The following is a 72,089-nucleotide window of genomic DNA, read 5'->3' on the forward strand; positions in this document are numbered from 1 at the left end:
TCGTGGACAGGTGGAGGCCCCCTGACGTGGATTCTTCTTCCAGTATTTTTTATATATTCCAAAATAATTCTCCATTGATTTTCAGGTCATTCCGAGAACTTTTATTTCTGCTGCACAAAAATAACACCATGGCAATTCTACTGAAAATAGCGTCAGTCCGGGTTAGTTCCATTCAAATCATGCAAGTTAGAGTCCAAAGCAAGGGCAAAAGTGTTTGGAAAAGTAGATACGATGGAGACGTATCAGGGATCGGGACCCTACCCCCTCAATCACCTGTAGCCGAGCGCCCCGGCCCGACCTCTTTCGCGCCCACAGTCACATCCTCCAATGGACGAGTGATGACCCACAAGCCTAGGGGATCTATCATAGTCGTTTCGATAAGTAAGAGTGTCGAACCAATGAGGAACACAAGGAAATGACAAGCGGTTTTCAGCAAGGTATTCTCTGCAAGCACTGAAATTATGAGTAACAGATAGTTTTGTGAAAAGATAAATCGTAACAGGTAACAAGTAATGAAAGTAAACAAGGTGCAGCAAGGTGGCCCAATCCTTTTCGTAGCAAAGGACAAGCCTGTATGAACTCTGATATAAAACAAAGCGCTCCCGAGGACACATGGGAATTGTTGTCAAGTTAGTTTTCATCATGCTCATATGGTTCGCGTTCGTTACTTTGATAATTTGATATGTGGGTGGACCGGTGCTTGGGTGCTGCCCTTCCTTGGACAAGCCTCCCACTTATGATTAACCCCTCTCGCAAGCATCCGCAACTATAAAAGAAGAAGAATTAAGGTAAACCTAACCATAGCATGAAGCATATGGATCCAAATCAGCCCCTTACGAAGCAACGCATAATCTTGGGTTTAAGCTTCTGTCACTCTAGCAACCCATCATCTACTTATTACTTCCCAATGCCTTCCCCTAGGCCCAAATCATGGTGAAGTGTCATGTAGTCGACGTTCACATAACACCACTAGAGGAGAGACAACATACATTTCATCAAAATATCGAACGAATACCAAATTCACATGATTACTTATAACAAGACTTCTCCCATGTCCTCAGGAACAAATGTAACTACTGACAAAGTATATTCATGTTCATAATAAGAGGAGTATTAATTATCATTAAGGATCTGAACATATGATCTTCCACCAAATAAACCAACTAGCATCAACAACAAGGAGTAATCAACACTACTAGCAACCCACAGGTACCAATCTGAGGTTTTGAGACAAAGATCGGATACAAGAGATGAACTAGGGTTTGAGAGGAGATGGTGCTGGTGAAGATGTTGATGGAGATTGACCCCCTCTAGATGAGAGGATCGTTCGTGATGACGATGGCTTCGGTTTCCCCCTCCCGGAAGGAAGTTTCCCCGGCAGAACAGCTCCGTCGGAGCCCTAGATTAATTCTGCCCAGGTTCCGCTTCGGGACGCCGGCGCTTCGTCTCGAAGCTTCCTTCTTATTTTTTTTAGGTCAAAACACACCATGTAGCAGAAGATGGGCATTGGAGGCCTGCCAGGGGGCCCACAAGGACGGGGGGGCCTCCACCCTTGTGGCTGGCTGGTGGCCCCCCTCTGGTGCTTTCTTCGTCTAATATTTTTTATATATTCCAAAAATATTCTGCGTGAAGTTTCAGGACTTTTGGAGTTGTGCAGAATAGATCTTTAATATTTGCTCCTTTTCCCGTCCAGAATTCCAGCTGCGGGCATTCTCTCTCTTCATGTAAACCTTATAAAATAAGAGAGAAAAGACATAAATATTGTGATATAATGTGTAATACCAGAAACCACCTCCTAATCAGAACCAGCCTCCTCCCTAGCATGGTTCGCATCAGAAGCCATGGCCATCACGCGTGCATGCCCCTCAGCCACTCGAGTATGAATTAGGCCCCTCTTCGTCACACTTTCCGCGACAACAGCCTAGGCCAACTCCTGTGCCCCAAAGCTTTCCAACCTCTCCAAAGGGAGCCTTGCTCGGGACTCCAAATAACATGACTACTTGAGGCCACTTTCAACAAGTTTGCATTAGACGTAAGAGCCAAAACTTTAAATGTTGGCATAGATCACGTAATGGGCTTAGGAAATATACCTTCGAGGCCTTGTGTCGCCTTAAGGTTCATTGCCCTCTCCATCATACCCGAACCCGACGTGATGACCGACATCACACTCTCCCTAGAAGGTAGAAGCCGTGATTGGCGAGGTGGGGTCCTGCACACCCTCCGCCGCCTTCTCATTCTTCTCCCCCCACTTGAGTCCCAGCATCCCCTTGAACGTCCCCCAAACATTTTTCCATGGGGAGCATATTTTCGATGAAGGTCTCCCCATCGAACTAGTCCAGGAGTGCCATAGAGTTCCACGGTCTTGTCAGTAACATGGACATTTCCAAACCCTTTAGGTGTCGTGGAGAGCATAAGGGTGAGACTGCGCGACGAGTATACCTGAGCGAGTTGGAACTTGGAAGGATGGGAAATTTTAAGGGTTTTGGAGTTTGATCTTTGAGCATGTAGTAACAAATATTTCCTCTCATATCGTCGAAGATCTCTTTTTGATAGTATCAACTAATGGCCTCGAAGTGACACTTATTGCCAAAATGGAATTAACAAACAGTGCCCTCGCCAAAAAATATACAAATAATAGTTAATGAACAGACTGTCTGTCTGCTAGCAAAATTCATGGAAAGGTTTATTAGGAGGGTGTTTGTTTCCAGGGACTTATTGGTCTAGGGACTTAAATAAGTCCCTATAAGTCCCATCTAAACCAAACGGGAGGGACTTATAGGGACTTAAAGTGGGCATTTGGGACTTATGAAATAAGACTCTCAATGAGGGACTTATAGGGACTTATAGTTGTAATATGGTCTTATAGAGACTTATAAGTCCCAGAAACCAAACAGATAGGGACTTTTTAGGGACTTAGGACTTATAAATTAAGACTAAAAAAAATCCTAAGACTTATGAACTAAACAGAGCCTAGGCACGCACCAGGGCGCCGTGGCAAGCCACCCCACATTATTAGGCTTGCACCATGACGACGATGTGCCGCGGTGGTATATATAAGACGGCGACAACTACATCTAGCTGCATGGTTGAGGAGAAATGGCGGGAGCCCACAAGTTCATCTTCCCCAACTTCCTCTCGCTCTTCTTCCATGGTGGCTGTGGGGCCGCATTGCCACCACCGCACCCCTCTGACGTCCTTGTCCACAAGCGGGCGCCACCCTCGGCTCGGCTCACCGACGCAACCGCGCTGGTCGTCGACGTCGACGGCGGCTTGCTCCTCTCCTCGGGCTCCCTCTTCCCCTACTTCATGCTGGTCGCCATCGAGGCCGGCGGCTTGCTCAGGGGCCTCCTCCTGCTCCTCCTCTACCCTTTCATCGCCTGCATCGGCGGCGACGTGGCCATCAGGGCTATGGCCTTCGTCGCCTTCTGCGGGCTCCGCGCCACGAGGTTCCGCGCTGGCCGCGCCGTGTTGCCGCGGTGGCTCCTGGAGGACGTCGGTCTCGAGGCGTTCGACGCCGTGCGGCGGCGGTGGTCCTCTGGCGCTGCCGGTAGGAGGGCGGCGGTGGTGTGGGCCAGCAGGATGCCGAGGGTGATGGTGGAGCCGTTCTTGAAAGATTACCTGGAGGCCGACGTGGCCGATGTCGTCGCGGCGAGGGAGATGAAGGTGCTGTGGGGGCTCTATACCGGCCTCATGGAGGAAGGGGGCGGCGAGGCGGCGTCCGAGGCAAGGAAGAAGATCATGGAGGGCGCCTTCGGCGATGATGTCGTGGGCTTCTCCGGAGGATCCATGGAATTTCTTTGCAACAACACTCTGTCTTCCTCGTGCAAGGAGGTGTACGTGGTGAGCGCCGAGGAGAAGAGCAAGTGGCGGCCATTGCCGCGGGACGAGTACCCGAGGCCGCTCGTCTTCCACGACGGCCGCCTCGCCTTCCTTCCGACGCCGCTCGCTACCGTCGCCATGCTCGTGTGGCTCCCATTGGGCGCCGCTCTCGCCGTGGCCCGCATCGCCGTCGCGATGACGCTCCCATACAAGTACGCCACGCCGATCCTCGCCGCCACAGGCCAGTCGTGGCGCCTCCGCGGCTCGCTGCCGCCGCCGCCGTCGTCGCGCGGGCAGCTCTACGTGTGCAACCACCGGACGCTCATCGACCCCGTGTACGTGTCCATCGCGCTGGACCGCCCCGTGCGCGCCGTGTCCTACAGCCTGAGCCGGCTCTCGGAGCTCATCTCCCCCATCGGCCGCACCGTGCACCTCGCCAGGGACCGCGCCCACGACGGCGCCGCCATGGCGCGCCTCCTGGCCGGGGGAGCGCACGTCGTGGTCTGCCCCGAGGGCACCACCTGCCGCGAGCCGTACCTGCTCCGCTTCAGCCCGCTGTTCGCCGAGCTCAGCGGCGACGGCGTCGTGCCCGTGGCGCTCGCCGTCGAGACGGCCATGTTCCATGGCACCACGGCAGGCGGCTGGAAGTCCATGGACGCGCTCTACTACCTGGCCAACCCAAGGATGTGCTACACCGTGGAGTTCCTCGGCAGGGTCGACACGTCGCCCGTCAGGGACGGCGGCGCCGCGAGCACGGACGTGGCCAACCGCGTGCAGCGGCTGATGGCGGCGTCGCTCGGGTACGAGTGCACCATGCTCACCAGGAAGGACAAGTATCTCATGCTCGCCGGCAACGACGGCGTGGTGCGCGCAAAGGGGGCAGCGTGCCAGTGGCCGTGACGGAAAAGAATTACTCTAGATGCAAGCGTCGGAAAAAAAAGAAAAAGAAAATAGAGGGAGTCAGGACAAATTTGATTTGAGATCGAGAGTTTGCTACAGCATATGTACTCTGTAGCCTCTGTTAAAGATATATACTAGTATATACTCTTTAAAGTTTTTGCACATCCTTCAACGCCGCATTACCTTTTCCATATGAGAATAGGGTTCTTTGGCCCTGGCAAAAATATATACTCCTTATATTTTGAAACTCATACATAAATTCATATATACGCAGATACACTTACTCCTATAAAAGCTCCCATCCACACCCTAATTCTATAAGTGTTTGCGAGAAACTGACGCACATTACCAGATGACTTGAAATAAATTTAGGAAAAATGCGAACATTGGTGTCAAGTCTAAGACTTCACCACTGTCCTCCTAACCACTCAATCACATATTGGTTCACTCTATATTTTAGAATTGAGAGAGTATATATATCATGAAAGAAATGACACAAATAATCTCCCTACATTATGTTCACTAGGTAGTATTAGAGCATCTCCAAAAGTCCCTACATGTACATTATGTTCATCCATTACATCACCACCAAAAGTTAGCACTAAACCCTAGCCTAGCTACAAAACTCATCTGTACTAAACCCTAGCTAAAAGAAAGGGCTCGGCGATGAACGCTACAATAGCCGCGGCCATCACCACATCGGTGGGGGCCATGTGGCGGTTCTGTGGCAGCCTCGAGATCGGAGTGGGAGATGACCACAACCAACATCACCTACTCCTCGGCATCTGCCCGAGACGGGGAAGCCTATCAGCGAGGGGAGTGTGAAGGGAGCGGCGTTCACGATCTCAGAGCAGGGTAACGACCGCGACCATCATTGCCTCCTCCTCGGTTTCGTTGGTCGGCACCAGGGACATGGGCCAAGGGAGGGTAGCGGGTCGTCGTTCGGGAAGAGGGCCTGGATGACTAGCGACCAGAGTCGCCCTCCATTAGCGGCGGTTGAAAGCTGCCTTCTTCCTCGTCTGAGTCATCATGTGTCGTCATGACAACATGAGGTGGGGACGCGCAGGGGCCCCTATGGTGGGACGGCTCGCCATCGTCTAGTGGAGATCGAATACGACGAGGCTAGCCAATGTCATTGGACCGAGGTGCGTGATCACATGAAGGGACCAAAGGGTTGTTTGGTTGCTGCCCCCATTCCTCGCCAATCGTGGGCTGACCAAAAAACTAGCAAAGGATCCGCGTGCACTGGTTTCACCAATTTGTTGGCGTGAAATCAATTGGAGGGTGGGTGGACGGGCTGAGCATGCCAAAAAATAGGAGCTAATCCAAACATATGCCCACGTCTCAGTCAACGCCAATGTTTTGGCTTGGCAGGTGAGGGCAGCGATCCAAATGTCCCCCAAGTACGAGTGCTGTTACCGTTGGCGCGAGTGATTGTCGATCATCCAAAGAAGCTAGATGTCACGGTGGGGTCCGAGCAGGTCCTCGCAACTGTGGCAAGGCATCATGAGAAACGACCGGTGGGGTTTGTAGATTGGACTTCTGGGATCGTAGTGCAGAGTGAACCGGGGCACGAAGAAGAGAGCGAGGCAAGAGAAAGTATGAAAAGGCCCTTTTATGGAGGTGAGGTCGGTGCGGGGTTACACCACTAAATCAAAAAAAAATGTGACTACAATACCAAACAAACTTGCATACATGGCTGCTTGCATTTTCGCTACAAGACAAGTTGTGGCTGCTTGCATTTTTGCTATAAGACAAGTTTAGGTCATCAAAAGAACCCTACAAAAGTTTAGGTCATCAAAACGAGCATGTAGCTGATTGATATTTTTCCAGAAAAAGGGAAACAAATTGGGAGAAAATGAAAATGCGTCTGCCGGGAGTCGAACCCGGGTCTATTGCTTGGAAGGCAATTATCCTAACCGTTGGACTACAGACGCTTTGATGTCAGCAACATTTCATTACCTTATACCAACGGAACAGAAAGGCGTCATCACGCACTATTCTTGAGACGTACAAGAAATGAGAGAGAAAATGCCACCGTCACCTGCGCAAGCAGGCCCAGAAAGTCATTACTTCACACTACAGCCAGTCTGGGGGGACGAAACAGTGGAACAAACCACTCCACCGATCGCTTGATCGATGGCCTGGATAGTTCTGCAATGGGAAGGGCTTGCTGGAATCTAGCCTGGATAGTTCGAGCCATGAAAAGATTGCTGAAATGTGACCTTGATGGTTCTTCTGCCATCAACAGCCAGTTTCTACCAAAATGCCAGCATCATCTGCAGAAGCAGACTCCAGACCAGACCTAAATTTGGGGGCTAAACAGTTCCGACATCCTAGATAGTTCATCTGCCATAACCTGGATAGTTTCTTCTGATACAGAGAAGATTGTGCTAAAGTGTTGTCTTGAATGAACAGGAGAAAGTAGTTAGGTCGTGGCTGACAGCCTTCGGCGATAAATAGCACCTAACAAGAGCAGGAACCAGAGATTGGACAGAAAGCCATGGGGCTTTCCACATTATGGCCATAATGTTAAAAGGGAATCTGTACTAATTGCCGCACCTTATGATGAACTGGAAAAAAATCTAGTAAGTTGTCTGTACAAAGTTGGTGGACATAATTAGTTGGTACTCCCTCCGTCCGGAAATACTTGTCCTCAAAATACATTTTGAGGACAAGTATTTCCAGACGGAGGGAGTACATGCCAAACGCGTTGCGTCTGAAGGAATTTGCTTGAAGGTTCTTCAGATTATGACCAAAACAGGCCAACATATCAACAAGATGACAAGATGGCATTGCTTACCAGCAGGTATTGAAAGTTTCCAGATCGTGATCAGATTGATCGAGGGGGGCCACGAGACGTGATTAAAGTTTCCAGATCATAGATACGCTGTTGAAAGCAAAGTGCAGGATCATGCGCAGCAACAGTACCAGTATAAGGACAGTCGTACACCAATTTCGGCTCATCAATGCACCATACGGCAAATAGCAAATAAGTGAAGAAACTCACTAAATTATCTAACCAATGCAGAATGATTTTATTATTTCCAATTGACAATTCTCCTGTCGGCAGAAAATCTGGAACCAGCTGCTTGGTATTGTGGCATGGAGAAAATTATGGCGAGATAAGACGGTGAATCAACAAGGTCCCGACAATCAATAGAAAGTCTTAATAATCTCAAGTAAGGTACATTTAAGAAAATCTACCCATAACCAGTTCCAAGTGTTGAATTCTTGATCATCTGAAACTCACGCCACAGGCCCTAAATGCAACATACTCCCTCCGTCCGGAAATACTTGTCCTAGAAATGGATAAAATGGATGTATCTATAACTAAAATAAGTCTAGATACAACCATTTCTACGACAAGTATTTCCGGATGGAGGGAGTACAAAGTAGTGACAGAACAAAATGATATGCCAAATTCAGAGAGATGCATTAGAACTACATACATTTCAAAGAAAGATGGTCAGAAGCATGCACAGATAAGTTCAGTGATGATAAACTGCAAATTTTTAATAGTCTCTATTTGATAGAAAAACTTGCAGGAGACCAGCGAAAAACAAGTTGGGGGCATGAACAAGAATTCTCTACGACCAAAGTTATTGCTACTTATTGATTGGCGAATCCACTCAATCATCTCCAGCCTTTATTGAGCATGGAGGACACCTACCAACAACTGTTGAACAGTATTAAGGTATGATCATTCGTGAAGTTTGCATACCTAGCCAATCATCTTCCACACTGCTAGATTGCCACCATATTGGTTAGATCATGTCATGAGTTTAACAAGTCAATACCCAGCACTGTACTCCGTTAAATGCAGTTGGAAATGTTAGTACCTTGTACAGACGAAAGCAAAAAGATTCTAAGAGTGTCTGGATAAATGATGAAGATATGCTGATTTTTTGGAGTAACAATATGAACCAAACGGTGCATATATAGGCTACCAAGGTTTAATTAACTGATACAGTCCAGCAAACATGAGGACCTGCAGAGGAATTCAACAACTACCATGCAGAATATGAAGGAATTTGCCAGTCTCTAAGCATTTTGTCACGCACAGATCAACAGCAACTGAATGCATCGAAAAAACTAGTCTACTCAAACAAGGAGAACATCAGAAGTAACATAAGCACGTCTTGATCAAATTATAGACCAGCTCTTCTTATTTACTGCTAAAATAAAAGCATCTATTCCAACTACCAAGCATCTAGATATGTAATGACTTCGGCAATTAGTTTTACTAATTAAGCCAATAAAAGGATGCATGAGTTTTACAATAGAGAGTTGTGCTAATTACTTAAATTTGCCTTTTTAACCCACACTGGTATTTTGGCTTTTGATGCTTTTCAAAAAATAAAAGGTGTACTAAACAATGCATCTACAAGGGAATGATCATACCACATAATTTGGAAAAACAACAACAGCTCAAGATTTAGGGAGAAGACCTGATGAGCTTATCTCACTAATTACTACCATCGTAATAGTGGTCACCGATACAGGGAAAACACCTAATGTAATTACTTCATCGTACAAGTGTTCCTTTGTATAAGAACTAAACCATACAGTAGATACGCATGCTACCTCAAGACCTTCTCCACGGTATACTTCTCCAGTTTCACCTTCCTATTTCTTCTTCTGAGGTCTTCGGCATTGTCATCGTCAACTTCATCAACAAGAATGATTTCAGGTTCATCGCCATCTTCAACGTCATCGTCAACATTGCCAGAAGACTCTAGTTCAGCCTCATCATCCCCATCGTCCACCCTCCCATATTCCTCATCAATATACTCGTCATCCAACTGTTGAGATCGCATAGCATGGAACTCTGGTGGAGGAGGGCAATCTTCAGTAATCGCCTCATCTCGTTTCATCACAAGGTGTCTAATGATTCTTTCATCCTTATCTAGCAGAGTCTTGAACTCGTTTATGGATTGTGCCTGTATCTCAAAGTTCATTAGGATGTAGTTGGCATGTGTTGCTTTCTTTATCTTGTAAGCAAGTCTGCGCAGTCCCCAGTTGTTCACCCTCCAAATCCTTCCTTTCTTCTCTCTGATAAAGTCTACAATAGAACGAAGAACATAGTTTATAGCATACCTTACAGCAGCAAAATCCTCGATAGAACTGAAATACCCCAAATAGTATGTTTTAGGCGATTAAAGTTAGCAAATCAGCCAGACAGGAGTATTCTTTAGCAGGCCATGGCTCCAGAAGAGTGTCAAACCCTTTGCCGCCATAACATGGAAGTTTGTCATACTCATCATGACTGAGATTAACTCGCTGAGGATTTAAGTACATACAAACAACATGTGGACAAAATCACATCTTTGTACAACTGAGTAAGTGATGCGTGAGTATCGAGAAATGCACCTTGTACTTTTGATACAACGTCTTCAACTTCTTCCACGCGGTCCTCGTGAATGAGGTAAACAACTTCATAGTGTCGCACTGCAGAATGATGGAGAATGTTCATTATCCTGATCTTAGATCACCACATCTGAACAGGCGTGCAATGATGCCGCCATATATAACCAATTAAAATGTTTTGATAAGGGGGGAAAGGGAAGAGGTCTTACTTCTTTGCAGATTTAAACCACTCTCTAGCTGAATGTTAAGAAGCTCGTATAGCTTTTCTGTAAATTTAGTTGGGTTAGACAGATCGCGTATTGGCATCAAGCACAAGAAGGACCAACTGAGTGCAAAATGACTATCACCTTCTTCGGTGTCCGCGAATTCTGGCAAAGCTTCACCGTCCTCTTTCACCTTTTTCTGCAAAACAATCAGCATAAAAAAGTATAATCAACTATAAATCTCATTTTTCGCTTTCTTCTCAAGGAACAAATAAATATTGAAAACTTCTAATCTAAGGAAACAAACATTAAACTGATTATAACCGAACAAATAAATATTGAAAACTTCTAATCTAAGGAAACAAACATTAAAATGATTATAACCATTACAATTTGTCTGTCATTTAAGTCTTAGCAGTGATAGTTTGGTCCATTGGCTAATAGCAACGATTTATGGTGTTCAGAGATTAACGCAATCATGCAAGGAACCAAATTAGAAGGAGCAATTCCTGCTGAAGACCATGCTGCGACGTACTTACAGGACCATCTTCTACCACCGGCAATTCAAAATACAGATTTTTTTGCAGGCAATGCTATCTTCTGTGATGCTGCATGGCGAATACAACCAGATGATGGTACTAAACATGCAGGAATTGGAGTCTTCATCCAGGTTCAGAACAATCAGCATATCCAGCAATTTCACATCTCAGCAATGTCCCCCCGGCTTCTTCTACCTAGGAAGCCGCCGCCGCCGGGCTCGGTGACCTGCACGCCCCAGTTGCCGCGGAGGTGTTTGGTGACGGCTGATCACCTCGAGGAGTTCCGCAAAGCGCTTTCCCGCCTTCCAGCTCGAGGACGAGCTGTTTGTGTAGGCGGGGAGAAATGTTATGAGCGGCATATATTACAGCCAGGCAGTTAGGGGCCTGGCCCAGTTATCTTATCGTGTTAGGGGCTTAGCCCAATTATATCATTAGGAGGATTATATAAACTCATGTAAGGACCTGTTTTGAGATTAAGCAAGAAGCAATCATTATTTGCTCGGCTTCCCGAAGGGAGCCGGGAGACCTAACCCTAGCCGCCTCCTGCCAACGCCGCCGCCTCTTCCCTCGCGCACGACGGCGACCGCGAGATCGCCCGCGTCCAGCCCCCTCCTTCCCCTACAATCTCCGCCCTAGACCCAGTAGAACCCTAGTTTCTACCATATTTCTTCCAAACGAAAGATGAGGGGCCAAATGCCAAGCATAAGGGACTGTTACCAGCATTTTAGCAAAATAGAAACATTGCAGATTGTATCAGTAGAATTCGCCCATCCAGCCCAAGAAACATCATCATGAAACTACACTTGTGGATCTACCCATGCTCACTATTAATAAATACTGCAATCTGGAAACTATGAGCAGAGAATGATACCAAACTATGCTCAGAGAATGACACCATATTCAGAATTCAGATACGGAAAGCTGCAACAAATACCATCTATTGCCTCCAATAATCTGCCTAGCTTTTCGGTCCAAGGTCTATCGAATAATATGCCTACTTCACCAAACTAGCAACCATGCTACATTTGATATTCGTCAAAGGGAGTTCATTATCCATAAGCTAACATCAAAATTCTCCGCAACCCAAATGCCAAGGCTCTACAGAATTAGTGCAACTGCCCGCAGCACAAATCACGGGCACACGCACCTTTCTGAGAAGCACGGCCTCGGGGAACGGCCCGGTGACCTCGCCGGCCTTGGGGTTGAAGCTGTGCGCGTCCACCCTCTCCTCCCCCGCCTCCCCGTCCTGCCGCCCCCTCTTCTTCCTGGCCCCCGCGGCCACGAACCGGCGCCTCCCCACGCCAAGGGCGAGCCGCACCGTGCTGACCAGCGGCGGCGAAGGCGCCAGGAGGAAGAGAGGCCGCGTCGACGCGGCGGTGGCCTCCATGAGCGACGGTCGTCGGTGAGAAGAGGAGAGGAGGAAGGTTCTCGCGGGGGTTTTGGTTTGGGGACGCGGAGCGAAACGAAACGTGGGCAGATAAGGTAGTTAACGGGCCGGGCTCTTGGGTGGGCCATTTTGTTTTTTGTAGAGGCCGCGCGCTCAATCAATATGGGCCGGGTTCTGGGAAAGCCGGCCTCTCCGTCTTCTTCCTCCTCCGGCCGCAGTCGCCTAGGGTTTTGCGGCTCGTGGTCGTACTCGTAGCCATGGACGCGAAGGCGGCGCTGCCGCCGACGTCGACTCAGGAGCAGCAGAAGCAGGAGGAAGGAGGCGGTGGAGACGGAAGCTACGGCGTGCTCCTGTACTACAAGTACGCCGATGTCCCCGACGCCCCCGCGCTCGCGGCCTTATACGAGTCCCGCTGCCGCGCTCTCGCGCTCGTCGGCCGCGTCCGCGTCGGCCCCGACGGCGTCAATGCCACGGTGAGCATCCGCCTCTTTCTAGTTCTCCCCCCGCTAACGGCGCCGTGTTTTGCGGATTCCCGTATGTATCGTGGTGGGTACTTGAATTCGTGGCGACGTTTTGCGCTGGTAGCTCGGGGGAAGAATGGCGGCGCTGGAGAAGCACATCGAGGAGATGAGCTCGAACAGCCTGTTCGACGGGACCGACTTCAAGCTGGCCTCCTGCGAGGACCCTATCGACGAGAGGGTCGCCAGGGAGTGCGGCTTCACGTCACTCTCGGTTCGGCTCGTCAAGGTTCTCTTCTTCCTCACAAGGCAAATGTTTTCACCATTTATGAGCTCGTGTAGCACCGTGAAGTCTTGTCAATTACATTGTGTCTAATGCTGTTCTTGGGATTGGCAGGAGCTGGTTACGCTTTGTTCCAACCCATCACTGACAACGCCCGATATCTCATTCGCCGGGAGGCATTTGTCAGCGGCTGAGTTCCACTCGGTGCTTCAGACTGTGGGTGGGTTGATTCTCAAACCGAAGCTTGTATACATCTGGCTGTCAATGTGATCTACACTCTGCTTAGTAGCGAGATCATTCTCTTGCCATTAAGAACAGATGTTTAAACAAGAGCTTGATGCTAAGTTGGATTGCTCTTGTCGCAGGAACTGGTTCGGATACTGAGGCGCCTGCGGGGCAGAATGATGTGGTTGTTTTGGATGCAAGGAATCTGTATGAGACGCGGATCGGCAAGTTTCATGTACCAAATGTGGAGACGCTGCATCCTGAGATCAGACAATACAGTGACTTGCCATTGTGGATAGATGAGCATACTGAGAAGCTACGTGGTAAATCAATTATGATGTATGTATGGCCAGGTCTTCGAATTATACATTGCTTTAGAGTTTAGGCAACACATTTAGCAAGCAATTTAAGAACTACCTTATTGGTATTTTCAGGTACTGCACAGGAGGTATACGGTGTGAGATGGCCTCAGCTTATATCCGCTCCAAAGGTGAAGGCTTTGAGAATGTTTTTCAAGTAAGCTGCACCTTTCGGTTGCTAATTTTGAGATTTCAGACATCCGTACATATACACCATGATATCGTACTTTGCATTATTTATGATCATTTATTATTGTGCTTGCGTTAGTTATACGGTGGCATTCAAAGATATTTGGAGCAATATCCCGATGGTGGCTATTTTGATGGAAAGAATTTTGTATTCGACCATAGGTTAGTGCTGAACTTTGTGCTCGAACCCTTGAACTATTTCATAGTAACTCAGTTACTTAACTTGTTTCAATATGGTTTAACAGAATCTCTGTGGGAAGCAATAAAGATAACATACTTGGAACTTGTTTGATATGTGGATCTACCTATGATGACTATTCCTCTCGGTGTCGTTGCAGCAATTGCAGAATGTTGGTCTTAGTGTGCTCCACATGTCAGGTACCTAAGATGACATGCTTTATATTGTTTTCTAAATTGTTGCTAATTACCTTAATTTCATTCTTGATGACTCATGACAGAATGTGTCTGCTAAATCTTGTAAACATTTTCTTCTCCAGGATTCTAATAAGGAGTATGTATGTGAACTATGTCTAAAGAATGGAAAACAGTGCTGTGAAATATCTGTAAAGCAAGACTGCCAAGCAGAGTCAGAGCTATCTGAACCTTCTGACATTGGAAAGCTATCCATAAGCAACAAAATTTCAACCTCTAAAGCTCCTGGGAGTAATGGTAAGGTCTGTATCAATTCACATTTGTGACATTCGGATGTTTGGCTATTTAAGATATTATCAAGTATGCCCAGCCTAGAAGTCCATATGCTACGTAGGCAGAACTAAGGAAGTGTTGCTCACCAAGAAAGAGTAATGCACAGTAGATTCGCTAATTTTGTAGAGTAACTATGTAGGCAGAACTAAAGAAGTGGTGCTCAGCAAGAAAGAGTAACACACAGTAGATTCGCTAATTTTGTAGGGAGTATTTGAAACCTATGGGGTCAAAATGAACTCCATAGACCATATGGTAGCAAGCTTCTGTACTAACTTAACTAGTCGTTACCCTTGTATTGCTCTGGAGCAAAGAGATAAAAGCATTGGTCAAATGGAAGGTCTGTCCGGCGCACGCCTCAAGCACGGCACACATGCAGCTTTTGACAGTGTTGCAACAAATGTTGATGTCTTTCTCCTGTTTTCTCCTCACGAACTTCCACTTGTAGTTTGAAGTGCCTATTTCTTTTTCAATCAATTCGTTTGTGGTCTTCAATTCATTTTTGTCTGAGATAGTATTACCTTTTGTCGGTACCCGTGTATTGCTTCCGAGTCAGTATTTTTGTCTGAGTGTTAGTATTGCAACTTGTGGAAATGATGTACCAGGTAGTGAGCAGCTGAAGAAGTTGAGGATTCTCTGCTTGCACGGCTTCCGTCAGAACTCTTCAAACTTTAAGGGAAGAACATCATCACTTGCGAAGAAGCTGAAACACATCGCGGAGCTTGTCTTTATAGACGCTCCACACGAGCTTTCATTTGTATACCGACCACATCCAGATGTCTGCTCCGACAAACCCTCACCTCCATCTGGCACAGCAAAAACAAAATCCGCATGGCTAGTTTCTCCGAACATGAGCTGCCACACCATGCAAGATTGGAAGGTTGCAGATGCACCGTTTGACCCCCTTCAGTACCAGGAACAAACAGACGGGTTCAAGGAATCATATGCATACCTTGAAAGTATAATTGCTCAGGACGGCAACTTTGATGGCGTTCTCGGTTTCTCCCAGGGTGCAGCAATGGCTGCCTTACTGTGCAGGCAGCAGCAGAAGACTTGCGGATCTCCAAAGTTCAGGTTTGGGATATTCTGCTCTGGATATCCAGCACCTGTTGGCGATTTTGACAGAGAGCCAATCAGGCTCCCCTCGCTCCATTGCTTCGGTGGCGGTGAAGGTCATGACAGGCAGATTGCAAGCAGGGCAAGCACTGAACTTGCTGGCATGTTTGAGGAGGGCCGGTGCACCATCGTTGAGCATGACATGGGGCATATCATTCCTACCCGGCCACCCTACATCGATCGGATGAAAGAGTTCCTATGCAATTTCATATGACCTTTTTGGAAAATAGGGGATGTGCTTTGTTGTATCTCTGGACCTGCTATGATGTATTTCTTCTTTTTGTATACTACTTTTGCCTCTAAAACCGAAGGAAAGGAAAGACAACAAACAAATCAGTGAGCTGAAACCAGATGCTTTGTGGATGATGCAAAATAGTTATTGTCCCGCGTACAGCACTGTATAAAATCATGTCTTAGGATGTGCCCATTATTCTGCTTTAGTATTTGTGCAAAATTTTTATATATCTATAAGTGTGAAAGATTTTGATTGTTTGAGCTAAAATTTTGTTTGACCTTCAGGGAAAAATGACATGGATACTTTGAACAAAATGTAACATGTATTTGGTTTAGGACAAACTTTGACCAACAATTTCTCTGCTACCCTCTGTCCCATAATGTAAGACGTTTTTTGACACTACACTAGTGTTAAAAAACGTCATATATTATGGGAGGATGGAGTATTTTACATGGTATAAAATTGGTATTAGATTTTTATTCAAAAGTATTAGCTGGTGATCCTGATATTGTATCACATGAGTTTCGGTGTAAAATTGATCAAATATTTGTCAATAATTTTTTAGGTGATTAATGGCCGGCAAGATTGATAGTTCAGAATGCTCTTTCTCCATCGCCATCTCACTTTGTGCAGGTTTGTAGTGTGTGATCCAACTTACATCAGATATATGATCATTGCAACAAATTCAGACAATAAAGATTTTTATAAAACTGAAACATTGAGATTTTGAAGTTCCGTAATGACTTTGCTGATGAACTATGGACGATTAAAGTTGCACAAACTAGACTAGTGATGGCCAAAATCCACACCATGATGGAGGTAGAATGGTGAGACTTTTATATCATGCATCACTGCCTCAGACACACAACACATAACAAAAATAAACATAAAAACACCCCCCAAAGGGGTACATGTCTTCTCTCACTTCCCTGTGCTAAATAGGGCGTCCTGCGAGGGTCCATGGAAATTTGGACCCTGGCTACATTGTAGCTAGGTTTTCTGATTTCGTCTCATAGTCTACACACATATGTTATTGTTGGAAATATGCCCTAGAGGCAATAATAAAATGGTTATTATTATATTTTCTTATTCATGATAATTGTCTATTGTTCATGCTATAATTGTGTTATCCGGAAATCATAATACATGTGTGAATACATAGACCACAACATGTCCCTAGTGAGCCTCTAGTTGACTAGCTCGTTGATCAATAGATGGTTACGGTTTCCTGACCATGGACATTGGATGTCATTGATAACGGGATCACATCATTAGAAGAATGATGTGATGGACAAGACCCAATACTAAGCATAGCGCAAGATCGTGTAGTTCGTCTGCTAAAGCTTTTCTAATGTCAAGTATCTTTTCCTTAGACCATGAGATTGTGCAACTCCCGGATACTGTAGAAATACTTTGGGTGTGCCAAATGTCACAATGTAACTGGGTGACTATAAAGGTGCACTACGGGTATCTCTGAAAGTGTCTGTTGGGTTGGCACGAATCGAGACTGGGATTTGTCACTCCGTATGACGGAGAGGTATCTCTGGGCCCACTCGGTAAGACATCATCGTAATGAGCTCAATGTGACTAAGGGTTGGTCACGGGATGATGTGTTGCGGAACGAGTAAAGTGACTTGCCGGTAACGAGATTGAACGAGGTATTGGGATACCGACGATCGAATCTCGGGCAAGTAACGTACCGATTGACAAAGGGAATTGTATACAGTATTGCTTGAATCCTTGACATCGTGGTTCATCCGATGAGATCATCGTCGAACATGTGGGAGCCAACATGGGTATCCAGATCCCGCTGTTGGTTATTGGCCGGAGAGTTGTCTCGGTCATGTCTGCATGGTTCCCGAACCCGTAGGGTCTACACACTTAAGGTTCGATAACGCTAGGGTTATTAGGAAGACTTGTATGTGATTACCGAATGTTTTTCGGAGTCTCAGATGAGATCCCGGACGTCACGAGGAGTTCCGGAATAGTCCGGAGGTGAAGATCTATATATGGGAAGTTGTCATACGGTCACCGAAAAAGTTCGGGGGCATATCGGTATTATACCGCGGCCACCGGAGGGGTTCCGGGAGTCCACCGGGAGGGGCCACCTCTCTCGGAGGGCCTCATGGGCCGTAGAGGAAAGGGAACCAGCCCTTGGAGGGCTGGGCGCATCCCCCCTTTGGGCCCATGCGCCGAGGGTTGGGGGGAAACCCTAGAGGGGGCGCCCCCCTTGCTTGGGGGGCAAGCCCCCTCCCCTTGGCCGCCCCCCGCCCTCTAGATCTCATCTAGAGGGGGCCGGCCCCCTTCCTCCTTCCCCTATAAATAGAGGGGCAAGGGGAGGGCTTTAACAAATTCGCATCTGCCCATAACCGCGGGCATGGCTTTCGAAAGTTCAAATCCCTGCAGGGGAGTCCCAACTTAGCCCATCACAAGCTCTCACGGTCAACGAAGGATATTCCTTCTCCCGAGACATTCCGATCAGACTCGGCATCCCGGTTACAAGACATCCTCGACAATGGTAAAACAAGTCCAGCAACACCGCCCGAATGTGCCGACAAATCCCGATAGGAGCTGCACATATCTCGTTCTCAGGGCACACTCAGATGAGCCAGACGTCGGGTAGGCCAGCCCAGAGTTGCCCCTGGTAGCCCCGGACATCGCTCAGTTGGATCAACACTTAGAGAAGCACTGGTCCGGGGGGTTAAAATAAAGATGACCCTTGAGTCCGTGAAACCCAAGGGAAAAAAGCTAGGTGACGAATGGTAAAACCAAGGTTGGGCATTGCTGGAGGAGTTTTATCCAAGGCGAACTGTCAAGGGGTTCCCATTATAACCCAACCGCGTAAGGAACGCAAAATCCGGGAACATAACACCGATATGACGGAAACTAGGGCGGCAAGAGTGGAACAAAACACTAGGCATAAGGCCGAGCCTTCCACCCTTTACCAAGTATATAGGTGCATTAAGATAACAAGATAATAAAGTGATATCCCAACAATAAACAATGTTCCAACAAGGAACGATCTCCAATCTTCACCTGCAACTAGCAACGCTATAAGAGGGGCTGAGCAGAGCGGTAACATAGCCAATCAACGGTTTGCTAGGACATGGTGGGTTAGAGGTTTGACATGGAAATTTGGGAGGCATGATAAGCAAGTGGTAGGCATCGTAGCATAGGCATAGCAAAAGAGCGAGCATCTAGCAAGCAAAGATAGAAGTGATTTTGAGGGTATGATCATCTTGCCTGCAAAGTTGTCAGAGTTGACTTGAGCCTCGTAAGCGAACTCAACAGGCTCCTCGTTCATGAACTCGTCTCCCGGCTCTACCCAAACAAGGACAACAAGCAAACGGAACACAATCAACCACGTGCAATGCTCAAACAACATGATGCAAACATGGTATGATATGCGGGATGCGGTATGCGATGCATATGCAAGATTTGACAAGAAATGATTGAACCTGGCCTCAACTTGGAAATCCAAGAGTGCCACTGGAAAGGTGAGGTGATTTCGGTTGAAATCGATATAAAGATCACCGGAATCCGATGCACGGTTTGGAAATGGCAAGCAAAACAAATGACACCGGTCTGCGATAATCAGCAAATGATCAACTAAATGCATCAAGAAAAATATGCTACAACACTCAAACATGACAACAAAATACATGGCAGGGATCCACTCATGAAGCTTGACAAAAGATGAACACTGAGCTACGGCTAATTCATCCATTAACAGGTTCAAACAAGCATGGCAAAAGTGCAAATGACAACAGGTTTCAGACTTAGTGAAATTAACACAAGTCTGGAATTTATCATCAGGAAGCACACTTTAGAGCATGAAAACTACATGCTACAGGAACTTAACATGGCAAATCAAGGCATGGCATGAAGCTACTCAAAGCACTTAACAAAAGTCCCTTAGTGACCTTGAGCCAAAAGGGATCAGAAAAAACAATTCAAGCATGTGAACATGGCAAAAATATAAACAGATTCAGACTTAGTGGAAAAATTGGAGCATGCAAATCAGTTAACGAGTAGGCATGTTTACGAGCTCGATGCACTCACTACAGAGCATGGCATGACAAACTAAGCATACACCCATGAAGAATACATAGCATAGAAGCTAGACATGGTAAGAACAACAACATAACATGCACGGATCAATAGCAACATCCTCAGAAAAATCGCTAAACATGTCAACAATCTGCCAGGATTAACTTTATAGCAAAAGTAGAGCTCGATTGACTCAAGCTAGGGTGCTTCATAAATGCAAAATAAGACATGGATAGATAGAGCACCACAATGTTAACAAATCATCCTTACTGATCATCCTCAAAAGAGGCACGGATCACTAGGAAACAATATGAACATATGGCATAACGACAAAATCAGGACAAGGACTTAGTGAAATTCTAAGTCCCTGAAATCAGCATTACCGATTACGCTACTTTGCAAGCTTGTGCTAGTCACCACAAATATCACAAAAATACATGGCAATCACCTCTGTAAAGATGGCATGGCATATGACGAAACACATGTAGAGCTCAGGATTATAGCATGCACACATTAATCATGGTAAAAATGACAAATAGCTATTTGATGCAATAGATCTGACAAATTCACCACATAGCCCTCTTCCAACAGCATTTCGGGCATCAAGATGAGCTCAAATGAAAATGATGCAATGAGATGAAATGATGTACTCGACGAGACGAACATTACGATATGCTACACGCACGAATCGGAGCTACGGATGCAGAGTTATAGCATGCCAAAGTTTGCAAATATTTAGGGTTTGGGGATGAAAGTCAACCCTCTCAGATCCAGATCTGGATCCAACCGGTACTGTAGCAGGGCGCGGAAAATGAGGATCGACGGCGACGTCCGGGAAGAAGAAGCAGCGGCCGGCGGGGACGGCGAGGTCGCCGGAGCGGGATCCGGCCGGAGCTGCGGCGGCCGGGGTCGGAGACGGCGCGGCGAGGCCGGGCGGTAAGGACGGGGCGGCGGCCACTGGGCGGCAGGCGGCGGAGGCAGCCGGCGTTGGCGCGGCGGCGGTGGTCGTGGTCGGCGATGGCGGTGGAGGGTGGCGGAGCTCCCAGGCGCGGGCGGCGGAGCACCTCGGCGGCGGCGACAGGCGCGCGGGGTCGGGCGCTCGGGCCCCTGCGCGGCTCGGGCGGGCCGCGGCGGCGGTGAACTGGGGACCGGGGGAGCGGCGAATGGGAGGAGGCCACGTGGCGGCGGACGGGCAGGTCGGACGTGTCCGTCTGGACTGAATTCTGTCCGGCGGCGCGGTGGGGAAAAAGGACTAGGGTTTTGCCCGAAAATTTCGGGAAGTGGCCTTTAAATAGAGGTAGAGGAGGCTAGGAAGCTCCAGATGGAGTGCGGTTTTCGGCCACGCGATCGTGATCGAACGCTCTAGATGATGGAAAGGTTTTTGGGCCAAATTGGAAGGGTGTTGGGATGCAACACAAACGAGGCCTTTTCGGTCCCTCGGTTAACCGTTGGAGTATCAAACGAAGTCCAAATGGCACGAAACTTGACAGGCGGTCTGTTGGGGAACGTAGCAGAAATTCAAAATTTTCCTACGTGTCACCAAGATCTATCTATGGAGAGACCAGCAACAAGGGGAAAGGAGAGTGCATCTACATACCCTTGTAGATCGCTACGCGGAAGCGTTCAAGTGAACGGGGTTGATGGAGTCGTACTCGTCGTGATCCAAATCACCGATGATCCTAGTGCCGAACGGACGGCACCTCCGTGTTCAACGCACGTACATCCCGGTGACGTCTCCTACGCCTTGATCCAGCAAGGGGAGAAGGAGAGGTTGGGGAAGACTCCATCCAGCAGCAGCACGACGGTGTGGTGGTGGTGGAGGAGCGTGGTACTCCAGCAGGGCTTCGCCAAGCACCGCAAGAGACGAGGAGGGAGAGGGGTAGGGCTGCGCCAAGAAGGAGATTGAATCGTGTCTCTAGCAGCCCAAAACCTCAAGTATATATAGGGGGAGGGGAGGGGCTGCGCCCTCACCTAGGTTTCCACCCCTAGGGGTGGCGGCCAGCCCTAGATCCCATCTAGGGGGGGGGCGGCCAAGGGGGGAGAGAGGGGGGCGCACCACTAGGTGGGCCTTAGGCCCATCTGAGCCTAGGGTTTGCCCCCTTCCACTCTCCCTTGCGCCTTGGGCCTTGGTGGGGGGCGCACCAGCCCACCTGGGGCTGGTCCCCTCCCACACTTGGCCCATGCAGCCCTCCGGGGCTGGTGGCCCCACTCGGTGGACCCTCGGACCCTCCGGTGGTCCCGGTACACTACCGGTGATGCCCGGAACACTTCCGGTGGCCAAAACCATACTTCCTATATATCAATCTTTACCTCCGGACCATTCCGGAACTCCTCGCAACGTCCGGGATCTCATCCGGGACTCTGAACAACATTCGGTAACCGCATACATACTTTCCCTATAACCCTAGCGTCATCGAACCTTAAGTGTGTAGACCCTACGGGTTCGGGAAACATGCAGACATGACCGAGATAACTCTCCGGTCAATAACCAACAGTGGGATCTGGATACCCATGTTGGCTCCCACATGTTCCACGATGATCTCATCGGATGAACTACGATGTCAAGGACTTAATCAATCCCGTATACAATTCCCTTTGTCTAGCGGTACGATACTTGCCTGAGATCCGATTGTCGGTATCCCGATACCTTGTTCAATCTCGTTACTGGTAAGTCTCTTTTACTCGTTCCATAACACATCATCCCGTGATCAACTCCTTGATCACATTGTGCACATTATGATGATGTCCTACCGAGTGGGCCCAGAGATACCTCTCCGTTTACACGGAGTGACAAATCTCAGTCTCGATTCGTGCCAACCCAACAGACACTTTCAGAGATACCTGTAATGTACCTTTATATCCACCCAGTTACGTTGTGACGTTTGGCACACCCAAAGCACTCCTACAGTATCCGGGAGTTGCACAATCTCATGGTCTAAGGAAATGATACTTGACATTAGAAAAGCTTTAACATACGAACTACATGATCTTTGTGCTAGGCTTAGGATTGGGTCTTGTCCATCACATCATTCTCCTAATGATGTGATCCCGTTATCAATGACATCCAATGTCCATGGTCAGGAAACCGTAACCATCTATTGATCAACGAGCTAGTCAACTAGAGGCTTACTAGGGACATGGTGTTGTCTATGTATCCACACATGTATCTGAGTTTCCTATCAATACAATTCTAGCATGGATAATAAACGATTATCATGAACAAGGAAATATAATAATAACCAATTTACCTCTAGGGCATATTTCCAACAGTCTCCCACTTGCACTAGAGTCAGTAATCCAGTTCACATAGCTATGTGATTAACACTCAAGGTCACATCCCCATGTGACTAACACCCAAAGAGTTTACTAGAGTCAATAATCTAGTTCACATTACCATGTGATTAACACTCGATGAGTTCTGGGTTTGATCATGTTATGCTTGTGAGAGATGTTATAGTCAACGGGTCTGAATCTTTCAGATCCGTATGTACTTCGCAAATCTCTATGTCATCTCCCAGATGCAGCTACCACGTTCTATTTGGAGCTATTCCAAATAACTGTTCCACTATACGAATCCAGTTTACTACTCAGAATAATCTGGATTAGTGTCAAAGTTTGCATCGGTGTAACCCTTTACGACGAACTCTTTTACCACCTCCATAATCAAGAAAATTCCTTAGTCCACTAGTTACTAAGGATAACTTTGACCGATGTCCTGTGATCCATTCTTGGATCACTCTTGTACCCCTTGACTGACTCATGGCAAGGCACACTTCAGGTGCGGTACACAGCATAGCATACTGTAGAGCCTACGTCTAAAGCATAGGGGACGACCTTCGTCCTTTCTCTTTCTTCTGCCGCGGTCAGGTTTCGAGTCTTACTCAATGTTCACACCTTATAACACAGCCAAGAACTCCTTCTTTGCCGATCCATTTTGAACTCCTTCAAAATCTTGTCACGGTATGTATTCATTTGAAAGTACTATTAAGCGTTTTGATCTATCCTTATAGATCTTAATGCTCAATACTCAAGTAGCCTAATCCAGGTTTTCCATTGAAAAACACTTTTCAAATAACTCTGCATGCTTTCCAGAAATTCTACATCATTTCTGATCAACAATATGTCAACAACATATACTCATCAGAAATTCTATAGTGCTCCCACTCACTTCTTTGGAAATACAAGTTTCTCATAAACTTTGTATACACCCAAAATCTTTGATCATCTCATCAAAGCATACATTCGAACTCCGAGATTCTTACTCCAGTCCTTAGAAGGATTGCTGGAGCTTTGCATACTTATTAGCATCTTTCAGGATTGACAAAACCTTCCGGTTGTATCTTATACAACCTTTCCTCAAGAAAATCGTCGAGGAAACAATGTTTTGACATCCTATCTGCATGATTTCATAAATAATGCAGTAACTGCTAACATAATTCCAACAGACTTTTAGCATCGCTACGTGTGAGAAAGTCTCATCGTAGTCAACTCCTTGAACTTGTCGGGAAATATCTTAACGACAAGTCGAGCTTTCTCAATGGTGACACTTACCATCATTGTCTGTCTTCCTTTTAAAATCCATATGTACCTAACAGCCTTACGACCATCAAGTAGTTCTTCCAAAGTCTACACTTTGTTTTCATACATGGATCCTCTCTCGGATTTTATGGCCTCGAGCCATTTATCGGAATCCAGGCCCACCATCGCTTCTCCATAGCTCGTAGGTTCATTGTTGTCTAGCAACATGACTTCCAAGAAAGGATTACGTACCACTCTGAAGTAGTACACATCCTTGTCATCCCATGAAGTTTGGTAGTGACTTGATCTGAAGTTTCATGATCACTATCATAAGCTTCCACTGTTGGGGAACGTAGTAATTTCAAGATTTTCCTACGCACACGCAAGATCATGGTGATGCATAGCAACAAGAGGGGAGAGTGTGATCTACGTACCCTTGTAGATCGACAACGGAAGTGTTAGCACAACGTGGTTGATGTAGTCGTACGTCTTCACGGCCCGACCGATCAAGCACCGAAACTACGGCACCTCCGAGTTCTAGCACATGTTCAGCTCGATGATGATCCCCGGACTCCGATCCAGCAAAGTGTCAGGGAAGAGTTCCGTCAGCACGACGGCGTGGTGACGATCTTGATGTTCTACCATCGCAGGGCTTCGCCTAAGCACCGCTACAATATTATCGAGGACTATGGTGGAAGGTGGCACCGCACACGGCTAAGAATATGATCACGTGGATCAACTTGTGTGTCTAGGGGTGCTCCCTGCCTCCGTATATAAAGGATCAAAGGGGGGGTGCGGCCGGCCAGGAGAGGGCGCGCCAGGAGGAGTCCTACTCCCTCCGGGAGTAGGATTCCCCCCCTTTCCTAGTTGGAATAGGATTCGGGAGGGGGGAAAGAGGAGAGAGAGAAGGAAGGGGGGCGCCGGCCCCCTCTCCTTGTCCTCTTCGGACTAGGGGGAAGGGGCGCGTGGCCCAGCCCTGGCCACCTCTCCTCTCTTCCACTAAGGCCCATATACCTCCCGGGGGGTTCCGGTAACCTCCCGGTACTCCGGTAAAATCCTGATTTCACCCGGAACACTTCCAATATCCAAATATAGGCTTCCAATATATCAATCTTTATGTCTCGACCATTTCGAGACTCCTCGTCATGTCCGTGATCACATCCGGGACTCCGAACAAACTTCGGTACATCAAAATGCATAAACTCATAATATAACTGTCATCAAAACCTTAAGCGTGCGGACCCTACGGGTTCGAGAACAATGTAGACATGACCGAGACAGGTCTCCGGTCAATAACCAATAGCGGAACCTGGATGCTCATATTGGCTCCTACATATTCTACGAAGATCTTTTATCGGTCAGACCGCATAACAACATACGTTGTTCCCTTTGTCATCGGTATGTTACTTGCCCGAGATTCGATCATCGGTATCTCAATACCTAGTTCAATCTCGTTACCGGCAAGTCTCTTTACTCGTTCCGTAATGCATCATCTCACAACTAACTCATTAGTTGCAATGCTTGCAAGGCTTATGTGATGTGCATTACCGAGAGGGCCCAAGAGATACCTCTCCGACAATCGGAGTGACAAATCCTAATCTCAAAATACGCCAACCCAACATGTACCTTTGGAGACACCTGTAGAGCTCCTTTATAATCACCCAGTTACGTTGTGACGTTTGGTAGCACACAAAGTGTTCCTCCGGCAAACGGGAGTTGCATAATCTCATAGTCATAGGAACATGTATAAGTCATGAAGAAAGCAATAGCAACATACTAAACGATCGGGTGCTAAGCTAATGGAATGGGTCATGTCAATCAGATCATTCACCTAATGATGTGATCCCGTTAATCAAATAACAACTCTTTGTCCATGGTTAGGAAACATAACCATCTTTGATTAACGAGCTAGTCAAGTAGAGGCATACTAGTGACACTCTGTTTGTCTATGTATTCACACATGTATTATGTTTCCGGTTAATACAATTCTAGCATGAATAATAAACATTTATCATGATATAAGGAAATAAATAATAACTTTATTATTGCCTCTAGGGCATATTTCCTTCATCCACTTCAATTGGTGTAGGTGCCACAGGAACAACTCCCTGTGCCCTGCCACACACTAGTTGAAGAGACGGTTCAATAACCTCATCAAGTCTCCACCATCCTCTCACTCAATTCTTTCGAGAGAAACTTTTCCTCGAGAAAGGACCCGATTCTAGAAACAATCCCTTATTGCTTTCGGATCTGAGACAGGAGGTATACCCAACTGTTTTTGGGTGTCCTATGAAGATGCATTTATCCGCTTTGGGTTCGAGCTTATCAGCTTGAAACTTTTTCACATAAACGTCGCAGCCCCAAACTTTTAAGAAATGACAGCTTAGGTTTCTCTAAACCATAGTTCATACGGTGTCATCTCATCGGAATTACGTGGTGCCCTATTTAAAGTGAATGTGGTTGTCTCTAATGCCTAACCCACAAACTATCGTGGTAATTCGATAAGAGACATCATGGTATGCATCATATCCAATAGGGTGCAGTTATGATGTTCGGACACATCATCACACTATGGCGTTCCAGGCTGTATTAGTTGTGAAACAATTTCCACAATGTCTTAATTCTGTGCCAAACTCGTAATTCATATATTCACCTCTATGATCATATCATAGATATTTTATCCTCTTGTCACGACGATCTTTCAACTTCTCCCTGAAATTACTTGAACCTTTCAATAATTCAGACTCGTGATTCATCAAGTAAATGTACTCAACATCTTCTCAAATCATCTGTGAAGTAAGAACATAACGATATCCACTACACGCCTCAGCACTCATTGGACTGCACACATCAAAATGTATTACTTCCAACAAGTTGCTTTCTAGTTCCATTTTACTGAAAACGAGGCATTCAGTCATCTTGCCCATGTGGTATGATTTGCATGTCTCAAGTGATTCAAAATCAAGTGAGTCCAAACGGTCCATTTGCATGGAGTTTCTTCATGCATATACACCAATAGACATGGTTCGCATGTCTCAAACTTTTCAAAAAAAAAACGAGTGAGCCCAAAGATCCATCAACATGGAGATTCTTCATGCGTTTTATACCGATATGACTTAAGTGGCAGTGCCACAAGTAGGTGGTACTATCATTACTATCTTATATCTTTTGGCATGAACATGTGTATCACTACGATCGAGATTCAATAAACCATTCATTTTAGGTGCAAGACCATTGAAGGTATTATTCAAATAAACAGAGTAACCATTATTCTCCTTAAATGAATAACCGTATTGTGATAGACATAATCCAATCATGTCTATGCTCAACGCAAACACCAATCTCGATGGTAGAGGGAGCGTGCGATGCTTGATCACATCAAGCTTGGAAAAAACTTCCAACACATATCGCCAGCTCACCTTTAGCTAGTCTTCGTTTACTCCGCGGCCTTTTATTTCGAGTTTACTAACACTTAGCAACCGAACCGGTATCCAATACCATGGTGCTACTAGGAGTACTAGTACACAATGTATATCCAATATACTTCTATCAACCTTGCCAGCCTTCTCATCTACCAAGTATCTAGGGTAATTCTGCTCCAGTGGCTGTTCCCCTTATTACAGAAGCACTTAGTCTCGGGTTTGGGTTCAACCTTGGGTTTCTTCACTAGAGCAGTAGCTGATTTGCCGTTTCATGAAGTATCCCTTCTTGCCCTTGCCCTTCTTGAAACTAGTGGTTTCACCAACCATCAACAATTGATGCTCCTTCTTGATTTCTACTTTTGTGGTGTCAAACATCGCGAATATCTCAAGGATCATCATATATGTCCCTGATATATTATAGTTCATCACGAAGCTCTAGCAGCTTGGTGGTAATGACCTCGGAGAAACATCACTATCTCATCTGGAAGATCAACTCCCACTCGATTCAAGCGATTGTTGTACTCAGACAATCTGAGCACAAGCTCAAGATTGAGCTTTTCTCCCTTATTATGCAGGCTAAGAAAATCGTCGGAGGTCTTATACCTCTTGACGTGGGCACGAGCCTAAAATCCCAATTTCAGTCCTTGGAACATCTCATATGTTCTGCGATGTTTCAAAAAAAACATCTTTGGTGCCTCAATTCTAAACCATTTAGCATTACGCACTGAACTATCATGTAGTCATCAAAACGTGTATGTCAGATATTCGCAACATCCACAGACAACGTTCGAGGTTCAGCACACTGAGCGGTGCATTAAGGACATAAGCCTTCTATGAAGCAATGAGGACAATCCTTAGTTTACGGACCTAGTCCGCGTAATTGCTACTATCAACTTTCAACTAATTTTTTCTCTAGGAACATATCTAAACAGTAGAACTGAAGCGCGAGCTACGACATAATTTGCGAAGACCTTTTGACTATGTTCAGGATAATTAAGTTCATCTTATGAACTCCCACTCAGATAGACATCCCTCTAGTCATCTAAGTGATTACATGATCCGAGTCAACTAGGCCGTGTCCGATCATCACGTGAAACGGACTAGTCATCATCGGTGAACATCTTCATGTTGATCGTATCTACCATACGACTCATGCTCGACCTTTCGGTCTCTTGTGTTCCGAGGCCATGTCTGTACATGCTAGGCTCGTCAAGTCAACCTAAGTGTTTCGCGTGTGTAAATCTGGCTTACACCCGTTGTATGTGAACGTAAGAATCTAACCCCCGATCATCACGTGGTGCTTCAAAACGACGAACTTTTGCAACGGTGCACAGTTAGGGGGAACACTTTCTTGAAATTTTAATGAGGGATCATCTTATTTACTACCGTCGTTCTAAGAAAATAAGATGTATAAATATGATAAACATCACATGCAATCAAATAGTGACATGATATGGCCATCATCACTTTGCTCCTTTTGATCTCCATCTTCGGGGCTCCATGATCATCATCGTCACCGGCATGACACCATGATCTCCATCATCATGATATCCATCATCGTGTCTTCATGAAGTTGTCTCGCCAACTATTACTTCTACTACTACAGCTAACGGTTAGCAATGAAGTAAAGTAATTACATGACGTTTATGTTGACACGCAGGTCATAAGTAAATTAAAGACAACTCCTATGGCTCCTGTCGGTTGTCATACTCATCAACATGCAAGTCGTGATTCCTATTACAAGAACATGATCAATCTCATACATCACATATCATTCATCACATTCTTCTTGGCCATATCACATCACATAGCATACCCTGCAAAAACAAGTTAGACGTCCTCTAATTGTTGTTTGCATGTTTTACGTGGCTGCTATGGGTTTCTAGCAAGAACGTTTCTTACCTACGCAAAAAACACAACGTGATATGCCAATTGCTATTTACCCTTCATAAGGACCCTTTTCATCGAATCCGATCCGACTAAAGTGGGAGAGACAGACACCCGCTAGCCACCTTATGCAACTAGTGCATGTCAGTCGGTGGAACCAGTCTCACGTAAGAGTACGTGTAAGGTCGGTCCGGGCTGCTTCATCCCACAATGCCGCCGAATCAAGATTGGACTAGTAACGGCAAGTAAATTGACAATATCGACGCCCACAACAACTTGTGTTCTACTCGTGCATAGAAACTACGCATAGACCTAGCTCATGATGCCACTGTTGGGGAACGTAGCAGAAATTCAAAATTTTCCTACGTGTCACCAAGATCTATCTATGGAGAGACCAGCAACGAGGGGAAAGGAGAGTGCATCTACATACCCTTGTAGATTGCTACGCGGAAGCGTTCAAGTGAACGGGGTTGATGGAGTCGTACTCGTCGTGATCCAAATCACCGATGATCCTAGTGCCGAACAGACGGCACCTCCGTGTTCAACGCACGTACAGCCCGGTGACGTCTCCTACGCCTTGATCCAGCAAGGGGAGAAGGAGAGGTTGGGGAAGACTCCATCCAGCAGCAGCACGACGCGTGATGGTGGTGGTGGAGGAGCGTGGTACTCCAGCAGGGCTTCGCCAAGCACCGCAAGAGACGAGGAGGGAGAGGGGTAGGGCTGCGCCAAGAAGGAGATTGAATCGTGTCTCTGGCAGCCCAAAACCTCAAGTATATATAGGGGGAGGGGAGGGGCTGCGCCCCCACCTAGTTTTCCACCCCTAGGGGTGGCGACCAGCCCTAGATCCCATCTAGGGGGGGCGGCCAAGGGGGGAGAGAGGGGGGCGCACCACTAGGTGGGCCTTAGGCCCATCTGAGCCTAGGGTTTGCCCCCTTCCACTCTCCCTTGCGCCTTGGGCCTTGGTGGAGGGGCGAACCAGCCCACCTGGGGCTAGTCCCCTCCCACACTTGGCCCATGCAGCCCTCCGGGGCTGGTGGCCCCACTCGGTGGACCCCCGGACCCCTCCGGTGGTCCCGGTACACTACCGGTGATGCCCGGAACACTTCCGGTGGCCAAAACCATACTTCCTATATATCAATCTTTACCTCCGGACCATTCCGGAACTCCTCGTGATGTCCGGGATCTCATCCGGGACTCCGAACAACATTCGGTAACCGCGTACATACTTTCCCTATAACCCTAGCGTCATCGAACCTTAAGTGTGTAGACCCTACGGGTTCGGGGAAACATGCAGACATGACCGAGATAACTCTCCGGTCAATAACCAACAGCGGGATCTGGATACCCATGTTGGCTCCCACATGTTCCACGATGATCTCATCGGATGAACCACGATGTCAAGGACTTAATCAATCCCGTATACAATTCCCTTTGTCTAGCGGTACGATACTTGCCCGAGATTCGATCATCGGTATCCCGATACCTTGTTCAATCTCGTTACTGGTAAGTCTCTTTTACTCGTTCTGTAACACATCATCCCGTGATCAACTCCTTGATCACATTGTGCACATTATGATGATGTCCTACCGAGTGGGCCCAGAGATACCTCTCCGTTTACACGGAGTGACAAATCCCAGTCTCGATTCGTGCCAACCCAACAGACACTTTCGGAGATACCTGTAATGTACCTTTATAGCCACCCAGTTACGTTGTGACGTTTGGCACACCCAAAGCACTCCTACGGTATCCGGGAGTTGCACAATCTCATGGTCTAAGGAAATGATACTTGACATTAGAAAAGCTTTAGCATACGAACTACATGATCTTTGTGCTAGGCTTAGGATTGGGTCTTGTCCATCACATCATTCTCCTAATGATGTGATCCCATTATCAATGACATCCAATGTCCATGGTCAGGAAACCGTAACCATCTATTGATCAACGAACTAGTCAACTAGAGGCTTACTAGGGACATGGTGTTGTCTATCTATCCACACATGTATCTGAGTTTGCTATCAATACAATTCTAGCATGGATAATAAACGATTATCATGAACAAGGAAATATAATAATAACCAATTTATTATTGCCTCTAGGGCATATTTCCAACACGGTCTACCGGTAGTAAACCAAGGCCGCATGAAAAGTCTCGGTCCAATCCGGAAATGTTTAACCCCCACACACGAAAAGAGGTAGAAAGGGACACCGGAGAAGATAGGAGCGCCGGAATGCAAAACGGACAACGGGGAAAATGCTCGGATGCATGAGACAAACACGTATGCAAATGCAATGCACATGATGACATGATATGAGATGCATGACAAAGGCAACAACACACGGAGACAAAAACCCAAACCCGAGGAAAATAAAATTACTTAGGCCGGAAACGACAAGAGTTGGAGTACAGATAAGGTAAATTACATCCGGGGTGTTACAACACTCCACCACTACGAAAGGATCTCGTCCCGAGATCTAGGACTGGAAAAACGCCAGGTACTCAGAATGGAGGTGATCCTCGTGTTCCCAGGTGGCTTCACGGTCGGAATGGTGTGACCACTTGATTTGAGGAATTTGATTGATTTGTTGCGAGTCTTGCGCTCAGTTTCTTCAAGAATAGCAACGGGGTGCTCACGATTAGAAAGGTCTTCTTGGAGATCAATGTCTTCAAAGTTGAGAGTGCGGTTAGGGGTCTTGAAGCACTTGCGGAGCTGAGAGACATGGAACACGTCGTGCACGTTTGCAAAGTTGGAAGGAAGCTCGAGTTGATAGGCGAGATCGCCTCTCTTGCTGACGATATTGAAAGGACCCACGTATCTAGGGGCAAGCTTCCCTTTGATACCGAAGCGACGAGTACCTTTCATTGGAGAGACGCGGAGGTAAACATGGTCTCCGATCTCGAAAGCCAAATCACGATGCTTACTATCATAGTAGCTCTTCTGGCGTGATTGCGCTGCTTTGAGTTTATCACGAATGACTTTGCACATTTCCTCTGCCTCTGTGATCAAGTCATTTCCAAGAAGTTGACGTTCACCGGTCTCTGACTAGTTAAGAGGAGTACGACACTTCCTGCCATAGAGAATTTCAAATGGGGCCTTGCTCGAACTCGCTTGGAAGCTGTTGTTGTAGGAGAACTCGGCATATTGAAGACAATCTTCCCACTTCATACCGAAAGAGATAACGCAAGCCTTGAGCATATCTTCAAGAATCTGATTGACACGCTCAACTTGGCCGCTAGTTTGAGGATGAAAAGCTGTGCTAAAACGGATGTTGGTGCCCATGGCCTTCTGAAAAGAATCCCAAAACTTCAAGGTGAAGATGCTGCCACAGTCTAAAGAAATCAACTGCGGAATGCCGTGCAGGGAGACAATCCGAGAGGTATAAAGCTCCGCCAATTGAGCTGCTGTGATAGACTCTTTGATAGGCAGAAAATGAGCCACTTTTGTGAGTTTGTCGATGACAACGAATATAGCATCATTGCCACGCTTAGACTTTGGAAATCTCGTCACGAAGTCCATCTCAATGTAGTCAAACTTCCATTCTGGAATGGCAAGAGGTTGGAGGAGACCAACTGGTCGTTGGTGTTCTGCCTTCACTCTTTTGCAGACATCACATTCATTCACAAACTGAGCAATCTCGCTCTTCATTCGAGTCCACCAAAATGCCTGCTTGAGGTCATGGTACATCTTTGTACTTCCAGGGTGGATAGAGAGGAGTGAATTGTGAGCCTCGTTCATAATGACTTTATGAAGGTCACCTTTAGGTACAACAATGCGATCCTCGAAGAAGAGAGTATCCTTGTCATCAAGGCGATAACACTTGTACTTGGGTTGACTCTTGGCAATCCCAATCTTCACCTTCTTCACCATAGCATCAAGAAGTTGAGCCTCGCGAATCTGATCTTCCAAAGTAGGAGAGACTTGAAGGTTGGCGAGGAAACCTTGAGGAACAACTTGCAGATTGAGTTTGCGGAAAGCTTCACAAAGCTCGGGTTGGTAAGGCTTGAGAATCAGACTGTTGCAGTAAGCCTTCCTGCTCAATGCGTTAGCAATTACATTGGCCTTTCCTGGAGTATATTCGATACTCGGATTATACTCTTGAATCATTTCGACCCAACGAGTCTGCCTGAGGTTGAGATTAGGCTGAGTGAAGATGTACTTGAGACTCTTGTGGTCAGTGAAGATGTCCACTTTCCTTCCCAATAAGAGATGTCTCCAAGTCAAAAGAGCATGCACAACTGCCGCCAACTCGAGGTCATGAGTGGGGTAGTTCTTCTCGTTGGGCTTCAACTGGCGAGAGGTATAAGCCACAACTTTCTTCTCTTGCATCAACACTGCACCAAGACCTTGAAGAGAGGCACCACAGAAGACCTCGAACGGTTTGGATTCATCAGGAGGAGTCAGAACTGGAGCAGTGACTAATTTCTCTTTCAGGGTGTTGAAAGCGATGTCACATTCAGGAGACCAAACGTACTTCACGTGCTTCTGGAGAAGGTTGGAAAGTGGCTTCGCGATCTTTAAGAAGTTCTCAATGAACCTTCGAAGGTAGCTTGCGAGACCAAGGAAGCTGTGGAGTTGCTTCACGTTCTGAGGTGGTTCCCAATTCACAATTGCAGACACCTTCTTAGGATTCACCACTATGCCCTTGGCAGAGATGATATGCCCAAGATAGAGAACCTCATCGAGCCAAAACTCGCACTTTGAAAACTTGGCGCAGAACTGATGTTCTCTGAGCTTATCCAGCACCAAACGCAAGTGCTTGGCATGATCTTCCTTGTTCTTGGAAAAGACCAAAATGTCATCGAGGTAGACCAAGATGAAGTCATTTGTGTAGGGGTTGAAGATGAAGTTCATCATGCAAGAGAAAGTCGGCGGAGCGTTGACGAGGCCAAAAGACATGACAGTGTATTCATATGAACCATAGCTTGTTCTGAATGCCGTTTTGGGGATATCTTGCTCACGAATTCGAATCTGGTGATAGCCCATACGGAGATCAAGCTTGGAGAATACTTGAGCACCTTTGAGTTGTTCAAACAGCTCGTTGATGTTGGGAAGTGGGTACTTGTTCTTTATAGTCTTCTTGTTCAATGGACAGTGGTCAACACAAAGTCGGTCCATTCCATCCTTTTTCTTCACAAAAAGAACTCCACAACCCCACGGAGAAGAACTAGGTTGGATGAGACCCATACGCTCTTGTTCATCGAGTTGCTTCTTCAGCTCCTTCAACTCTTTAGGTCCCAGCTTGTAAGGACGTTTGCAAACAGGTTCCGTACCAGGCTCAAGATCGATGACGAATTCAACTTGTCAGTGCGGAGGCATTCCTGGAAGCTCTTCTGGAAAGACGTCTTGATATTCGCACAACGACTGGAATTTGAGAGATGGCATCCAGTTCGTCCTTCTCATTGAGAGAAAATAGGCGGTTGTATTATCCCGAGCGGCAAAGACAATTACATCCTCAGACGAATGAGTCAATTGAATCTGCCTGGCAGCACAATCAAGCTGAGCCTTGTGCTTAGAAAGCCAGTCCATTCCAAGAATAAGATCAATATCCGAGTTACCAAGGACCACTGGAGAGGATAGAAACTTGTAGTCACCCAACGTGATAGTAACATCCGGGGCCATAGCGCTTGCATTCATGAACTTACCCAGAGAAACAACTAATAACTGCCTAGGCAATTCTTGTAAAGGCAACTCATGCTTAGAAACAAATGGTCTCGAGATGAAACAATGCGATGCACCAGTGTCAAAAAGAACTTTTGCAGGAATATCGTTAACAGGAAGGTTACCCATGATGACATCTGACGAGTCCTCTGCCTGAGCTGCATTCATCAAGTTGACCTTTGCAGACTTGGGGTTATGCTTGACCACAGCTGTACTTGCCGATCTCACAGGAGGAGGAGGAGGGAGACGCCTCTGATTGAAGCATTTGTTGGCATAGTGACCCTTCTGCTGGCACTTGTTGCACGTGACCTCTGAAAGCGGACGGTGATACGGAGCACTTGATCTTGGAGCTTGAGACGAAGTCTTGTTCTGAAAGCCAGGGTTGGGTGGGTGGGAAGATCCACTACCACCTTTTCTCTTCTGCTGATAAGGCTGACGAAATGGAGGAGGAGGAAGCCAATACTTTTGCTGCTTAGCCACTTGAGTTGAGGAAGAAGGAGTTGCATCTCTGACTCGCTTCTTGGAAGCATCGCACTTCAGTTGAGCAGTCTCTTGCTTCATTGCCATGTTGTAAAACTCATCGTACCTCTTGGGCTCAAAGAGGACGAGAGCTAGCTGGATTTCTTCCCTGAGACCACCCCTGAATTGGTATATCATGCTCTTCTCGTCAGGGACGTCTTGCTTAGCAAAACGGGTGAGCTTCTGAAACATTTTGTTGTACTCGTAAACAGACATAGTGCCTTGCTTCAGGTTGCAGAATTCCTCACGCTTGCTTTCAACCACACTTTGAGGAATATGATGAGCTTTGAAGTCTTGACGGAATTCATCCCAGGTAATCACACGGCCTCCTCTGGAATCTTTGTACTACTGAAACCATTCTGCAGCTTGGTCTTTGAGTTGGAAGGAGGCGAACTTGACAAAGTCCTCAGGCCTGACGCTACTGCACTCGAAATGCTTGCATATGTCCATAAGCCAATCATCAGAGTCTGTTGCCTCAACACAATTGCTGAAGGTCTTTGGCTGGTTAGCAAGGAACTGGTTGAGTGTAGCAAACTGATTCTGATTGTTGCCATGACCCTGGTTCCCTTGGTTGCGCTCTTGAAGAAGTTGCATGATCAGCTGCGTGTTTGCATTGGTAGCGGCCATCACAGCTTGCCATGCCTCCGGAGGTGGAGGTGGTGGTGGCGGATCAGGATTCGGAGTCGTGCGCATTGGAGGAGCCATCCTGAAGAGGTTGACATCCATTAGCACATTGACAGACAATTATTGAAGCTGAATCAAACGGGTTGAAATTGCAACATATAGTCTTCACATCCGAACAAAATGAACGAATGCATTCCAATTGAAATGGTCACATATCCATAAATTGAGAAGACACTTAGAATTGAGGTAGAAGAATAAAAACAACAAGGTACGGACAAGAACAAATACTTGGTGAGGATTACCCAATCCCAAACCAAATATCCACGGAAGAAGAACTAGAGCTACAAGAATTCCCACCTATGAAACTCCCGAATCTTTCCGGTTATGCAATCAGGTGTTGGGGATACAGGGGAAGCATAATATCTCACCCAAATCTAGCAAATCCTACATCCAGCTGTATCCATCCTTCAACACATAACCGAGAAACCTTCGGAAATCATTTACCTCAACCTTCGAAAAGCATCCGTTCTACGAGTTATGGCAATACTCCCGAACTCCCGCCCCAGCACTGGGTGGCGTCAAGGTTATCTCACCAACAACTACATAAAAGAGATTTTCGATATCGGCGAAACTCAGGTATTCCAGAATCTCAACGATAAAATTGTGACGACAACACCTTGGAGCTCAACTCCTCGGGACACTGCCACAACCCCTAAATGACAGGTGGCACCAAGAACAATGTTCTCGTCACAAATCGATCGGAACGATTCCAAGATACCCGCGTGATCCTAAAAAAAATTAGTGAAATTTGAGAAGAGAAGAGTCAAAACTCTACGTCAGGATGCCTCACCAGAGCGATGAAGGGACTGGGGAGTAAAAAGAATTCCTAAACTCTCCGATATATAATTCCTAAATGACTCAAAACATTTTTCTAGACTCAACAACGCCAACGATTCGATCAAGCAGAGGGCTCCTAAGGTCGGGGAAGGCTCTGATTACCAACTTGTAACGCCCTCGATGCGGCTATATCTCCTACGTGTCGAAGCACGACTTAGAGGCATAACCGCATTGAAAGCAATGTCGCAAGTAAGGCAATCTTCACAACAACCCATGTAAATAGATAAAAGGGGAAAGGATACATAGTTGGCTTACACTCGCCACGTCACACAAATACATGAATAACATTACAATCATCCAATACACTCATGGTCCGACTATGGTACCAAAATAAAGATCAACCCCCACATGCGACAAAGTCCCCGATCGCCCCAACTGGGCACCACTACTGATCATCTGGGAAAGACACATAGTAACAACGAGAGTCTTCATCAAACTCCCACTTGAGCTCAAGCGCATCGTCTGGAATGGTATCATCGGTCCTTGCATTTGGTTTGGAAGTAATCTGTGAGTCACGGGGACTCAGCAATCTCGCACCCTCGCGATCAAGACTATTTAAGCTAATAGGTAAGGTAAGGTATGATGTGGAGCTGCAGCAAGCGACTAGCATATATGGTGGCTAACCTATTCGCAAAAGAGAGCGAGAAGAGAAAGAAAAGCACGGACGAACAACTATGATCAAGAAGTGATCCTAGAACAACCTACGTCAAGCATTACTCCAACACCGTGTTCACTTCCCGGACTCCACCGAGAAGAGACCATCACGGTTACACACGCGGTTGATTCATTTTAATTAAGTTAAGTTTCATGTTATCTATAACCGGACATTAACAAATTCCCATCTGCCCATAACCGCGGGCACGGCTTTCGAAAGTTCAAATCCCTGCAGGGGAGTCCAACTTAGCCCATCACAAGCTCTCACGGTCAACGAAGGATATTCCTTCTCCCGAGACATTCCGATCAGACTCGGCATCCCGGTTACAAGACATCCTCGACAATGGTAAAACAAGTCCAGCAACACCGCCCGAATGTGCCGACAAATCCCGATAGGAGCTGCACATATCTCGTTCTCAGGACACACTCAGATGAGCCAGACGTCGGGTAGGCCAGCCCAGAGTTGCCCCTGGTAGCCCCGGACATCGCTCAGTTGGACCAACACTTAGAGAAGCACTGGCCCGGGGGGGGGTTAAAATAAAGATGACCCTTGAGTCCGCGAAACCCAAGGGAAAAAGGCTAGGTGGCAAATGGTAAAACCAAGGTTGGGCATTGCTGGAGGAGTTTTATCCAAGGCGAACTGTCAAGGGGTTCCCATTATAACCCAACCGCGTAAGGAACGCAAAATCCGGGAACATAACACCGATATGACGGAAACTAGGGCGGCAAGAGTGGAACAAAACACTAGGCATAAAGACGAGCCTTCCACCCTTTACCAAGTATATAGGTGCATTAAGATAACAAGATAATATAGTGATATCCCAACAATAAACAATGTTCCAACAAGGAACGATCTCCAATCTTCACTTGCAACTAGCAACGCTATAAGAGGGGCTGAGCAGAGCGGTAACATAGCCAATCAATGGTTTGCTAGGACATGGTGGGTTAGAGGTTTGACATGGCAACTTGGGAGGCATGATAAGCAAGTGGTAGGCATCGTAGCATAGGCATAGCAAAAGAGCGAGCATCTAGCAAGCAAAGATAGAAGTGATTTTGAGGGTATGATCATCTTGCCTGCAAAGTTGTCAGAGTTGACTTGATCCTCGTAAGTGAACTCAATAGGCTCCTCGTTCACGAACTCGTCTCCCGGCTCTACCCAAACAAGGACAACAAGCAAACGGAACACAGTCAACCACGTGCAATGCTCAAACAACATGATGCAAACATGGTATGATATGCGGGATGCGATATGCGATGCATATGCAAGATTTGACAAGAAATGATTGAACCTGGACTCAACTTGGAAATCCAAGAGTGTCACTAGAAAGGTGAGGTGATTTCAATTGAAATTGATATAAAGATCACCGGAATCGGATTGACAATTTGGAAATGGCAAGCAAAACAAATATGGCACCGGTTTGCGATAATCAGCAAATGATCAACTAAATGCATCAAGAAAATATGCTACAGCACTCAAACATGACAACAAAATACATGGCAGGATCCACTCATGAAGCTTGACAAAAGATGAACACTGAGCTACGGCTAATTCATCCATTAACAGGTTCAAACAAGCATGGCAAAAGTGCAAATGACAACAGGTATCGGACTTAGTGAAATTAACACAAGTCTGGAATTTATCATCAGGAAGCACACTTTAGAGCATGAAAACTACATGCTACAGGAACTTAACATGGCAAAGCAAGGCATGGCATGAAGTTACTCAAAGCACTTAACAAAAGTCCCTTAGTGACCTTGAGCCAAAAGGGATCAGAAAAAACAATTTCAAGCATGTGAACATGGCAAAAACATAAACAGATTCAGACTTAGTGGAAAAACTGGAGCATGCAAATCAGTTAACGAGTAGGCATGTTTACGAGCTCGATGCACTCACTACAGAGCATGGCATGACAAACTAAGCATACACCCATCAAGAATACATAGCATAGAAGCTAGACATGGCAAGAACAACAACATAGCATGCACGGATCAATAGCAACATCCTCGGAAAATCGCTAAACATGTCAACAATCTGCCAGGATTAACTTTATAGCAAAAGTAGAGCTCGATTGACTCAAGCTAGGGTGCTCCATAAATGCAAAAAAAGACATGGATGGATATAGCACCATAATGTTAACAAATTATCCTTACTGATCATCCTCAAAAAAGGCACGGATCACTAGGAAACAACATGAACATATGGCATAACGACAAAATCAGGACAAGGACTTAGTGAAATTCTAAGTCCCTGAAATCAGCATTACCGATTACCCTACTTTGCAAGCTTGTGCTAGTCACCGCAAATACCACAAAAATACATGGCAAGCACCTCTGTAAAGATGGCATGGCATATTACAAAGCACATGTAGAGCTCGGGATCTTAACATGCACACATTAATCATGGCAAAAATGACAAATAGCTATTTGATGCAACAGATCTGACAAATTCAACATATAGCCCTCTTCTAATAGCAGTTCGGGCATCAAGATGAGCTCAAATGAAAATGATGCAATGAGATGGAATGATGTACACGATGAGACGAACATTTCGATATGCTACACGCACAAATCGGAGCTACGGATGCAGAGTTATAGCATGCCAAAGTTTGCAAATATTTAGGGTTTGGGGATGAAAGTCAACCCTCTCAGATCCAGATCTGGATCCAACCGGTACTGTAGCAGGGCGCGGAAAATGAGGATCGACGGTGACGTCGGGGAAGAAGCAGCGGCCGGCGGGGACGGCGTGGTCGCCGGAGCGGGACCCGGCCGGAGGTGCGGCGGCCGGGGTCGGAGACGGCGCGGCGAGGCGGTGAGGACGGGGCGGCGGCCACCGGGTGACAGGCTGCGGAGGCAGCCGGCGTTGGCGCGGCGGCGGTGGTCGTGGTCGGCGATGGCGGCGGAGGGCGGCGGAGCGCCTCGGCGGCGACGCAGGCGCGCGGGGTCGGGCGCTCGGGCCCCTGCGCGGCTCGGGCGGGCCGGCCCCGGGCCGGGCGGGCCGCGGCGGCGGTGAACTGGGGACCGGGGGAGCGGCGAATGGGAGGAGGCCACGTGACGGCGGACGGGCAGGTCAGACGTGTCCGTCCGGACTGAATTCTGTCCGGCGGCGCGGTGGGGAAAAAGGACTAGGGTTTTGCCCGAAAATTTCGGGGAGTGGCCTTTAAATAGAGGTAGAGGAGGCTAGGAAGCTCCAAATGGAGTGCGGTTTTCGGCCACGCGATCGTGATCGAACGCTCTAGATGATGGAAAGGTTTTTGGTGGGTTTTGGGCCAAATTGGAAGTGGGTTGGGCTGCAACACAAACGAGGCCTTTTCCGTCCCTCGGTTAACAGTTGGAGTATCAAACGAAGTCCAAATGGCACGAAACTTGACAGGCGGTCTACCGGTAGTAAACTAAGGCCGCATGACAAGTCTCGGTCCAATCCGGAAATGTTTATCCCCCACACACGAAAAGAGGTAGAAAGGGGCACCGGAGGAGATAGGAGCGCCGGAATGCAAAACGGACAACGGGGAAAATGCTCGGATGCATGAGACGAACACGTATGCAAATGCAATGCACATGATGACATGATATGAGATGCATGACAAAGGCAACAACACATGGAGACAAAAACCCGAACCCGAGGAAAATAAAATAACTTAGGCCGGAAATAGCAAGAGTTGGAGTACGGATAAGGTAAATTACATTCAGGGTGTTACAGCACACCACATCAAAGGCGCAGCCCCTCCCCTCCCCAACACCTCTCCTCCTCCGTTAAGAGCTTGGCGAAGCCCTGCCGGAGTACTTCCGCTCCACCACCACCACGTCGTCGCGCTGATGTTGGAGCTCTCTTCCTCAACCTCTCCCTCCTCCTTGCTGGATCAAGGCGCGGGAGACGTCTCCGCTCCGTACGTGTGTTGAATGCGGAGGTGCCATCCGTTCGGCGCTAGGATCATCGGTGATTTGGATCACGATGAGTATGACTCCATCAACCCCGTTCTCTTGAACGCTTCCGCTCGCGATCTACAAGGGTATGTATATGCACTCCTCTCCCTCTCGTTGCTAGATGACTCCATAGATTGATCTTGGTGATGCGTAGAAAATTTTAAATTTCTGCTACGATCCCCAACAGTGGCATCATGAGCAAGGTCTATGCGTAGTTTCTATGCACGAGTAGAACACAAGTTGTTGTGGGCGTCGATTTTGTCAATTTACTTGTCGTTACTAGTCTTATCTTGATTCGGCGACATCGTGGGATGAAGCGGCCCGGACCGACCTTACACGTACGCTTACGTGAGACTGGTTCCACCGACTGACATGCACTAGTTGCATAAGGTGCCTAGCGGGTGTCTATCTCTCCCACTTTAGTCGGATCGGATTCGATGAAAAGGGTCCTTATGAAGGGTAAATAAAAATTGGCATATCACATTGTGGTTTTGGCGTAGGTAAGAAACGTTCTTGCTAGAAACCTATAGCAGCCACGTAAAAACTTGCAACAACAATTAGAGGACGTCTAACTTGTTTTTGCAGCATATGCCGTGTGATGTGATATGGCCAAAAGGATGAGATGAATGATATATGTGATGTATGAGATTGATCATGTTCTTGTAATAGGAATCACAACTTGCATGTCGATGAGTATGACAACCGGCAGGAGCCATAGGAGTTGTCTTAATTTATTTATGACATGTGTGTCAACATAAACGTCATGTAATTACTTTACTTTATTGCTAACCGTTAGCCATAGTAGTAGAAGTAATGGTTGGCGAGACAACTTCATGAAGACACGATGATGGAGATCATGATGATGGAGGTCATGGTGTCATGCCGGTGACAATGATGATCATGGCGCCCCGAAAATGGAGACCAAAAGGAGCAAAATGATATTGGCCATATCATGTCACTATTTGATTGCATGTGATGTTTATCATTTTCTACATATTATTTGCTTAGAACGATGGTAGCATAAATAAGATGATCCCTCGTAATAATTTCAAGAAAGTGTTCCCCCTAACTGTGCACCGTTGCTAAGGTCCGTTGTTCCGAAGCACCACGTGATGATCGGGTGTGATAGGTTCTAACATTCGCATACAACGGGTGTAAGCCAAATGTACACACGCAATACACTTAGGTTGACTTGACGAGCCTAGCATGTACAGACATGGCCTCGGAACACGGAAGACCGAAAGGTCGAACATGAGTCGTATAGAAGATACGATCAACATGAAGATGTTCACCGATGATGATTAGTCCGTCTCACGTGATGATCGGACACGACCTAGTTGACTCGGGTCATGTATCACTTAGATGACTAGAGGGATGCCTATCTGAGTGGGAGTTTATTAAATAATTTGATTAGATGAACTTGATTATCATGAACATAGTCTAAAAATCTTTGCAATATGTCTTGTAGATCAAATGGCCCACGCTAATGTTGCCCTCAACTTCAACGCGTTCCTAGAGAAAACCAAGCTGAAAGACGATGGCAGCAACTACACGGACTGGGTCTGTAACCTGAGGATTATCCTCATAGCTTCCAAGAAAGCATATGTCCTTGATGCGCCGCTAGGTGAAGCACCTGTTTTCTCAGCAGATCAAGACATTATGAACGCCTGGCAGACGTGTAGTGATGATTACTCCCTGGTTCAGTGCGGCATGCTTTACATCTTAGAACCGGGGCTCCAAAAGCGTTTTGAGCAACACAGAGCATATGAGATGTTCCAAGAGCTGAAAATGGTTTTCCAAGCTCATGCCCGGGTCGAGAGATATGAAGTCTCTGACAAGTTCTAGAGTTGTAAGATGGAGGAGAATAGTTCCGTCAGCGAGCACATACTCAAAATGTCTGGGTTGTACAACCGCTTGACTCAGCTGGGAGTTAATCTCCCGGATGATGCGGTTGTTGACAGAATCCTTCAGTCGCTCCCACCTAGCTACAAGAGCTTTGTGATGAACTTCAATATGCAGGGGATGAAAAAGATCATTCCTGAGGTATATTCAATGCTGAAATCAGCGGAGGTGGAAATCAAAAAGGAACATCAAGTGTTGATGGTGAATAAAACCACTAAGTTCAAGAAAGGCAAGGGTAAAAAGAACTTCAAGAAGGACAGCAAGGGATTTGCCGCGCCCGGTAAGCAAGCTGTCGGGAAGAAGCCAAAGAATGGACCCAAGCCTGAGACTGAGTGCTTGTATTGCAAGGGAAACGGTCACTGGAAGTGGAACTGCCCCAAGTACTTAGCGGATAAGAAGGTCGACAATGCCAAAGATATATGTGATATACATGTTATTGATGTGTACCTAACCAGCGCTCGTAGTAGCTCCTGGATATTTGATACTGTACAGTTGCTCATATTTGTAACTCAAAACAGGAACTGCGGAATAAACGGAGACTGGCGAAGGATGAGGTGACGATGCGCGTCGGGAATGGTTCCAAGGTCGATGTGATCGCCGTTGGCACGCTACCTCTACATTTACCTACGGGATTAGTTTTAAACCTCAATAATTGTTATTTAGTACCAGCTTTGAGCATGAACATTGTATCTGGATCTCGTTTAATGCGAGATGGCTACTCATTTAAATCTGAGAATAATGGTTGTTCTATTTATATGAGAGACATGTTTTATGGTCATGCCCCGCTGGTCAATGGTTTATTCTTATTTTATCTTGAACGTGATGTCACACATATTCATAGTGTGAATGCCAAAAGATGTAAGGTTGATAATGATAGTCCCACATACTTGTGGCACTGCCGCCTTGGTCACATTGGTGTCAAACACATGAAGAAACTCCATGCAGATGGACTTTTGGAGTCTCTTGATTATGAATCATTTGACACATGCGAACCATGGCTCATGGGCAAAATGACCAAGACTCCGTTCTCCGAAACAATGGAGCGAGCAACCAACTTATTGGAAATCATACATACTGATGTGCGCGGTTCAATGAGTGTTGAGGATCGCGGTGGCTATCGTTATGTTCTCACCCTCACTGATGACTTGAGTAGATATGGGTATGTCTACTTAATGAAACACAAGTCTGAGACCTTTGAAAAGTTCAAGGAATTTCAGAGTGAGGTTGAGAATCAACGTGATAGGAAAATCAAGTTCTTACGATCAGCTCGTGGGGGAGAATATTTGAGTCACGAATTTGGCACGCACTTAAGGAAATGCGGAATTGTTTCACAACTCACGCCGCCTGGAACACCTCAGCGTAATGGTGTGTCCGAACGTCGTAATCGCACTCTATTGGATATGGTACGATCTATGATGTCTCTTACTGATCTACCGCTGTCATTTTGGGGTTATGCTATAGATACTGCCGCATTCACTTTAAATAGGGCTCTGTCGAAATCCGTTGAAACGACGTCGTATGAATTGTGGTTTGGTAAGAAACCTAAGCTGTCGTTTCTGAAAGTTTGGGGATGCGATGCTTATGTCAAGAAACTTCAACCTGAAAAGCTCGAACCCAAATCGGAAAAATGCGTCTTCATATGATACCCTAAAGAAACTATTGGGTATACCTTCTACCTTAGATCTGAAGGCAAGATATTTGTTGCCAAGAATGGATCCTTTCTAGAGAAAGAGTTTCTCTCGAAAGAAGTAAGTGGGAGAAAAGTAGAACTTGATGAAGTATTGTTGGGGAACGTAGTAATTTCAAAATTTTCCTACGCACACGCAAGATCATGGTGATGTATAGCAACGAGAGGGGAGAGTGTGATCTACGTACCCTTGTAGACCGACAGCGGAAGCGTTAGCACAAGGCGGTTGATGTAGTCGTACGTCTTCACGGCCCGACCGATCAAGCACCGAAACTACGGCACCTCCGAGTTCTAGCACACGTTCAGCTCGATGACGATCCCCGGACTCCGATCCAGCAAAGTGTCGGGGAAGAGTTCCGTCAGCACGATGGCGTGGTGACGATCTTGATGTACTACTGTCGCAGGGCTTCGCCTAAGCACCGCTACAATATTATCGAGGACTATGGTGGAAGGGGGAACCGCACACGGCTAAGAATATGATCACGTGGATCAACTTGTGTCTCTAGGGGTGCCCCCCTGCCCCCGTATATAAAGGATCAAGGGGGGGTGCGGCCGGCCAGGAGGCTGGCGCGCCAGGAGGAGTCCTACTCCCACCGGGAGTAGGATTCCCCCCTTTCCTAGTTGGAATAGGATTCGGGAGGGGGAAAGAGGAGAGAGAGAAGGAAGGGGGGCGCCGCCCCCCTCTCCTTGTCCTATTCGGACTAGGAGGGGGCGCGGCCCAGCCCTGGCCACCTCTCCTCTCTTCCACTAAAGCCCACTAAGGCCCATATACCTCCCGGGGGGTTCCGGTAACCTCCCGGTACTCCGGTAAAATCCCGATTTCACCCGAAACACTTCCGATATCCAAATATAGGCTTCCAATATATCAATCTTTATGTCTCGACCATTTCGAGACTCCTCGTCATGTCCTTGATCACATCCGGGACTCCGAACAAACTTCGGTACATCAAAACTCATAAACTCATAATATAACTGTCATCGAAACCTTAAGCGTGCGGACCCTACGGGTTCGAGAACAATGTAGACATGACCGAGACACGTCTCCGGTCAATAACCAATAGCGGAACCTGGATGCTCATATTGGCTCCTACATATTCTACGAAGATCTTTTATCGGTCAGACCGCATAACAACATACGTTGTTCCCTTTGTCATCGGTATGTTACTTGCCCGAGATTCGATCGTCGGTATCTCAATACCTAGTTCAATCTCGTTACTGGCAAGTCTCTTTACTCGTTCCATAATACATCATCTCACAACTAACTCATTAGTTGCAATGCTTGCAAGGCTTATGTGATGTGCATTACCGAGAGGGCCCAGAGATACCTCTCCGACAATCGGAGTGACAAATCCTAATCTCGAAATACGCCAACCCAACATGTACCTTTGGAGACACCTGTAGAGCACCTTTATAATCACCCAGTTATGTTGTGACGTTTGGTAGCACACAAAGTGTTCCTCCGGCAAACGGGAGTTGCATAATCTCATAGTCATAGGAACATGTATAAGTCATGAAGAAAGCAATAGCAACATACTAAACGATCGGGTGCTAAGCTAATGGAATGGGTCATGTCAATCAGATCATTCATCTAATGATGTGATCCCGTTAATCAAATAACAACTCTTTGTCCATGGTTAGGAAACATAACCATCTTTGATTAACGAGCTAGTCAAGTAGAGGCATACTAGTGACACTCTGTTTGTCTATGTATTCACACATGTATTATGTTTCCGGTTAATACAATTCTAGCATGAATAATAAACATTTATCATGATATAAGGAAATAAATAATAAGTTTATTATTGCCTCTAGGGCATATTTCCTTCAGTCTCCCACTTGCACTAGAGTCAATAATCTAGATTATACAGTAATGATTCTAACACCAATGGAGCCTTGGTGTTGATCATCTTTTGCTCGTGGAAGAGGCTTAGTCAACGGGTCTGCTACATTCAGATCTGTATGTATCTTGCAAATCTCTATGTCTCCCACCTGGACTAGATCCCGGATGGAATTGAAGCGTCTCTTGATGTGCTTGGTTCTCTTGTGAAATCCGGATTCCTTTGCCAAGGCAATTGCACCAGTATTGTCACAAAAGATTTTCATTGGACCCGATGCACTAGGTATGACACCTAGATCGGATATGAACTCCTTCATCCAGACTCCTTCATTCGCTGCTTCCGAAGCAGCTATGTATTCCACTTCACACGTAGATCCCGCCACGACGCTTTGTTTAGAACTGCACCAACTGACAGCTCCACCGTTTAATGTAAATACGTATCCGGTTTGCGATTTAGAATCGTCCGGATCAATGTCAAAGCTCGCATCAACGTAACCACTTACGATTAGCTCTTTGTCACCTCCATAAACGAGAAACATATCCTTAGTTCTTTTCAGGTATTTCAGGATGTTCTTGACCGCTGTCCAGTGATCCACTCCTGGATTACTTTGGTACCTCCCTGCTAGACTTATAGCAAGGCACACATCAGGTCTGGTACACAGCATTGCATAAATGATAGAGCCTATGGCTGAAGCATAGGGAACATCTTTCATTTTCTCTCTATCTTCTGCAATGGTCGGGCATTGAGTCTGACTCAACTTCACACCTTGTAACACAGGCAAGAACCCTTTCTTTGCTTGATCCATTTTGAACTTCTTCAAAACTTTGTCAAGGTATGTGCTTTGTGAAAGTCCAATTAAGCGTCTTGATCTATCTCTATAGATCTTAATGCCTAATATGTAAGCAGCTTCACCGAGGTCTTTCATTGAAAAACTTCTATTCAAGTATCCCTTTATGCTATCCAGAAATTCTATATCATTTCCAATTAGTAATATGTCATCCACATATAATATCAGAAATGCTACAGAGCTCCCACTCACTTTCTTGTAAATACAGGCTTCTCCAAAAGTCTGTATAAAACCAAATGCTTTGATCACACTATCAAAGCATTTATTCCAACTCCGAGAGGCTTGCACCAGTCCATAAATGGATCGCTGGAGCTTGCACACTTTGTTAGCTCCCTTTGGATCGACAAAACCTTCTAGTTGCATCATATACAACTCTTCTTCCAGAAATCCATTCAGGAATGCAGTTTTGACATCCATCTACCAAATTTCATAATCATAAAATGCGGCAATTGCTAACATGATCCGGACAGACTTAAGCATCACTACGGGTGAGAAGGACTCATCGTAGTCAATCCCTTGAACTTGCCGAAAACCTTTTGCGACAAGTCGAGCTTTGTAGACAGTAATATTACCGTCAGCGTCAGTCTTCTTCTTGAAGATCCATTTATTCTCAATTGATTGCCGATCATTGGGCAAGTCAACCAAAGTCCATACTTTGTTCTCATACATGGATCCCATCTCAGATTTCATGGCTTCAAGCCATTTTGCGGAATCTGGGCTCACCATCGCTTCTTCATAGTTCGTAGGTTCATCATGATCTAGTAGCATGACTTCCAGAACAGGATTACCATACCACTTCGGCGCGGATCTCACTCTGGTTGATCTACGAGGTTCAGTTTCATGATCATTATCATTAGCTTCCTCACTAATTGGTGTAGGTGTCACAGAAACAGGTTTCTGTGATGTACTACTTTCCAATAAGGGAGTAGGTACAGTTACCTCGTCAAGTTATACTTTCCTCCCACTCACTTCTTTCGAGAGAAACTCCTTCTCCAGAAAGTTTCCGAATTTAGCAACAAAAGTCTTGCCTTTGGATCTGTGATAGAAGGTGTATCCAATAGTTTCCTTTGGATATCCTATGAAGACACATTTCTCCGATTTGGGTTCGAGCTTATCAGGTTGAAGCTTTTTCACATAAGCATCGCAGCCCCAAACTTTCAGAAACGACAACTTTGGTTTCTTGCCAAACCACAGTTCATAAGGCGTCGTCTCAACGGATTTTGATGGTGCCCTATTTAACGTGAATGCGGCCGTCTCTAGAGCGTATCCCCAAAACGATAGCGGTAAATCAGTAAGAGACATCATAGATCGCACCATATCTAGTAAAGTACTATTACGACGTTCGGACACACCATTACGCTGTGGTGTTTCGGGTGGCGTGAGTTGCGAAACTATTCCACATTGTTTCAAATGTACACCAAACTCGTAACTCAAATATTCTCCTCCATGATCAGATCGTAGGAATTTTATTTTCTTGTTACGATGATTTTCAACTTCACTCTGAAATTCTTTGAACTTTTCAAACGTTTCAGACCTGTGTTTCATTAAGTAGATATACCCATATCTGCTTAAGTCATCTATGAAGGTGAGAAAATAACGATATCCGCCACGAGCCTCAACATTCATCGGACCACATACATCTGTATGTATGATTTCCAACAAATCTGTTGCTCTCTCCATAGTACCGGAGAACGGTGTTTTTGTCATCTTACCCATAAGGCACGGTTCGCAAGTACCAAGTGATTCATAATCAAGTGGTTCCAAAAGCCCATCAGTATGGAGTTTCTTCATGCGCTTTATACCGATATGACCCAAACGGCAGTGCCACAAATAAGTTGCACTATCATTATCAACTCTGCATCTTTTGGCTTCAACACTATGAATATGTGTGTCACTACTATCGAGATTTAATAAGAATAGACCACTCCTTAAGGGTGCATGACCATAAAAGATATTACTCATGTAAATAGAACAACCATTATTCTCTGATTTAAATGAATAACCGTCTCGCATCAAACAAGATCCAGATATAATGTTCATGCTTAACTCTGGCACCAAATAACAATTATTTAGGTCTAATACTAATCCCGAAGGTAGATGTAGAGGTAGCATGCCGACTGCGATCACATCGACTTTGGAACCATTTCCCACGCACATCGTCACCTCGTCCTTAGCCAATCTTCGCTTAATTCGTAGTCCCTGTTTCGAGTTGCAAATATTAGCAACAGAACCAGTATCAAATACCCAGGTGCTACTGCGAGCGTTAGTAAGGTACACATCAATAACATGTATATCACATATACCATTGTTCACCTTGTGCTTGTGATCTCCATCTTCGAAGCACCGTCGTGATCACCATCGTCACCGGCGCGACAGCTTGACCACCATCGTAGCATCGTTGTCGTCTCGCCAATCTTATGCTTCCACGACTATCGCTACCGCTTAGTGATAAAGTAAAGCATTACAGCGCGATTGCATTGCATACAATAAAGCGACAACCATATGGCTCCTGCCAGTTGCCGATAACTCGGTTACAAAACATGATCATCTCATACAATAAAATTTAGCATCATGTCTTGACCATATCACATCACAACATGCCCTGCAAAAACAAGTTAGACGTCCTCTACTTTGTTGTTGCAAGTTTTACGTGGCTGCTACGGGCTTAAGCAAGAACCAATCTTACCTACGCATCAAAACCACAACGATAGTTTGTCAAGTTGGTGCTGTTTTAACCTTCGCAAGGACCGGGCGTAGCCACACTCGGTTCAACTAAAGTTGGAGAAACTATCACCCGCTAGCCACCTTTGTGCAAAGCACGTCGGGAGAACCGGTCTCGCGTAAGCGTACGCGTAATGTCGGTCCGGGACGCTTCGTCCAACAATACCGCCGAACCAAAGTATGACATGCTGGTAAGCAGTATGACTTATATCGCCCACAACTCACTTGTGTTCTACTCGTGCATATAACATCAACACATAAAACCTAGGCTCGGATGCCACTGTTGGGGAACATAGTAATTCCAAAATTTTCCTACGCACACGCAAGATCATGGTGATGTATAGCAATGAGAGGGGAGAGTGTGATCTACGTACCCTTGTAGACCGACAGCTGAAGCGTTAGCACAACGCGGTTGATGTAGTCGTACGTCTTCACGGCCCGACCGATCAAGCACCGAAACTACGGCACCTCCGAGTTCTAGCACACGTTCAGCTCGATGACGATCCCCGGACTCCGATCCAGCAAAGTGTCGGGGAAGAGTTCCGTCAGCACGACGGCGTGGTGACGATCTTGATGTACTACCGTCGCAGGGCTTCGCCTAAGCACCACTACAATATTATCGAGGACTATGGTGGAAGGGGGCACCGCACACAGCTAAGAATATGATCACGTGGATCAACTTGTGTCTCTAGGGGTGCCCCCTGCCCCCGTATATAAAGGATCAAGGGGGGGTGCGGCCGGCCAGGAGGTTGGTGCACCAGGAGGAGTCCTACTCCCACCGGGAGTAGGATCCCCCCCCTTTCCTAGTTGGAATAGGATTCGGGAGGGGGAAAGAGGAGAGAGAGAAGGAAGGGGGGCGCCGCCCCCCTCTCCTTGTCCTATTCGGACTAGGGGGGGAGGGGCGCACGGCCCAGCCCTGGCCACCTCTCCTCTCTTCCACTAAAGCCCACTAAGGCCCATATACCTCCCGAGGGTTTCCGGTAACCTCCCGGTACTCCGGTAAAATCCCGATTTCACCCGGAACACTTCCGATATCCAAATATAGGCTTCCAATATATCAATCTTTATGTCTCGACAATTTCGAGACTCCTCGTCATGTCCGTGATCACATCCGGGACTCCGAACAAACTTCGATACATCAAAACTCATAAACTCATAATATAACTGTCATCGAAACCTTAAGCGTGCGGACCCTACGGGTTCGAGAACAATGTAGACATGACCGAGACACGTCTCCGGTCAATAACCAATAGCGGAACCTGGATGCTCATATTGGCTCCTACATATTCTACGAAGATCTTTTATCGGTCAGACCGCATAACAACATACGTTATTCCCTTTGTCATCGGTATGTTACTTGCCCGAGATTCGATCGTCGGTATCTCAATACCTAGTTCAATCTCGTTACCGGCAAGTCTCTTTACTCGTTCCGTAATGCATCATCTCACAACTAACTCATTAGTTGCAATGCTTGCAAGGCTTATGTGATGTGCATTACCGAGAGGGCCCAGAGATACCTCTCCGACAATCGGAGTGACAAATCCTAATCTCGAAATACGCCAACCCAACATGTACCTTTGGAGACACCTGTAGAGCTCCTTTATAATCACCTAGTTACGTTGTGACGTTTGGTAGCACACAAAGTGTTCCTCCGGCAAACGGGAGTTGCATAATCTCATAGTCATTGGAACATGTATAAGTCATGAAGAAAGCAATAGCAACATACTAAACGATCGGGTGCTAAGCTAATGGAATGGGTCATGTCAATCAGATCATTCATCTAATGATGTGATCCCGTTAATCAAATAACAACTCTTTGTCCATGGTTAGGAAACATAACCATCTTTGATTAACGAGCCAGTCAAGTAGAGGCATACTAGTGACACTCTGTTTGTCTATGTATTCACACATGTATTATGTTTCCGGTTAATACAATTCTAGCATGAATAATAAACATTTATCGTGATATAAGGAAATAAATAATAACTTTATTATTGCCTCTAGGGCATATTTCCTTCAAGTATTGCCTCTTGAACCGGAGAGTGGCGCAGCTCAAGAAAATGTTTCTGAGGTGCCTGCACCGACTAGAGAGGAAGTTAATGATGATGATCATGAAACTTCAGATCAAGTTGCTTCTGAACTTCGTAGGTCCACAAGGACACGTTCCGCACCAGAGTGGTACGGCAACCCTGTCCTGGAAATCATGTTGTTAGACAATGGTGAACCTTCGAACTATGAAGAAGCGATGGCGGGCCCAGATTCCGACAAATGGCTGGAAGCCATGAAATCCGAGATAGGATCCATGTATGAAAACGAAGTATGGACTTTGACTGATTTGCTCGATGATCGGCGAGCCATAGAAAATAAATGGATCTTTAAGAAGAAGACAAACGCGGATGGTAATGTGACCATCTATAAGGCTTGGGTTGTCGCTAAGGGTTATCGGGTTGACTACGATGAGACTTTCTCACCCATAGCGAAGCTGAAGTCCGTCTGAATCATGTTGGCAATTGCCGCATTCTATGATTATGAGATACGGCAAATGGACGTCAAAACGGCATTCCTTAATGGTTTCCTTAAGGAAGAATTGTATATGATGCAGCCGGAAGGTTTTGTCGATCCTAAGAATGCTGACAAGGTGTGCAAGCTCCAACGCTCAATCTATGGGCTGGTGCAAGCCTCTCGGAGTTGGAACATTCGATTTGATGAGATGATCAAAGCGTTTGGGTTTACGCAGACTTATGGAGAAGCCTGTGTTTACAAGAAAGTGAGTGGGAGCTCTGTAGCATTTCTCATATTATATGTGGATGACATATTATTGATGGGAAATGATATAGAATTCTTGGAAAGCATAAAGGCCTACTTGAACAAGTGTTTTTCAATGAAGGACCTCGGAGAAGCTGCTTATATATTAGGCATCAAGATCTATAGAGATAGATCGAGACGCCTCATTGGTCTTTCACAAAGTACGTACCTTGACAAGATATTGAAGAAGTTCAATATGGATCAGTCCAAGAAGGGGTTCTTGCCTGTATTGCAAGGTATGAGATTGAGCACGGCTCAATGCCCGACTACGACAGAAGATAGAGAAAAGATGGGTGTCGTCCCCTATGCCTCGGCCATAGGGTCTATTATGTATGCCATGCTGTGTACCAGACCTGATGTAAACCTTGTCGTGAGTTTGGTAGGAAGGTACCAAAGTAATCCCGGCATGGAACACTGGACAGCGGTCAAGAATATTCTGAAGTACCTGAAAAGGACTAAGGATATGTTTCTCATTTATGGAGGTGACGAAGAGCTCGTCGTAAAGGGTTACATCGATGCCAGTTTCGACACAGATCTGGATGACTCCAAGTCACAAACCGGATACGTGTATATTTTGAATGGTGGGGCAGTCAGCTGGTGTAGTTGCAAGCAAAGCGTCGTGGCAGCATCTACATGTGAAGCGGAGTACATGGCAGCCTCGGAGGCAGCACAAGAAGCAATCTGGGTGAAGGAGTTCATTACCGACCTAGGAGTTATTCCCAATGCGTCGGGCCCGATGACTCTCTTATGTAACAACACTGGAGCTATTGCCCTTGCCAAGGAGCCCAGGTTTCACAAGAAGACCAGGCATATCAAGCATCGCTTCAACTGCATTCGTGAAAATGTTCAAAATGGAGACATAGATATTTGTAAAGTGCATATGGACCTGAATGTTGCAGATCCGTTGACTAAACCTCTTCCTTGAGCAAAACATGATCAACACCAGAACTCTATGGGTGTTCGATTCATCACAATGTAACTAGATTATTGACTCTAGTGCAAGTGGGAGATTGTTGGAAATATGCCCTAGAGGCAATAATAAAATGGTTATTATTATATTTCCTTGTTCATGATAATTGTCTATTGTTCATGCTATAATTGTGTTATCCGGAAATCATAATACATGTGTGAATACATAGACCACAACATGTCCCTACTGAGCCTCTAGTTGACTAGCTCGTTGATCAATAGATGGTTACGGTTTCCTGACCATGGACATTGGATGTCATTGATAACGGGATCACATCATTAGGAGAATGATGTGATGGACAAGACCCAATCCTAAGCATAGTGCAAGATCGTGTAGTTCATCTGCTAAAGCTTTTCTAATGTCAAGTATCTTTTCCTTAGACCATGAGATTGTGCAACTCCCGGATACTGTAGGAATACTTTGGGTGTGCCAAACGTCACAACGTAACTGGGTGACTATAAAGGTGCACTACGGGTATCTTCGAAAGTGTCTGTTGGGTTGGCACGAATCGAGACTGGGATTTGTCACTCCGTATGACGGAGAGGTATCACTCTGGGCCCACTCGGTAAGACATCATCGTAATGAGCTCAATGTGACTAAGGGTTGGTCACGGGATGATGTGTTGCGGAACGAGTAAAGTGACTTGCCGGTAACGAGATTGAACGAGGTATTGGGATACCGACGATCGAATCTCGGGCAAGTAACGTACCGATTGACGAAGGGAATTGTATACGGGATTGCTTGAATCCTTGACATCATGGTTCACTTCATTCGATGAGATCATCATGGAACATGTGGGGGCCAACATGGGTATCCAGATCCCGCTATTGGTTATTGGCCGGAGAGTTGTCTCGGTCATGTCTGCATGGTTCCCGAACCCGTAGGGTCTACACACTTAAGGTTCGATGACGCTAGGGTTATTAGGAAGACTTGTATGTGATTACCGAATGTTGTTCGGAGTCCCGGATGAGATCCCGGATGTCACGAGGAGTTCCGGAATGGTCCGGAGGTGAAGATTTATATATGGGAAGTTGTCATACGGTCACCGGAAAAGTTCGGGGGCATATCGATATTATACCGGAGCCACCGGAGGGGTTCCGGGAGTCCACCGGGAGGGGCCACCTCTCTCGGGGGGCCTCATGGGTCGTAGAGGAAAGGGAACCAGCCCTTGGAGGGCTGGGCGCATCCCCCCTTTGGGCCCATGCGCCTAGGGTTGGGGGGGGGGAACCCTAGAGGGGGCGCCCCCCTTGCTTGGGGGGCAAGCCCCCTCCCCTTGGCCGCCCCCCTCTAGATCTCATCTAGAGGGGGCCGCCCCCCTTCCTCCTTCCCCTATAAATAGAGGGGCAAGGGGAGGGCTGCACACCACATCAAAGGCACAGCCCCTCCCCTCCCCAACACCTCTCCTCCTCCGTTAAGAGCTTGGCGAAGCCCTGCCGGAGTACTGCCGCTCCATCACCACCACGCCATCGTGCTGCTGTTGGAGCTCTCTTCCTCAACCTCTCCCTCCTCCTTGCTAGATCAAGGCGCGGGAGACGTCTCCGCTCCGTACGTGTGTTGAACGTGGAGGTGCCGTCCGTTCGGCGCTAGGATCATCGGTGATTTGGATCACGACGAGTACGACTCCATCAACCCTGCTCTCTTGAACGCTTCCGCTCGCGATCTACAAGGGTATGTAGATGCACTCCTCTCCCTCTCGTTGCTAGATGACTCCATATATTGATCTTGGTGATGCGTAGAAAATTTTAAATTTCTGCTACGATCCCCAACAGTTATATTTCCATTTTTCATCTCATTTTTGCGAAAAACAAATTCCATATGTGCTGTGATCCAACCAGATAACCAAGCTAGGTCTAATAATTTGATTGCGGTTTATGTGTCTTTCTTTTCCTTCTTCTGAGAGTGGTTCTAGTGACAAAAATCGAGAAAGCAATAGCTTCCTATATTTTTTTCGCGAGGGCTCGTGTGAGCGATGGTTCCAACAAGTCTTATCATTGTCAAGCCTCTCTTGACAGCTCGAGTCCCCATAAATCATCTCTTGCAAGCAGCGGCGGAGACAGGCCCCAGGCAGCCTGGGCCGCTGCTTGGGGCGTGAATGTTGATTTCTTCATTGATTGTAGGTATAGTGAACTGTGGCTACATTGCTTGAAGGTGCCTGGGGTTGCCCGAGGCGTGATGCAGTTATGGTGCCGCCACTGCTTCCAAGGGTGAGGAGAGGTCATGACCTTGCCCCACAATGGCGGAGCTACATCTACTTCGGCAGCAGGTGGGGACGGGGGGGAGGAGGAGGATGCCTCCCTCCACCCCCACCCACCCCACCTTGACAAAATGTTTGAATTTTTTAGAGGTGCTTAATTAACAAAGGTATAGTCATTGCCCCCCAAAAAGATTGTGGTATTTTCCTTTCGCCCCTCCAACATTCTCTATCTAGCTCCACCCCTGATGCCCAATGTTGTTATTCATTTTGCCATCACCACTGCATAAACCTCCATCCCTTGGGCATCTAGTGGTACTTCTCCCCCATCGACGCCCTCCATTCTCAACCCTCTCCAGTCCTCCCCTAAATTCTGACATGTAATCCGAAGCTCCCCAACCTAACATCACCGAATCCATTCCTCCCCGCAACGTTGTTGCCACTATCGAGTTCCTCCCGGCAACGCTAACAACTATGCGGCGTGATCACTCGCAGCTGCACTATCATCGCCACTCACAATGTGATTGCTTCCCGGAGCTTCACCAAACTTCCAGTCGCCGGACATAGAGAAAAAGGTTTTCATTCATCAGCTATTTTAGTTTCGATTTGCTAACTATTTTATACTACAATGGCAGGGCCTCTTCCGACCATAGATTGAGGACACTGGAATAGAAGAAAAAAACAAATATGGTAGGGATGTAGATTATTAAAAAGAATGAAAAAATGGCATAAAGTGTACCCCTATGAAAACTAATATAAAAAATGCTAAACACTCTTATATTAACTTTAGTGATCTAAACGCTCTTATATTAAGTATTAGTTTATGGAGGGGGTAATTTGGATGGACCTGAAAAGCCTAGAGCGGTGTCGCCATAGCTATTTGAACATGGTTCCGCATAAAATTGTCAATTAAAATAAAACATGCTTCCGCACAAAAAAGAAAAAAACTTTGAACATGGACCGAACCACGCTTTAGGATTAGTGACCGAGACTGTTTTACATACACACCTTTCCCGTCCCTTCTGGACGGCCAGAATCACCGCAGAGTCCCAGGTTAGGGTCTCCGGGAAAAGACGAAGGCTGGTGGAGGGGAGAAGAAGACTCAGGAGAGGGAAGGCATCATCCCCACTGCTTCAGCGGCACTGCCTGTCTCACCCCTGTACTATGGCATGTCGCCGAACCACTCTCCGTGGGATGCTTAACACCATGTTTGGATGATGCCACACATGATTCGGGGCAGACCCTGCCGCATAAGCCCACTAAGCAGGCATTAATTTTCATTTTGTTGAGCTATCTGTTAGCTTCATGCCTTCACCTTAATGTAGCAGAATATTTAATTATTGATTTTGTAGGGATCTTTTGTTGCCACTTTTTTCATCTGACAAAGGATTTATAGTGGATGCACATCACTCTGGGTGGAACTATCAGGAACACAACCAGTGAGTGGTGGTAGAAGCAACTTCTCCCTATGACATGTAAGATTAAAACCTTGATTCCTTGCATCCATCTCTATTTAGAAAAAAAATAAAAATGCATGGCTGACCATTATTTTTGATTGCTGTAAACTGTGCTTAATAACATTTATACATATTTATTTGTATGAAAAACTCCCGCCCTTTCTTAGCATTCAATTTTGTTTGTTCTCACCCGCTATCTTTGTATGGTGACTTGACCAACGATGGCAGATAACTAAGATACATACTCCTGAGACTTTCTCTTGTAGAGGTGAAAAGAAGTCTCTGTGATATTGTTTTTTTCTCATTTCTGTTAAGGGCCTTACCAGGAACCACGATCTTTTTGCAGTGAGAAACCATGTATTTTTCCTTTATCTTCTTGATGATTATTTCTAATACATTTAACTTTAGAGGAAACATGGACATAAAGCTACATGGGAACACTTGGTCCTGAATAAAGTTTGTTTTAACGGAATGTATATGTACTCGAATGGAGGGAATGAAAATCTCAATGAGATGAAATATCGTCTCAATAGAATTACAGGATGTGGTCTCCACTCCGTGCGGTGAGAAGTAAGACTTTGTTCCTTCCAGTTTAGAAAATAGCTACTGGTCAATCCTTATTTACTGAACGTCGGTAGTTCCCACTTGCATTTGCATTCATAAAGATACAAGTAGGCAGTGCAATTGGCGATCACTTCTTTGTCGATTACTTTGTTAAGAACAATCATCCATAAATGTAAATTAATTTGATCTGGGAGAGGGAGCCAAAATATATAGCACTTAGTGATTATCAGTTTGATTTGAACAAGGATTATGCATCTTAACCACGGTTGTTTCTATTTTCATTCTGAACTGAATTTTAACTCTATTTTCCCTGAGTGATATTGGAAGTGTATTGATGTTGAGATGAAAATGTGGCGGTGATCCTGGGTAGTGACTTTTACACCATGTTCTTCACAAACACTTTAAAGTAGAACCCTTCATTCCCAGTTAATGATAATGCTTCATGTGCAGGCACTTTTCTCTCTTAGCCCTATGGTTTGACCCATGCTTCTATATCTACCCGTGCTTGATGTGTTGATGGCCTGATGGGCAAGGCGTACTAAGGATCTAGCGACATCTTCATGCATAATGCATAATGTTATTTTTTGTAATAAAGAATTACATGAACCACTTTTCATTATGATAGTATATATTGAACCTACTGGTGCAAGTTTATCCTGCCCTCGCTTACTCAGGATGGTGTTGACAATTTATATTCACGGTAAATTATGTTGTCTTATAGCATTTTTTATTGACACACCGGCAGTTTTCACCAATATGGATATGAGCCATCGTTGCCTTCATGGTTACGGGCGGGGGTAGCTTTGGCTTCAATCCTGGGATCAAGCATGCAAACCCGTCAACGATATTCTAGGGGAATGAAGCAAGAGCTGCAGCTGCATGTGCTTGTTCTCTTATGTCTTTCTTTTGCCAAATAGCATAAGTAACCACTCGCTCAGTCACTACAATTTCTTCTTTCACCTCTTTCCCAAAACTTTGGCATAATATATGCTTTTTTTAGGAAATAATATATGTTTTATTTAAGTATACACTAATACGTGTGTTGCACGTATCTCTACTCCTAATTGCACAGTTCATACGTCGTTGGTTCGCTTGTTCGCTAGCGCTCCAGAGTCCAGACCACGTACGTCTCCCCTTCCTCAATTCCTAGCGCACCGCCGCTCGTCTCGCGTTCTTCACCAGCTACGCCGCCGCACCCCAATCCCCACCTCTTTCTTTCTCTCGCGTATAGGATTCCTAAATCGATGTGTCGCCACCGCCCAATTCTGACTCTTCCGCCCTGATCAGGGTTTCTCAATCGAGCCGCCGCAACGGATGCACATCTATCTATGGATGACTTCTCCGCAACAATGGCGAGCGACCGTGGAGGCAACGCATGACCGATCCGCGGCAGGAGGGAGGACCAGGCATGGGCGACGGCCAGTCCCGTGCTCGTCACACTCCATAAAGGGTGCATGCCCGCGGAGGCAGTCGCCCCGGGTGTGGCCGGCTGTCAGGCGGGCGGGTTGTGTTCAGGAGCGCCCTCGGCATGCCGTTGCCGGAGAATTTATGAAGATTAGCCACCTGTCGCCGCGCGCCACAAAATGGGAACCCCTTCATGGCCTCCGACTTCATGGCCTCCGACATGAAGGATTCCTCCGACGCAGAGGAGGTCGAGGTATGCAGCGGCGACAGGTACTCCGACGACTCCTCACCCCGCCACCGTGACGACGCCCCCCGTCGCACGGTCGTGCACCTGTACCGGTACGCCAACGTGCCTGGGCAGCAGAACTACTACTCCATCGATGGCTACTCGGATCTGAGCACGTCAAGGGACATGGCGCTGGGAAGCCACAGCAGCGGCGGCGGCCACAGGTGTGCTGTTGCGTACGTCGAGGGGGAAGAGCACTGGGACTCTGCAGGCAGCTCGTGGTTCTCAAGCCAGGTGGCGTGGCGGAGCAATGGGTGGGTATGCATCTGAGTAGTCACATACTGATCCAGTCCGGGGAACAATGCGATTCCTAAGCCTCGTAAGCCAGCCAAGCCAGTCGGAACACTGCTCCACTCATGTCTGCTGGAGGCGATGTCAAATCTTCTCCTAAAGTGGTTGGTTTTCTGTGGTAATTGATAAACTATTCTCATTTTGTTTACTCTCTGCTTCATTATCTGCCATATCAAATGAGCGAATAGCCCTAATTCCAGTCCTCCAGTGCATATGAAAGCTCCGGTATTTTTCCTAAGATACACAATCATTCGTCTTTGCCTGTAACATGAAGATCAATATGCCCGTGATACATAATCTTTGCAATTGGGCTAGGCATTGAAATTATTCAACATATAGATATTGCAACAATTATTTTTCCCATTGAACAAACCTTCTCTATATGTTACTGTTAAGATACACAAGCTGTTTACTGGTATCTTCTTCTGGACGACATGTTTGTGCATTTTGTTCGATAATGATCTAGCCAATATTTATTACTCTAAGAAAATCTTTGTAGAAACTCAATTTTGCGTACCATTATGATATGGATATTTACTTTCCTTTGGAAAATGCAAGAATAATTTGATTCCTCAACTGCATCATACTTGTATTTGTCGTTTGTCCAATCGATGATGCATGTAACCTAGGACCCAGAGTTTCTTCCTAAAATTGTTTCTTTTTTCTGCATCATCTATCACCATAAGTTGCAAGGGTCATCTGTTTTCCTTCTTTCTAAAATACAAGTGAAGTTGTGATGTCGTTCCAACACAATAGAGTAGATTTTACTATACGGAATCGAATGAGTCATGTGTAGGATGGTTTATCCGATGTGCCCAGTGCGCCACCAATTAAAGGACGCAGGTTATCTCAAGTTGCATGCGATCCCACCAAGTCAATCTCCTTCCTCATTTATCTCTACTACCAAAATTCATAACTTCACATGTATTTTGGAAAGAAGGTACGCAAATTTTGTATGTGCATCGGCATATTGCTGCATCGTCCATGAGTTCGACAACTAAAATTAGGAATTTAATTTATTAAATTTATATACTGACCAAATAGTTTGTCGAAGCTTTCAAAACGTATACTTACATGATATTTTCTTCCGTGGTGCAGGTTCTAAGAACAGACCCAGCAATGCACAGGCATAAAGGTTTCCAACTATTTTGCTAAAGATGCTACTTGCTTCAGCTCTTTTGGACATGAATTAGTTGAACTGGGAATTCAATCTGGTTCATGCAACTTTTTTTTGATCTGGTTCATGCAACTTTTTTTTCTCAGTGCATTACGTTCCAATGGCTTATCCAGACGACCCAAAAGGATTAAGATCTCTGCTGCAGTACCTGACAGAAACTAATTATGGGGGCCTCCCTATTTATGTTGCAGGTCGATCTACTTTATGGTCACACCGATCTCCAGTTTGTTAATTTAGTTTTCAACTAAAATTAATTGATTCGGTAAATTCGACGAATTTTGGTCACGGTTATGCACATTCCAGTGCTCGCTGCTTCCAGTCTATTATGATTTATGTGGCATGCATCTCACTTCAGGCAAGGCATTTTTGAATGACGCCAACATGATGGAATATTTGAATGCGGAGCACGCTGGATGCATTAAAGCCAGTCGTTCAAACAAATTCCACCAAGAATTTTCATGAAACCTTCAGAGATTAATCCCTCTTTGGTAAGTTACTTACATGTGTCAAACAAAACAATACTACTCTTAATTAGTTGAGGGGCAAAGTTATGGTCTCTCCGATTGTGAAGATGATAGCCCAAAACCGAGATACATAGATCTCCATTGGTCTCTCTGCCATCCATTTTGTTCCTTTTCTATAGTCGTGTTTGTCACCAATTTGATGCGTGCGATTGAAATAAACTTGTATATGTATATTGTGGTATAGTTCTAGATAAAAATTGATCTGATATTCTATACCAGTCGAAAGGGATTTCCAATGAAACTCCAGGTATCTAGCTATGTTTTATTTTGAATCCGTGATAATGCTAGAATGATTTCCGGGCCTTGACAAATTGACGTTTGTGAATACCAATTGAACTCCTATGCTGAAATATTTACTTTAATAAGAGTCAAAAAATATGATTTTGGGTAAAGTTTTCATATACAATCATGGTACACATCTTTTCCACTCTTCATGCATTAGGGTTCAGAATTATTGTACATATATCACCTTCGCCACAAATCTCTACTCCTAATTGCACAGTCCGTACGTCATTGGTTCGCTCGTTCGCTAGCGCTCCAGAGTCCAGACCACGTATGTCTCCCCTTCCTCAATTCCTAGCGCACCGCCGCTCGTCTCGCGTTCTCCACCAGCTGCGCCGCCGCACCCCAATCCCCACCTCTTTCTTTCTCTCGCGTATAGGAGTCCTAGATCGATGCGTCGCCACCGCCCAATTCTGACTCTTCCGCCCTGATCAGGGTTTCTCAATCGAGCCGCCGCAACGGATGCACATCTATCTGTGGATGACTTCTCCGCAACAATGGCGAGCGACCGTGGAGGCAACGCATGACCGATCTGCGGAAGGAGGGAGGACCAGGCATGGGCGACGGCCAGTCCCGTGCTCGTCACACTCCATAAAGGGTGCATGCCCGCGGAGGCAGTCGCCCCGGGTGTGGCCGGCTGTCAGGCGGGCGGGTTGTGTTCAGGAGCGCCCTCGGCATGCCGTTGCCGGAGAATTTATGAAGATTAGCCACCTGTCGCTGCGCGCCACAAAATGGGAACCCCTTCATGGCCTCCGACATGAAGGATTCCTCCGACGCAGAGGAGGTCGAGGTATGCAGCGGCGACAGGTACTCCGACGACTCCTCACCCCGCCACCGTGACGACGCCCCCCGTCGCACGGTCGTGCACCTGTACCGGTACGCCAACGTGCCTGGGCAGCAGAACTACTACTCCATCGATGGCTACTCGGATCTGAGCACGTCAAGGGACATGGCGCTGGGAAGCCACAGCAGCAGCGGCGGCCACAGGTGTGCTGTTGCGTACGTCGAGGGGGAGGAGCACTGGGACTCTGCAGGCAGCTCGTGGTTCTCAAGCCAGGTGGCGTGGCGGAGCAATGGGTGGGTATGCATCTGAGTAGTCACATACTGATCCAGTCCGGGGAACAATGCGATTCCTAAGCCTCGTAAGCCAGCCAAGCCAATTGGAACACTGCTCCACTCATGTCTGCTGGAGGCGATGTCAAATCTTCTCCTAAAGTGGTTGGTTTCCTGTGGTAATTGATAAACTATTCTCATTTTGTTTACTCCCTGCTTCATTATCTGCCATATCAAATGAGCGAATAGCCCTAATTCCAGTCCTCCCGTGCATATGAAAGCTCCGGTATTTTTCCTAAGATACACAATTATTCGTCTTTGCCTGTAACATGAAGATCAATATGCCCGTGATACATAATCTTTGCAATTGGGCTAGGCATTGAAATTATTCAACATATAGATATTGCAACAATTACTTTTCCCATTGAACAAACCTTCTCTATATGTTACTGTTAAGATACACAAGCTGTTTACTGGTATCTTCTTCTGGACGACATGTTTGTGCATTTTGTTCGATAATAATCTAGCCAATATTTATTACTCTAAGAAAATCTTTGTAGAAACTCAATTTTGCGTACCATTATGATATGGATATTTACTTTCCTTTGAAAAATGCAAGAATAATTCGATTCCTCAACTGCATCATAATTGTATTTGTTGTTTGTCCAATCGATGATGCATATAACCTAGGATCCAGAGTTTCTTCCCAAAATTGTTTCTTTTTTCTGCATCATCTATCACCATAAGTTGCAAGGGTCATCTGTTTTCCTTCTTTCTAAAATACAAGTGAAGTTATGATGTCGTTCCAACACAATAGAGTAGATTTTACTATGCGGAATCGAATGAGTCATGTGTAGGATGGTTTATCCGATGTGCCCAGTGCGCCACCAATTAAAGGACGCAGGTTATCTCAAGTTGCATGCGATCCCACCAAGTCAATCTCCTTCCTCATTTATCTCTACTACCAAAATTCATAACTTCACATGTATTTTGGAAAGAAGGTACGCAAATTTTGTATGTGCATCGGCATATTGCTGCATCGTCCATGAGTTCGGCAACTAAAATTAGGAATTTAATTCATTAAATTTATATACTGACCAAATAGTTTGTCGAAGCTTTCAAAACGTATACTTACATGATATTTTCTTCCGTGGTGCAGGTTCTAGAACAGACCCAGCAATGCACAGGCATAAAGGTTTCCAACTATTTTGCTAAAGATGCTACTTGCTTCAGCTCTTTTGGACATGAATTAGTTGAACTGGGAATTCGATCTGGTTCATGCAACTTTTTTTTGATCTGGTTCATGCAACTTTTTTTTCTCAGTGCATTACGTTCCAATGGCTTATCCAGACGACCCAAAAGGATTAAGATCTCTGCTGCAGTACCTGACAGAAACTAATTATGGGGGCCTCCCTATTTATGTTGCAGGTCGATCTACTTTATGGTCACACCGATCTCCAGTTTGTTAATTTAGTTTTCAACTAAAATTAATTGATTCGGTAAATTCGATGAATTTTGGTCACGGTTATGCACATTCCAGTGCTCGCTGCTTCCAGTCTATTATGATTTATGTGGCATGCATCTCACTTCAGGCAAGGCATTTTTGAATGACGCCAACAGGGTGGAATATTTGAATGCGGAGCACGCTGGATGCATTAAAGCCAGTCGTTCAAGCAAATTCCACCAAGAATTTTCGTGAAACCTTCAGAGATTAATCCCTCTTTGGTAAGTTACTTACATGTGTCAAACAAAACAATACTACTCTTAATTAGTTGAGGGGCAAAGTTATGGTCTCTCTGATTGTGAAGATGATAGCCCAAAACCGAGATACATAGATCTCCACTGGTCTCTCTGCCATCCATTTTGTTCCTTTTCTATAGTCGTGTTTGTCACCAATTTGATGCGCGCGATTGAAATAAACTTGTATATGTATATTGTGGTATAGTTCTAGGTAAAAATTGATCTGATGTTCTATACCAGTCGAAAGGGATTTCCAATGAGACTCCAGATATCTAGCTATGTTTTATTTTGAATCCGTGATAATGCTAGAATGATTTCCGGGCCTTGACAAATTGACGTTTGTGAATACCAATTGAACTCCTATGCTGAAATATTTACTTTAATAAGAGTCAAAAAAAATGATTTTGGGTAAAGTTTCGATATACAATCATGGTACACATCTTTTTCACTCTTCATGCATTAAGGTTCAGAATTACTGTACATATATCACTTTCACCACAAATAATTATTTCAAGTCAGCAGCTATGTGCAATTGAGGATTTAGTGTTTTAATGATGGCTTTATTTCAATGTAGATATTATCTTCAGTTCGTACTTGACCATAATGGGATACCAGGAAATATCCTTCACATCAATCGGAATAGTTATTGTCGACATGATAATATTAGGTGTTGTACATATTGCCGGTTTCTATTGTTTCTAAGAACTGAAATGCGCCGGCCATTCTAAAATGTCTAACTGTACTTCTAGCAAAGAGGCAACACCTGACAATATGCCGATATCTGTAGGTAAGATTGTAGGATGTGTTCTCGCTTTTTTTCCTTGTTAGGCTTTATGTTTTTGTCCCTATGACTCAGGATTAGTTTAGTAGACATCTATAAATAAGACTGTAAAATGAAGTTCCTCTACATTTATTAATTTAGCAATCTGTTCTATAGCATTCTATTTATTTTTTATTCATTGGAAAATTTTGATGGCACCAAAATATTTTATTTGTGATCCTCTTCATAACCAAATATACTTACATGATATTTTCTTCCATGGTGCAGGTTCTAGAACAGACCTAGCAATGCACAGGCATAAAGGTTTCCAACTATTTTGCTAAAGATGCTACTTGCTTCAGTTTTTTTGGACATGAATTAGTTGAACTAGGAATTCGATCTGGTTCATGCAACTTTTCTTTAATCTGGTTCATGCAACTTTTTTTTCTCAGTGCATTACGTCCCAATGGCTTATCCAGACGACCCAAAAGGATTAAGATCTCTGCTGCAGTACCTGACAGAAACTAATTATGGGGGCCTCCTTATTTATGTTGCAGGTCGATCTACTTTATGGTCACACCGATCTCCAGCTTGTTAATTCAGTTTTCAACTAAAATTAATTGATTCGGTAAATTCGACGATTTTGGTCACGGTTATGCACATTCCAGTGCTCGCTGCTTCGAGTCTATTATGATTTATGTGGCATGCATCTCACTTCAGGCAAGGCATTTTTAAATGACGCCAACAGGGTGGAATATTTGAATGCGGAGCACGCTGGATGCATTAAAGCTAGTCGTTCAAATAAATTCCACCAAGATTTTTCGTGAAACCTTCAGAGATTATCCCTCTTTGTTAAGTTACTTACATGTGTCAAACAAAACAATACTACTCTTAATTAGTTGAGGGGCAAAGTTATGGTCTGTCTGATTGTGAAGATGATAGCCCAAAACCGAGATACATAGATCTCCACTGGTCTCTCTGCCATCCATTTTGTTCCTTTTCTATAGTCGTGTTTGTCACCAATTTGATGCGCGCGATTGAAATAAACTTGTATATGTATATCGTGGTATAGTTTTAGGTAAAAATTGATCTGATGTTTTATACCAGTCGAAAGGGATTTCCAATGAGTCTCCAGGTATCTAGCTATGTTTTATTTTGAATCCGTGATAATACTAGAATGATTTCCGGGCCTTGACAAATTGACGTTTGTGAATACCAATTGAACTCCTATGCTGAAATATTTACTTTAATAAGAGTCGAAAAATATGATTTTGCGTAAAGTTTCCATATACAATCATGGTACACATCTTTTCCACTCTTCATGCATTAGGGTTCAGAATTACTGTACATATATCACTTTCGCCACAAATCTCTACTCCTAATTGCACAGTTCGTACGTCGTTGGTTCACTCGTTCGCTAGCGCTCCAGAGTCCAGACCACGTACTTCTCTCCTTTCTCAATTCCTAGCGCACCGCCGCTCGTCTCGTGTTCTCCACCAGCTGCGCCGCCGCACCCCAATCCCCACCTCTTTCTTTCTCTCGCGTATAGGATTCCTAGATCGATGCGTCGCCACCGCCCAATTCTGACTCTTCCGCCCTGATCAGGGTTTCTCAATCGAGCCGCCGCAACGGATGCACATCTATCTGTGGGTGACTTCTCCGCAACAATGGCGAGCGACTGCGGAGGCAACGCATGACCGATCTGCGGCAGGAAGGAGGACCAGGCATGGGCGACGGCCAGTCCCGTGCTAGTCACACTCCATAAAGGGTGCATGCCCGCGGAGGCAGTCGCCCCGGGTGTGGCCGGCTGTCAGGCGGGCGGGTTGTGTTCAGGAGCATCCTCGGCATGCTGTTGCCGGAGAATTTATGAAGATTAGCCACCTGTCGCTGCGCGCCACAAAATGGGAACCCCTTCATGGCCTCCGGCATGAAGGATTCCTCCGATGCAGAGGAGGTCGAGGTATGCAGCGGCGACAGGTACTCCGACGACTCCTCACCCTGCCACCGTGACGACGCACGGGCAACGCCACCGTGACTCCTCACCCCGCCACCGTGACTCCTCACCCCGTCATCAAAATATTTCAAAATCCCGTAGCAACGCACGGGCATTCTACTAGTATGATTACTAGTTATCAATCAAAATAAAACATGCTTCCGCACAAAAAAGTAAAAACTTTGAACATGAACCGAACCACGCTTTAGGATTAGTGACGGAGACTGTTTTACATACACACCTTTCCCGTCCCTTCTGGACGGCCAGGATCACCGCAGAGTCCCAGGTTAGGGTCTCCGGGAAAAGACGAAGGCTGGTGGAGGGGAGAAGAAGACTCAGGAGAGGGAAGGGGGTTTAACGCCGCAGCAGCTGCCATGGCGACGGCGGCGCGATTCTTGCGAAGGACGCTCCGAGCAAGCGAGGTACTCAGATCGAACCCACTAATTACTAATCACCGCCGACGGGATCCCCTTCGTGTTTCCCCTAATCATTCTTAGGATTTTCTGCGACCGCCGCTCGTTTCATGATTCGCTCTCTGTCCGCGCTGCCTTCGCCGAAGATTATTAATTTGCCGTACTTCCATATGTATTTAGTGTTTAGTATCCTGTGCTCACCAAAGGCGCGTCTTTGTTCTCGACCTTGTCACGAGCGTTTAACCACTAGGTCGATCTGTCGTGGTTGAGAAGCAGCTGACGGGGTATCCTTGGACTGCTAGCTTCACTGGATATTGGATTGGGATTAGCTTAAGGGTAGAGTGGAATAGCTTTGACACCGCTACTGTATTTCTGATTCGAAGGGGGGGGGGGGGGGGGGGGGGGGGGGGTGGTTGCTCAATTTGTTCACACTTTCTAGGTGATTATCTAGGTAAGTGCCTTAGTTTCAATCGGATTATCTTGCCGACGGAAACCCATCGTGCTAAATGGATATCTTTCAGTAATGTTCTGAGATTCGGTTCTGATGAGGTCCTTGGTTAATTTGGGTCACGTGTCACATCTTGGCAGCACAAACAGAATGGAACTTAAAGTGTCCAAATCATGGTTCCCTGGATTCTAATCGCCACTAATTATAGGTTCGCTTTTATCATGGAAGTGATGAATTCTTTCAATTGATGAATTATATTCAATCCTTAATACTTCTGGTTAATGGGAGCAATTTGGTGGCATGAACACAACGCCCACGCCTCGTACGGGTCCTTTTACAGCATTATTTACCTTCTGAGTGTTGGATTCTGATTCAAAGCGTTGTTCGAATTCTGCATGCAGGTGGCGTCTCGGTTGTTATCTACCTCTCACAGTATAGTTAGGCGTGCTGCATATACTACCGGAGGAATAATTGATGTTGGCCAACCAACACCCAAATCTCATCCTGAGGTACTATCTCTTTTAGGCTCAGTGTGCAGTTGTGTGGTTTCTGAACTGTGCTGTGCTGAACTTCTTTTATAATCTGCTGTGGAAAAGTAGCGGCACAAGCAGAAAAGGCTGGTTACACAAACGGTGAATTAGGCAAAAGCAGGATGAAAAAAGGGCATTATCATAATCCTTACTGGTTTATTGCTGCACTTGCTGGTTGTTTCAAAGTTTACAGCCATGCTAACTTTTTGATCTCTCTCTACTTTGGTAGCTAGACCATGTGAGTACTTACCTAGTGTTCATCTCGCAAGGTAGGTGATAGCTAGTTCTTTCAGTATTTTTGTGGTCCCCCATATCCAGATGTTGTAACACGTTGCCTCTTAGCTAATAACTAACTTTGTACATTACTTGTTGCCTCCGGTTAAATTATAATGATATCTCTTATGACAAAACCCAGTATCTATAAGAGTTTCTATACATCCATTATTATCATCATCTTTCATACACTCTGAATAGGATATTACCATAGTGTAGCCATGGTGTTTCAATGGTGTTCTTGGCTCAAACTAAGGCCAGAACGCCAGTTTTTTTTTAAGATTAAGTCTGTCCACATGTGGAAGGTTGGGATTTATTTTACCTGAATTTACCCCATTATCTAAAGAAATAAGCCTAATTCACCCCAAAAATCCCAAAGTACTTTGAATTTATAAGATAAACCAATTATTTTCTCTTATAAGTATTAAGTATAGCTTTGAAAATCAGTCTACAGAACAAGCCTTATTAGGCCAAACATGCCCGTGCTCATTGTTTTCACATTCATAAAAGTCCACATTCCCTGTGTTAATTCTGATGCATTTACTTTTTTTTACTTTTCTGGTTGTCAAAGTGATTCTTTTCATTCTTTCTTAATATTGTAATACAATGAACCAGTTATTAGCTGATGAGGAGATCACACCAGGCATCACAAGTGAGGAGTACATGTCCAGAAGAAAAAAGCTTGTGGATGCTTTACCAGAGAAGAGCTTGGCCATAATTGCATCTGCAGATCAGCAGATGATGACTGATGTAGTTCCGTACTCATTCAGACAGAATGGTGATTACCTGTACATTACAGGTTGTACACAACCTGGTGGTGTAGCGGTTTTAAGTAAGGAAACTGGTTTATGCATGTTCATGCCAGATAAACATAAGGAGGTAATGATGACCTGTTAGCCTGTTACCTCATACTCTCATACCTTTAACTGAGCCAATGGTTTGTCTCCAGGATGTAGTTTGGGAAGGTCAGACTGCTGGAGTTGAAGCAGCTGTGGATTTCTTCAAGGCAGATAAAGCATTTCCACTTAGTGAGATGAAAAAGGTTAGCTTTTGGGTTTTGTTTCCGCATGTTTTTGATTCATCGCCCCTGGGCACTAATTATTACCTTTTAATTGCTACCTGCCTGCACTGCTCCCTCCAGTCAAGAGATATTATCATTTGGGGGCGCATAGTCAAACTATTAAACTTATACTCCCTCCATCCCATAATGTAGCGCATATAGATTTTCTTAAAAAAATCAAACCTCACAAACTTTGACAAAGTTTGTGGAGAAAAACATTTACATCTAGAATGCCAAACACATATCATTAGATTCATCATAAGATGTAGTTTCATATTTTATATATGTGGTATTATAGATATAAATAGTTTTCTCTATGAACTTGGTCAAAGTTTACAAAGTTTGACTTTTCAGAAAATCCATACGCACTATATTACGGAATGGAGGGAGTATATCGTATCTATATGAATATTGAGATTTAACATATGTAAATGATATCAGTATATAGACTAAAAAGCAATTTAGTATTTAGCATTAGAATTAGTGGCCAAGGTTGCATTTTGGAGACCGTGGCGATTTCCAAGGCGACACTCTTTTTGTGATCAGAGAGAGTACTTTCTTAGTTGCTGGTCACAGAATGCTTCTCAATTGACACAATTTTCTATTAAAATGTAGATCCTTCCTGAAATGATTGAGCAATCAAAAGTGGTGTATCACAATGCAAAGGCATCCACATCTTCTTATAGGAACTTTGATGCCTTCCGCAGGGCATCACTCAACAATAAAGTAAAAGATCTTATGCATTACACTGATGAACTGCGGTGGATCAAGTCAAAATCGGAAATCAAGTTGATGAGGGAGTCAGCATCTATTGTTTCTCAGGTATTTTTGGTTGTACTTCTGTTGTTTTCTTCACGCATTGTTAGGAGATATTGAGTCTGATGCTCTCTCTAAGTTCAGCCTTGGATAGAAAATTTCCAGAAATTATTTTGTATATTC

General features: G+C 45.7%; 4 protein-coding genes and 1 non-coding gene across 7 annotated transcripts in view; 3 read left to right on the plus strand and 2 right to left on the minus strand.

The window, feature by feature from the left end:
- Positions 1 to 3,064: 3,064 nt before the first annotated feature.
- On the plus strand, positions 3,065 to 4,891 carry LOC125555754 (probable glycerol-3-phosphate acyltransferase 3). Its single transcript, XM_048718609.1, has one exon. The coding sequence runs from the start codon at positions 3,097 to 3,099 to the stop codon at positions 4,717 to 4,719; it is 1,623 nt and encodes a 540-aa protein (XP_048574566.1). The 5' UTR covers positions 3,065 to 3,096; the 3' UTR covers positions 4,720 to 4,891.
- Positions 4,892 to 6,584: 1,693 nt separating this feature from the next.
- Positions 6,585 to 6,656, minus strand: TRNAG-UCC. The gene has a single exon. It is a non-coding gene; the product is annotated as a tRNA-Gly (tRNA).
- A 2,413-nt stretch (positions 6,657 to 9,069) lies between these two features.
- Positions 9,070 to 12,298, minus strand: LOC125508132. 2 transcript variants are annotated; one of them, XM_048672733.1, is made up of 5 exons: positions 11,979 to 12,297; positions 10,437 to 10,491; positions 10,299 to 10,355; positions 10,093 to 10,170; positions 9,070 to 9,784 (listed from the first exon to the last, which is right to left on the minus strand). In XM_048672733.1, the coding sequence occupies exons 1-5, from the start codon at positions 12,216 to 12,218 to the stop codon at positions 9,303 to 9,305; spliced, it is 912 nt and encodes a 303-aa protein (XP_048528690.1). In that variant the 5' UTR covers positions 12,219 to 12,297; the 3' UTR covers positions 9,070 to 9,302. The 2 variants fall into 2 exon arrangements, with proteins under 2 accessions (XP_048528690.1, XP_048528689.1); XM_048672732.1 differs by having other exon boundaries at positions 10,299 to 10,491; positions 11,979 to 12,298.
- An 84-nt stretch (positions 12,299 to 12,382) lies between these two features.
- LOC125508131 (rhodanese-like domain-containing protein 6) lies at positions 12,383 to 15,951 on the plus strand. Its single transcript, XM_048672731.1, has 9 exons — positions 12,383 to 12,691; positions 12,804 to 12,965; positions 13,074 to 13,179; positions 13,325 to 13,523; positions 13,619 to 13,700; positions 13,812 to 13,894; positions 13,978 to 14,110; positions 14,230 to 14,401; positions 15,040 to 15,951. The coding sequence occupies exons 1-9, from the start codon at positions 12,476 to 12,478 to the stop codon at positions 15,762 to 15,764; spliced, it is 1,878 nt and encodes a 625-aa protein (XP_048528688.1). The 5' UTR covers positions 12,383 to 12,475; the 3' UTR covers positions 15,765 to 15,951.
- Positions 15,952 to 68,689: 52,738 nt separating this feature from the next.
- LOC125508133 (intermediate cleaving peptidase 55, mitochondrial) overlaps positions 68,690 to 72,089 on the plus strand; it is a 5,810-nt gene continuing 2,410 nt past the window's right edge. The window contains exons 1-5 of one of the 2 annotated variants that reach the window (XM_048672734.1): positions 68,690 to 68,848; positions 69,689 to 69,796; positions 70,706 to 70,969; positions 71,040 to 71,132; positions 71,766 to 71,972. In XM_048672734.1, the coding sequence (XP_048528691.1) occupies positions 68,801 to 68,848; positions 69,689 to 69,796; positions 70,706 to 70,969; positions 71,040 to 71,132; positions 71,766 to 71,972 (720 nt within the window). In that variant the 5' untranslated portion in view covers positions 68,690 to 68,800. The remainder of the gene's footprint in view (positions 68,849 to 69,688; positions 69,797 to 70,705; positions 70,970 to 71,039; positions 71,133 to 71,765; positions 71,973 to 72,089) is intronic. The other variant, XM_048672735.1, reaches the window with a different exon arrangement.

The sequence above is a fragment of the Triticum urartu genome, chromosome 5 (genome assembly GCF_003073215.2).
Source record: "Triticum urartu cultivar G1812 chromosome 5, Tu2.1, whole genome shotgun sequence".
In the NCBI taxonomy this organism is placed as follows: domain Eukaryota; kingdom Viridiplantae; phylum Streptophyta; class Magnoliopsida; order Poales; family Poaceae; genus Triticum; species Triticum urartu.

Excerpts from the sequence above, each read along its gene's own strand:
- LOC125555754 (XM_048718609.1), top strand. The coding sequence starts at position 3,097 with ATGGCGGGAGCCCACAAGTTCATCTTCCCCAACTTCCTCTCGCTCTTC.
- LOC125508132 (XM_048672732.1), bottom strand. The coding sequence starts at position 12,218 with ATGGAGGCCACCGCCGCGTCGACGCGGCCTCTCTTCCTCCTGGCGCCT. Across the intron at positions 10,171-10,298 it reads TGGTTTAAATCTGCAAAGAA|TGCGACACTATGAAGTTGTT; the intron begins GTAAGACCTCTT and ends ATCATTCTGCAG. Across the intron at positions 9,785-10,092 it reads CGTTGTATCAAAAGTACAAG|ACTTTATCAGAGAGAAGAAA; the intron begins GTGCATTTCTCG and ends GTTCTATTGTAG.
- LOC125508131 (XM_048672731.1), top strand. The coding sequence starts at position 12,476 with ATGGACGCGAAGGCGGCGCTGCCGCCGACGTCGACTCAGGAGCAGCAG. Across the intron at positions 13,180-13,324 it reads CTCGGTGCTTCAGACTGTGG|GAACTGGTTCGGATACTGAG; the intron begins GTGGGTTGATTC and ends CTCTTGTCGCAG. Across the intron at positions 13,701-13,811 it reads GCTTTGAGAATGTTTTTCAA|TTATACGGTGGCATTCAAAG; the intron begins GTAAGCTGCACC and ends TGCTTGCGTTAG.